The following is a 72,089-nucleotide window of genomic DNA, read 5'->3' as shown; positions in this document are numbered from 1 at the left end:
TCTTCGTACCTCGCTAAGTAAGTTAGCTGGATTTGATTGTTGACGATTTCGCGTGATCTTGGATCGTTCGGTTCCCCGAAGCTCATCCGGGACTTGCTGTCATAGCAACAGATCCGTAAGCGTAAACCTGCTCGGGAGCAGGCTTACTTTATGTAAACAAGATTAGATCCCGGCCACTCAGGTATGTCCGCTTCATTTATACGAAAGCAACAGCGATATTTTACCACTGTTTTACCATAAATAAATATTATCAAATGTAACTAAAGATAATGCAGTATTTGATTCTTTTATTGATTCCATACAGATACAGAAGTGGACTGAAACTGACTTTACTCCTACAGAGCACCCATGCTATCTTGCATAGATAGAGCGCTTTAGGTTGAAGTTGTAAAATGTTGCCTTTGTTGTGTAGAATAAGGAGGGGATGTTTTTCTCATTATCATTTAATATTTTAATATGGCATTATTAGTTCATTAGAAGTATATAACCAGCTTTGCATTAAGCATAAATTGAAGTTTTTTGATCTTACATTATTCTTTGCATTACAGTGATGGTGATAACTTTAGTTTGATCTTTTTTACAGGTACCAGAATAATAACAACATGATTTTTCATTGCAGATGTAACCATGATCATTCCATACACATTGCAGTTTGTTGCTCATTCTAGAGTTGTGCTCAAGGTAATTAAAGGTTAAAAGCTACAGCCAGCGCGAGTCTGGCTGATCTATGGAGGGCAAAGGCTTTGAGCTTGGAAGGCCGCACGCGCTTACACAGCACTTATAAGATGTTATTCTTGGTGATTTTGTGCTTAGTCATGTTTTAATATGTTTTAAGTAGAAGTAGCTGATCCAGCAATATTCATTTAATATTATATACTTGATTTAGAGCAATACACACTGATGGTCTTAACAAATGAAAGAGTCCTTGTAGCTGCCATGTTGTGTCTTAGCAGGGTACAGACGGTTCCAGGAGACGGGGGCAGTCAGCGTCTGCCCTCGGGAAGGAGACAATGTTATTCTTTGTGTTAAATAAAATTGTCAACATTGATTGTATTACACCTGTCACTACGCATGAGGGGGCGTTCTAATACCCTGATTTCATAAAACTATGGTGATGTGTTTTTTGAGGTGAGATCTGAGACTGTCTGCATACAGTGTCCATCTCCCACGTGTGTGATCATTAAATCATCGTTTGACTCAACCCGACCGAACCAGTGTTGTTATTGTGGGTTTTTCCTCTGGTGTCCATCCCCAATATTTTTGAACCTTAACAGTTGTTTCTTTCTTTGGGTTTTTTTAGGTCATTTCCTAAAAAAAGGGAAATGTACTATTAATCATTCTATTTCATGTATTTGATTATTTCAGATGTAATTCATATTTTAGAGTAGTAATAGTAAATTACTTCGTGTAATCAAGATGAGAGACCACGGCTATAAAAGCGAAGGTGGATTTGGGAAGTCTGTCGCAGCCATGTCCTGTCCGTATACGCGAGCCACCCATTGCGGAAGGTGCAAGATTGATAAGGAGAGTTTTCAGAATTCCGCGTATATTGCGGGATAGACAGGATCCTTTAGCTCAGCGCGACAGTGTGCTCATTTTCCCGTGAGGGTATTATTTACTTAACCAACTTGTTGACGAGGAGGTGCAGGACCACCACCTGTCTTTTTTTGCTCTGCCCTTTTCTTGGTTGCTGTTATAAACAAACAAACTGATTATTTCAGGGTCTCTTTGCAAGAGACTAAAAGCAATATAAGTGATAAATATTACCATTCTGTAGAATATTCTTATATTTCACTTTTACTTGTTCCCATGTTCTAGTGGGTCCTGTTGTGGCTCTAATGTGAAAGAGGATATAATGTAATATAATATAATAAATTTACCCTACCGCCTACTGGTGTTGGCCAGAGGGGCCGATGGCGCGATATGGCAGCCTGGCTTCTGTCAGTCTGCCCCAGGGCAGCTGTGGCTACAACCGTAGCTGCCTCCACCAGTGTGTGAATGTGAGAGTGACTGAATAGTGGCATTGTAAAGCGCTTTGGGTGCCTTGAAAAGCGCTATATAAATCCAATCGATTATTATTATTATTATTATTATTATTATTATTATTATTATTATTAAATTACTTACTAGTTTAATTTGTCAGCAACTTTCTGCCAGCCCTCTCTCCTTGCTTTTGCAGCGTTCCCTTGCGTTTTAATTAAACTCTGAAACTCCTGAAATCCCTCAATCAAGAGTTCTTGCTCTGCTGCCGAAAAATACCGAGCGCGCTCCTTTGACATTTTCGCCAACCAATCAAAGGGTTGCCGATCAATGTTTCTACTATCGATGCGTAGCCCCTGTTAAGCCACCCAGTGATCTCACATTACTTCATCCAGCTGTACTAATCGTCAACAACAGGTGTGTTTGGAGAACCGGGATAGCGAGCTCAAAGTTAGCGCGATGATTTGATCTTGGATGTGTCATTTGATCTTGGATGTAGTAAGTGAGGTACGAAGAACGGACCCCTGGTCAGGTTGTTGAACTGCATAAACAGCGTCTCTCGCACCACGTCATTGCTGCTGAGCTGGGACGCAGTAAGACAGTCATTTGGAATTTCTTAAATGATCCTGATGGTTATGGAACAAAAAAGTCAAGTGAAAGGACCCAAAAGAATTTCACCAGCACTGAGCCGGAGGATCCAACTGGCTGTCTGTCAAGACACTGGACGATCCTTGACCCAAATTAAGGCCAATGCTGGTGCTGACTGCAGCCCCATAACCATCAGACAGCATCTGAGACTGAAGGGCCACAAACACAAAAAACATCTTCAAAGGCCTCATCTCCTTGATAGAGATGGGTACCGATATCCGGTGCCATTATGGCTACAGATTAAAAATGCCCAAGGCGAAACGGTCAAAAGTCTGGCTGTACTTCACAGCAAAAGATGCAAACTCAGCAGCCTGCAACAAGTGCTATTATGCTGATACTGTAATACTGTGCAAAGGAGGTAACTCCTCAAATCTGATGAAACACATGGTGGCGCATAGCGTTTTTTTAAAAGCCGAGAAATGCACCCTATTTGATAGCTTGCTGCGAGACCTCACACCGAGCACATCTACTGCGGGTGTGGTGCCTGTTATCGACCCGGAGTCAGCAACTTGAACCCGAAGAGGAGAGTCCTGGCTCCTAGCCCTGCCGTGTAGCAGAAATGATGACAGATGATGATGGCAGCAGCAGCCGTTCCTCTCTGGGCGAGTAGCTTAATGTTGTTTGTGTGTAATTTACGTTGAGTAGGCTAACCACGTTATCAAATTAATGCATGTAAGGTGAACTAGCAAACACCGTCGTAGTTACATGCGGCTGTCTTCTTGTTTGATGGCAGATACCGGAAACTAAAATGACCAAAGAAAAAGTGGGAAACAGCTAAACATGAGAGGTTTTTGGACAAAGTTGGTGTTTTTTTCCATTGTTTAAGCACTGCTTCCAGCCAAGAGTGATACCATATATGCCCTATAGCTGCAGAAAAGGCTAACAATGTTATCTTTTTACAAAAAACAGCTAAACATGAGAGGTTTTTGGACAAAGTCTGTGTTCTTGATTCTTTAAGCACCGGTTCGAGCACCGACACCGTTTCAAAAGTACCGGTTTGGTATTGGTATCGGATAAAACCTAAACAATACCCATCCCTACTCCTTGAATGCCACAAAACTGACCGTTTGGACTTTGCAAGAAAGCACCAAACATGGGACATTGAAGGTGGAAGAAAGTTTTATTCTCTGATGAGAAAAAAGTTAACCTTGAAGGTCCTGATGATTTCCAACATTACTGGCATGACAAGCAGATCCACCTGAGATGTTTTCTACACGCCACAGTGGAGGGCGGCGCCATAATGGTCTGGGGTGCTTTTTCCTTCAGTGGAAATATGGAGCACATTAGGGCTGTTCGATATAACGATATATATCGGATGACGATATAAAAACGTCTATCGTTTCATTTTACGCTATCGTTTGTTTCGTGGTGTCGCAAAATAAACTGTTAACGGCAATATTTTTTTCATCGTTTTGATGGTCACTGTAGTGGCTATATTAATTTCTTAAAGTTCTCTCTTTCTCTTATATTTAATATAACCACACTACAGACAGACAAGCACCTGTTTTTATGGGTTGTCGTTAGCAACAACGACCAGGTAAAACCATCGCATGTCCGCTTGTTTATTTTCCACATAAACCTTTCACAAGAAAGCTCAAGATCCTGTTGAGAATTTTCAAAATAAACGGAATCACGTGAAAAAGTATGCAGAGTATTGACGGATGAGAAGCAAAAAAAGAGTCGTCAGGTGCTAAAAAATAAACCTTAGACTCAAACGTTAGAACAGGCTTTCCCCGCAGCACGGTGTGTAATAAATACAAAGAAAACGGCGGCCGTTACAACCTATGCCTAAAAATGTGTAGTTTCATGCATCGGTTAAAACACTCGACTCCAGGTACAAGACGCCCAGCTGGAAACACTTCACCTACCCGAGATTCACAGAATTTACAGGAAATATTACATTTTTTGTGATTTATATTGTTATCGCACGATAGAAGTTTTATATCGGGATATGAGATTTTGGTCCTATCGCACAGCCCTAGAGCACAGGAGGTGCAGGGGCATCAAATGGCTGCCGCCTATGTACAGATGTTACAGAGAGCTTCCCTCATGACTGAGGGCCCTCATCTGTGTGGTAACGACTGGGTTTTTCAACAGGACAACGCTATAGCACACAATGCCTGCAGGACAAGGGACTTCTTCCAGGACAATAACATCACTCTGTTGGACCCTCCTGCGTGTTCCCCGGATCTAAATTCAATTGAGAACCTTTGGGGATGGATGGTAAAGGAAATGTACAAAAATGGACAACAGTTCCAGACAGTAGATGCCCGTCATAAGGCTGTCTTCACCACTTGAAGAAATGTTCCCACTCAACTCATGGAAACGCTTGCATTAAGCATGCCACAAAGAATTTTTGAAGAGACCAACAATAATGGTGGACCTACTCATTACCGAGTTCATGTCTGGAACTTCGATTTCTGTTTTGGGGTAGTTTCCGGTTCTTTTGGAAGGGTGGTGTGACATTTTCTACCTGACAGAAAATGACAATGAATCCACATTTTTGCACAGATTTGGCCTTTTTAAGGCTAAACTTTTGATGAGCTGTAAAACAGCCTGTTTCAGTTTAAGCGTGGTTTTCAATAAATTGCATGCTCAAAAATTTTTTTGTCTCACTCCTATTTCTTCTTGTTGCACACTGAAACTCTACTTGGAACCTTGTTAAGATCCAACCATGCAAAATATGATTTTTTTTTTGCCATTTTTCAACTGGTCTTAGACTTGATGGGGAAAATGATGAAATTTCATAAACAAGAAACGAAAAGAAAGACAAATGAAACAGCCGTTTCTCATATTTTTGGAAAAGAAATGACTAAGCAGTAACAAATTAAATCACTTCTGGATTGATATAAAAACCCTGAAAACAATCATTTTTCAAAGAAAAACAAAGAATTTCCAGCAGGCAAAATGGAGAACACGTGCATCAGGCTCCACTGTGTACACAGGCTCTGCCAATCCAAATGCAATTTAGACAAACTAATTCAAAACAGACTGCAGTATTTTCTGGCAGCTGGACCCGGCCATTACCTATGACCTAGATAAAACTATGTTAATACAGCATAAAAAGCTTTACAATAAACTTAAACTGTAGATGTGTTCACATTTTCACATACAAATGTATGTAAATTAAAGAAATATTGTTTGAACTCATGTAATAATAATTGTTAATAACTAAATGAAAATATTCTGGGAATACTAGAAACAAGAGAGCTCCACCATCTTGAGATATTGTTAGCCGAGCAAACTTGCATTAAATCGGCTCAACCTAAAATCCAACACTGGAGTTTCTGCAGTCTCAGTCTGACTTGGCCAGTATTCAATCACTCTCAGAAAAATTACTTAAGGTTTGTAAATGACTTATTTAATTTGTAAATGAAGACAGATTGCCCAAAAATTGCTATCAGTCTGAATGAGCCTTTGTCAACGAGCACAACTCGAGGGGACTCGACTGGCTGCCTACCGGCTGTATTCTAGTTAGATTACAACAGAACAAGAAGGTTACTGAGAGTACATTTAATAGTTAAATAGGAATGTCTAACTATAACAGTGCTTGTATGCCTGACCCCCCACCCCCACCAATAGAAAACTGAAGTGAGATAACTTTTTTATTGGATAAAAAAAAAAAAAAAAAAAAAAAATACAAACAAATTAACTTTGAGGAAAAAAAATACTCATTTGAAAAAAGAAGAAAAATGGCAGTATGTGTTAATGCAAAGTTGCAAATGGTTAAAAATCACAATAATATTGTATCATGACCGAATTATTGTGATTTCTTATTGTGGGGTGTCTGCTGATTCATACAGTGTTCAATATTTTTTTACCACATTCACACACACACACACACACACACACACACACACACACACACACACACACACACACACACAAAATAAATTCATTAATCAAACAAGGAATTTAAACTCATGTAACACAAATTCATTCTTCAAGTTCATCTGAGACATAATTGTGCGCTCCATGTGAAGCCTTATCAGGCCTGTCCAAGTCAGTCAACATGCTCACTTCAGGCTGAGAAAGTGCGATGAGGGACTGGTATAAATACTCCACAGCCCGAAATACACACGCCTGCTATAATTAGTGAGACACGAACAGGGTCGCCAATGTAGCACACTGAATATCACCGCAACTAACCACCTCCTCGACTCTTTAAAAAAAAATTTTTAATTAAAAAAAATAAAAAAAAAAATAAAAAAATACATTATGTTAACAAAACAAAAAACAGATTAAACCCTTTGAATGTGCCTTCTGCTTTGCATATTCCTTCAGGATGTTTGTTAGAAAACTGAAATACCTGCTGCATAAAACAGACCATTAGAGTCTGCAACAATTTAGCACTGACACTAATTCGTTGATGGGGATAAGCTGATAATGCTATATGTAATACTGCCTAAGGACTCACTGTGCATTTGCTGTTGAGCTAATGCCTCGAATAAACATGTTTTCACTGTATCCACATGCTCTTGCACCACAGATAATGGACAAATGAACTTGCTTTTTCAAAACCAAACAGATTAAAGCCAACATTTCTGTAGCAAAATTTCTGTGGTGGTGGTGGTAATGCCATGCATTCAAGTCAATTTCAATGAGTCACCCATTTAAGGGGAAGGGGGGTAGGCAGAAGGGAGCATGGCAGACTGCAGAGTATCCAGTCTGCTCACTGCCAACCAATTCAGTGTTGCTGAAGCAAGCAGTGTCTGGATCAGAGCACAGCTGGAGGATTTATACAGCTGCTGTAAAAAGTACTGCTTGCTTTCAACTCATCAGTACCCCACAGAGCATGTCATATATTCTTATGTTGACAATATTTTTCTGAAGTGCAGCCAGTTAATCATATTTGCAAATGGTGTTTGAGCAGCATGTGAATAAATTGGATTTTGTAGCTGTCCAAGTTTCCTTACTTGGCAAAGACCGCAAGGGACTCCATTCGCCTGCTCTCTTACAGAATGCAGATGAACAACAGACGACACATGATAAGATATGATACAGATATTCACATGCAAGTATATATTAGAAGTATTTAAAATAGTTAGATCCCATCTTGGAGGGTACACTGCGGGTCCTGACAGCCGACTGCACCAGGGATGCTTGGTTCAATGCGGGGGGAAGGGAGGCGAGAAAGGAGGGGTGGAAAAGAGGATCATTCAGCAGAAGCAGAATGCGGTTCAACGTTATGGCGCAATACGTAACGCAGGACATGGTGTCATGGTGGTATTGAATCTATTCCCAAATTGTTGCAGCGCCTTGCTGAAAGCTTTGCAATATGACAAACAAGTGTTGCTACCTGTGAGCCGTATTCTTATGTAACCCCAATCGGTGGTTGAATACGACCCCTTTTCTCGCTTGTTGCGCATGTCCGAGTCCGTTCAAAACACCCTGCTGATGTGGCTAACACAGATACTGTCCGTGCTGCAGCACCTTATGTGGCATGTCGAAAATGACAGTTACTCAGAGTCCCAATGTCTTTCTCGCAAGATTAACGAGATGGGTAAAGATCACATTCACACTGGACGGTCTATTTTTACACAGCACCTTCACCGGCACCACGCCCACTCTCGAGTCCAAGCGAACCAATAAATAAATAAGTGAGCAAAAAAACAAACAAACAAAAAAAAAAAAACCCCAACAACAACCCAAAAACCAAATGCCACAAATATCTGTCCAAGCTCGGGGACTGCAACCACATCATCAACAACTCTGCTAATCAACCGAATGAATGGTGATACATTTGAGCATTAAACAGGCCGTTTGTGTCCTCTCGCAATACAGCGTGTGTGCTGCGCATTTGGCAGACACTAATAAATAAATAAAACGTTTCTCTTCTCTTCTATCTCGTCAGCTGTTAAGCACACATAAAACCACCGATCGAAAATTGCGATATATAGACGATAAAATGATGAAAAAAAGAGCGTTGTATGCACGTCAGGTGTGGGATTTTTCTGCAGTTTGCCAATATTATAAATGCCATTGTGAAGGGAAGCCGGAATATGCTTTATTGCTTCAGACCGTATGCATTTACGATTATATTACGCATTAAAGTGTCGCATGAGGACATTACGATTTAAACGATTCATAGCTAAGGCTAGCTAGCTTACGTTAGCTAGCTTACACTTACCATCGTCCCGTTGACTTTTCAAGCTCCGTGAAGATGAAAAAAAGCTCAGTTAAATGACTTGTATTTTATTTACTTAGGGATCACTTACTCAAATAGAACAATAAAATAAAACAGGACTTTAAGTATAAGAAATGCTTCGGGAAATCTGTGTAGACAGTATCCTTCTGTTGCAGCAGAGTTGCCCGGAAACCTAAACCAGCGACGTGCTGTACCACAGTTTGACAGCCGTGTATCCCTCCGCCGCTGTCTTGTACGTTTTAGTCCCAATGAATCCACTGTCAAAATGGAAATACACGAGCATTAAAAAGCTCGTTCTGTTGCGGTAATCATTCACTGTTTATCGCCTAATAATTATTTGACACTTAACAAAGCGCAAACCACAATTTTTGCTGCTTTACAAAATCAAACCGCGCAAAGATACTAGCCCCATTACCACGTCTCATAAACAGTCTATGGGAGAAAAGAGTGTTCCAGTGATCATACTGAACACAATACTAATGGGCCATTTTAAAATTACAGGGCAATTTCTGTACCGCTCATTAATTTAAAAACCATTCGTGCAAAAACTACTAAAATAGACATTTGTGGTTGAAATTAGACTTGTCCTGGGACAAAATACTCCAAAACATGATCTCAAATCCAAAATAGGTCTTCAGAACACCTTCCAAAATGTCTTTTTCTCTTGTCCAAGATTCTTGATCAAATCAAATCACATATACAAATTGGACAAAAGTATTAGTGTGTCTGAAGACCCCAGAAAAACTTCCAACACACAAATGAATGACTTAGTAACATTGTTGTAGAGACCCACCTTTTAGCACATCCCAGCACACCCACTCACTTCACCAGATGCACCTTGTTTAGTTCTCTCACCTTTGATTGGGTGTGGTGCTTGTCCTCGATTGCACTCACCTGTCACACATTATATGTCACACATTATATAAGGACTGCATTCACTTTTGGCTCGCTCTTTCTTCACTTCCACACGGGGCGGCAGCTGAGCTGTGGCAGTCCATGTGTGTCTTTGTTTCCTTCCTTCTTTGCCTTATTTATTTGAGAATAAAAGGAGAACCCTGAGAATAATTCTGAATTAGATGGCTGCTTTTTCTTATTCTAACCGGATGAGCCCATGATGCTGATTGCTTCAGCCCTGAACCTTCCTTCCTTCAAAACAAACATCGAGAACAGTCTAAAAGAAATCAATCGCTTAAACCACAATGCACAATTTAAAGATTATGAATATCTTTCTATAAATGTACTGACAGTGATTCAGTAACAAATGTTCCATAATTCAGACTATCTGCCGACGACAATAACAAAGACAAAGACAGTGATGTTCCCATTTTAAAACCTGTTTTTTTTTTCCCAATTACCAATTACAGTTTTTCTCATGCCTGACAATATGTATCCATCTAAATATGTGTTGCACAGAAATGGAATCTGAGGTTGCAGACCAAGAAAAATTCCACTTCTGCAGAAGAGACATCTTCAAGCTAGACTGAAGTATGTTAAGGAAAACCTGGAGAAAGATTACGCATGCTAGAAATACATCTTTTGATCAGATGAGACGAAACTAGAACTCTATGGCCATAAAGGTGTTGCTTATCTTTGAAGAAAGATGAAGATGCATTCAACCCAAAGAACACCATTGCTACAGTGAAACCTGGTGGTGGGAGTATTATGATGTGGGGATGCTTCAGTGCGTGTAGAACTTGGAATCATGAAGAAAGAAGGATATGTGAAGATTTTGAAAGACAACCTTAAAGAATCTGCAGTAAACTGTTTGGTTGTCACTTTGCCTTCCAGTCTGTCTGCCAATGATCCAAAAATATGTTGTTTCTGGTGGAGAACTACCTCCTGGAGATCAAAGTGAACGTTATGGAGTGACCTGCGCAAAGACCTCACTTGAATCCTATTGAAAATCTGTGTGGTAAACTCATGCCAGAAGGTTATTAAATCTGCGGGAGCTTCAGAGATTCGGATGGACTAAGGATGGACTCAGTGGCGGTCCTAGCCTGTTTGGCGCCCTGGGCGAACACTCCCTCTGGCACCCCCCCGACATTATTTCCTTAGGGATTAATAAAGTATTTTGATTCTGATTTTGATTGTTTCAGGATGACCTGCCATTATCCAATGACACATCTGCTTACCTGTATCTTTTGCTCGTTTCTCCTCCTCTTCTTTTCTCTTTTTTCTAAACTGAGCACCTGATGGCTTTGAACTTTTCTTGTCCATCTTCCATTGGTTTTAATTTTGCACTCCAGTATGAACACCCATCCCCCAACCCGAGGATACCACAACATAACCTAATAGACTTACACCTTAGTTCACAGATTCGATTTGTCTAGGGTTTATTTCTGGGATTTTGCACAACCCAGGGTCCAAATCATGAACACATAATAATACATAATGGGCTTGGATTTACAACGTTATGAATGAAATGTGCTCTATTTGGAAGAAGCAGCCCCCCCCTCCCCTTTCGACGGGTTGTGTGTGAGACTTTAAATCATCAAACTGCAAATTATAAATTTTAAATTGTTATTGATCCCTTTACCACGTGTCTTAAAGTGTATATTTATTTTCTTACTCTTCTTATATTCATTGTTTGTTTACTTGCACTGCTGTAACTGGAGCCACGTCGTCTCGTCTCTCTGTATATTGGACTGTATGTAGCGGAGATGACAATAAAGTTTACTTTGACTTCATCAGCGAGCAGGCGCACCGAGGGCTCTCGCGCTCACTTTTCGTGTATAGAATTTCGAAAAAACATCGGTGCAAATTATAAGTCTGTATTATAATGTCTGGTGTTTTCATGTTTGTTGGTTTGTTTTAATTTTATTTTATTTTGCGAGTTGGTTGTCAGATGCTGCTCCAGCCAGCCAGAGAATCCGCCGCCGCCCCGCCCTCTCCTCCCTGTGTCGCAAGCAGCAGGCGCACCTTGCAAACGGAGGGCGCCCTTACTCCCAGCTAATGGACGATAGAAAACCAGTCGGTGCCTATGCCATTCCCGATATGCGCTGGCATGATGTCGGGGCAGCATAAGTAAGAGTAATTCTTTTTTTTATTTTTATTTTTATGCCGATGCCCGTGATGCCGCCCCCCACCATGATGCCGCCCCGGGCAACCGCCCGTGTCGCCCGTATCAAAAACCGCTACTGATGGACTAGGATTATTCAGCAGTTGCAAGTTGAAACAGACTGCAGACTGGATGGTGTACTGAGTATTGAAAAGTTGTCTTGAACAGCAAACATCAAAAATCCAAAACCAGAGGAATTATTTCTCTGTTATGACTTTGTCTCGGTGGCAGTGCCCAAATCGAAGGACCAATAGAAGCATGAACATAAAAAATAGCCCACAGACTGGTTCTTTTTTTGTACTGCCTCCTGGTGACAGTGCACAGCTACAACTGGTCTGCAAAGGTCTGTGTAGGAGCATGGTGTGGATGTGGGTATATTCATCTTGTTTACAATTTATGGTTGTGCACTGAGATTGCCCACTTTAAGGTGAGACGGTGTTTCTGTGTGTTTAAGATTTTTGAATGCATATGACTAGCATATATTAGACTTAGTGCCATTTCCTTATAGTTTCACTTCGGTAAGTACTGTGAAGAGTGAGAGAGCAGGCTGATCACAATGTATAGAATGATTGGGCAGAGGGGAAAAAAACAACTTAATTATGCATGGGTGATAACAGGCCTGCTGATTAGATCCTGTATTTAGTGAGGCTCTGCCTGTTTATACAGACATTTGTTATATGACTTTATCACTCACCCATCCAAATCATTGAGTTCAGGTGTTCAAATCACTTCTATGGACACAGGTGTATAAAGTCAAGCACCTAAGCAGACGGTATTTACAAATATTTGTGAAAGAACGGGTGCTTAGGGTGATAGGATGCCACCTGTACAACAAATCTAGTCATGAAATTCCATGCTATTAAATATTCTACAGTCAACTGTTAGTGGTATTAGAACAAAGTGGAAGCAATTGGGAATGACAGCAAGTAAGCCACAAATGCCATAACACAGAGTGGGATCCTATGGGCTCAAAATGTGGTCATAAATATTTTGTACTTGTAAAAAAGATTTGTATGTGTAAAAAGAATTTGTGTGTGCGTAAAAAAGATTTGTATGTGTAAAAAAGATTTGTATGTGTAAAAAGAATTTGTGTGTGCGTAAAAAAGATTTGTATGTGTAAAAAAGATTTGTGTGTGCGTAAAAAAGATTTGTGTGTGCGTAAAAAAGATTTGTATGTGTAAAAAAGATTTGTGTGTGGACTTAGAAAAAAAACCCCTGCAAGTTACAAGTACGGATTTTTGACCCTATTTTTCTACCCTTCATCTGATTGGTCAATGTCATGTCAATCACACATGTAACAATCCAATCAGAGAACAGATGGGTTAGGCTGTCAGAGGGACGCTTTTTTGAACTGCAGGTCCTTGAAGGGTGATACCGTTTGAAGCTGGAGGATCGCTATATAAATATCCGATAGCAGCTAGGTCCCCTAACTTTCAGTAGCTGTTGAAAGGAAAAAGTTGTGGTATATCAGTGGTTAGAAATAACATTATTACTTTAGGATTAGTTTAACACAAAGTCAGGGCTGACCCAGGACCATTACTGTGAGTCACAGTGCGCAGCATAAAAGTCCTTTCACATCGGATGCAGGATACGCTGCTAATGCTAACTGCTAACTAAAAGCAAAGGATCCAGAATTTGTTACGCTGGCTGCTGGGCTCTGTGGGTTTTTGCAGCTGCTCTACCTGTACTAGATGCACCTGCTCCTTGTCTTTTCTATCTCTGACTTTATGTCCTCTACAAGAGTTTGTTTTTTTTGCTAGTTCTTCAAATGTTCAATAAAAACATGTATGCTAATTCATAACGAAGAAAGCTTTGTAATGAAGACTGTCATTTCCAAAACACTGCCCGCCCCCACCCCGCGGTCCGCAGCGCTGTTGAAAAGGCTGTGGAAGTCCCTGTATTAAACACGTAGACCTGTGACATAAAAATCACCAAACTCGGACAACCACAGACTGTTTTCCTTCGTGGTGATGAAGGAAAACGCTGGGTTGGCATGTAAAAGGGCATTTATTCCCTTCAAAGACCTGCAGTTCAAAAAAAGCGCCCCTCGACAGCCAAACCCATCTGTTCTCTGATTGGATTGTTACATTTGTGATTGACATTGACCAATCAGATGAAGGGAAGAAAAATAGGGTCAAAAATCCATACTTGTAACTTGCAGGGTTGTTTTTTCTAAGTCCACACACAAATCTTTTTTACGCACACACAAATCTTTTTTACGCACACACAAATCTTTTTTACACATACAAATCTTTTTTACACATACAAATCTTTTTTACGCACACACAAATTCTTTTTACACATACAAATCTTTTTTACGCACACACAAATCTTTTTTACACATACAAATCTTTTTTACAAGTACAAAATATTTATGACCACATTTTGAGCCCATAGGGATCAGCAGATTTTGAGGTACATAATGACAAAGGTCACCAACTTTCTGCAGAGTCAATCATTAGACCTCCAAACTTCATGTGGCCTTCAGATTAGCTCAAGAACAGTGCGCAGAAAGCTTCATGGAATATGTTTCCATGGCTGAGTGATACATTACTGTATTGTCACAGTCCTTGGTCGCTAACCCAGTGTTTTGTATCTGTTTAATTTGTATTTCTTATTTGCTATTCCTGGCTTTAGTTCTCTTGATGTTATGTTTTATACTTCTAGCTTCTTGCTTCTGTACCTTCCCAGTGTTCCATGTTTGGTTACCTTTTTGTCTCTGTGTTTCATGTTTCCTCTGTGTCCAGGTCTGTCATGTTTCATGTCTCAGTGTCTAGTCTGTGTCTTTGTGAATTGTGCCATGTTTCCTGCTTTATTTTGATAGTCACTCTCCTGTGTGCAGTGTATCTAATTTTGCTTGTCTTATTATGTTTGCTTACTCTCTGCTGTGCTCTCCTGCTGTGTCTCATCCCCTCGTTATCCTTCAGTGTATTTAAGCCCCGTGTTTCTTTCTGTCAGTGTTGTGCCCTCATAATGCTGTGTGGTTTTTTTCTTCAGTGCGCCCTGTGGCGGTGAGCCTAGTTTCTAGCGTCTCAGTGTTCAGTTATTCGTTTCCAGGTTCTAGTTTAGGTTTTATTTTTGCAAGTTTATTTAATGGAGTTTTCAGCTACAACGCAATACGGCTGCCTCTTTTAGTTCACCCTTGTCTCCGAGTCCTGCGTTTTGGTCCAGTTCTGCCTGCCACACGGCCGAACCATGACATTTAATGTGCCAAGTGTAGAGTTTGATACGGTGTGAATATGGTGTGGGGCTGAATGCTGCTGGGCTTGGACCCTTAGTTCCAGTGAAAGGAACTCTTAATGCATCAGCATACCAAGACATTTTAAACTATTTCATGCTCCCAATTCCTCAATTCCTAGAACATCTGACAGTATTTATCCACTTAAATATGTGCTGGGTTTCAAGTGTTCTCCTTTGAATCTCTCATCTTGTTGGTGATGACCATATTCACAAACTCCCTCTAATGAGGCTCTATTAACAACCTTTGTCTCCACCATGTGGTTGTCTCTCAGAAGAAGTACTCTCTGAAGTTTGTGAAGATGGCCAATAAGAGTGGAGTGAATTTCTTCTGACACTAATTGTCTCCTTGGACTTCTTCCTCCACCATCTCCTCCTAGAATAGGAGCAGCGCGTTTTCATAGCTGGGCTGTTTAGTCTGTTTAAATTGAGCTCTGGTTTAATTTTCCACTTCAGTGTAGTTTGTTTGTGAACACAGTAATCAGACTTGAGTGCAAGCCACACAACTGCACCAGGATCCTTTAGAGGAGGTGTTTTGTCTCACTTTGATTCCTCATAAACTCCCCAGCAGCTTGTTTATGGTGAGTGATGAGAACATGATGTGACCTTGATCCTGTACATTCTCTGTCGTTTCCTGCTTCTGATTAGTCCTATGAAGGCAGCACTTCTTTCAAAAGTGTGAAGCAGTGTGCTATTTTGAATACATCTCTTTGAAATTCATTTGTCACCATGCTCATATAGTTTTGCTTGAAACATCCACTGGTCCAGCGTACAGCACTTTCTTTCTAGTAAGTGGATGGAGCAATTTCAAGTGTCAATTTGGTTTTTCACACAGTTTGGCTTACAGTTTTCACGGTGTTTTCCAACTAAACCACAGGAAAAAGGTTTAGCAATAATAGCTGTTTTTGGTGAGGCATAAGCAGTCCAGTAAAACTGTAGTTTCAGCATTCTGATACAGAGTATATCCTCCTGAGAAACAGCTTATTTTTTTATGTCCTCTGTAATGGACATTTGTTTTTGGTCTGTATCTTTTGACTTATTTGAGCTACCCTCTTAGGTCCTGATGTATGACATAGAGGAAATCCTCGACTTTCCATTGATATCTCAGGTGTTTGGGTGGCCTCTTTTAACTCCAAAGGGGAAGGAAATTCCAAAAAAGGTTTAATGGGAAGATTATTTTTTCCTCGCTTCTCAGAAGGATATAGTGTAATTTCTATGTGAACATCAGTGAGGAACATTTTAATGTGATTTACAAATACTCCAGCAGAGGGAAACATTGCTCTAGGATTGCCTACCCACCAGCTAAAGCTGGCCTGTCACAACACTGAGAGTGACTCAGTATTCATCTCTTCGTGAAGTTTTAGACATGAAAGATTAAGTTCCAAGAACTAATGGATAAAAGAAAGCAATCATCTGCAACCAACACTACCAATCCTAACACTCAGCCTTTTTTTTTTTTGTATTTTATACCCAGTTATAGATGCCAGATTGTGTGACACCCTGTGTTACCCTAACAATATCACATCAAAATACAACCACTGGTCTTCTTGTTATTAGAGTAGCAGGGATTTGGTTATTTACCCTTTTCTTAACTACACTGACTCATCAAAGGAGAATAGCACCACTCCCTCATCTATAAATATTTAGGTGTTTGACATAATGGAGGTAAATTAACTGGGAGATCTTCAGTGAGGATGATCTTGAACTGACAGCTCAGTTAACAACAAAGCTCCCTGGAAAAAACAACAACCATAAAAATCTAATTATAAGCATCCCACATATATGATAGATTCCAACACAACAGTAGTTTCACACCAATAGAAAAATATGTCACAGCAATGCATCCATCAACCATTAGTTGTTGTTAGTTGTGGCCTGTGACTAAAATGAAATGAAAAGTAGCTGTACAAAAATCAGATTGTTGGGTGCTGAAGCCCTTACTATGGCAGACAGAAACATTCTTGTGAGATTTGTGAGGCTGTAATCAGAGGGTGATCCATTTTTTCAGGGGTCCAGCTGTGTGCTTTTGGTTCAGACCAATCAGCATCCTTGCAGCATGGTTATGTTCATGTTTTAGCTGTGTCGGTGTCTTAATGGCTCAGTAAATCTTTTCAAGTTAGATTTTTAGTGAATGTGTTTAGTAAACTGTCTGGTCTGTCTCCTGGTACAGTTGAAACGGCATAGTTCAATATGTCTGGAATGGATAGAATCCTGTTTAAAAACACACCCACACGACCTAAAGTGTCTCCAGCTATTACCGTGAGAGTCTGGTCTGGGTATTTGTCAAAAAATGTTGGCATGAGTAATTGAGGAGAATTTTACTCATGCCTCATTTTTTAGACAAAACTACTTGGATAGGTTAATTCAAATGAATTTGGGAGGATCTGGTGAAAACCCTGTCCACTGATGTGTAAGGAAGTGGAGCATGGAAGAAGGCAGAAATGTGTTTTCTTTCCAACAGTGGGATACTGTTAGAGTAAATTCGCTTTATACAGTAGGACTTCATCATAAGCATCTCTGACCATTCATGGCCTACCTCCCACGGCTTATAGTGTCTGGAGACTTCTTGGTAGTTCTCACTCGCAATTTTGTGAATATGCCTGCTATCTAAGCAATGTTTGTCATCTCATTTCTTTTGGGAAATGAGAAATCAAAACAAATTATGAGCCTTGAGTTTCTTTTTACTTTGATCATAAAACAGATATAGGTCTTGATGTCTGGTGATTGGGGGTTGTGGTAAATAAAGATAGCATTTAGAACTTTAAATATTTATTTGTATTCAAAACAAATCCTTTTCATATCTCCTCTTCTCTGGGTGTCCGGCACCTATAAGGTGTGGGGCACATCCACTGCACATCCCCTGGCTCTAACTCGGAAGGTAGAGTGGGTTGTTCACCAGTTTAGTATTTGGGAAAGAAACTAAACCCGGTATTGTTTCCCATGCCTCCATCTGGGTGTTAATGGGTGATTGACAGTTATAAGCATTTAGAAAACAGAGAGAAAAAACACCCACACATCTGTGGGGGGAAAAAACAAGCCCAGGCAATGTTTCTGTAATCTTTTACTGTCCAATTTAGGTAAGTGAATTATAGGCTCAGATTCCTTTTCTTACCTGAGAGGAGTGGTATACTATGGGTCTTGACCACTTGTGCATGCCTACACAGCAAAATCTCCAGTGTTAAATTAACACTGGAGAGTGTCTATATGGGTCCACACCTTTGAGTGTTAAATACAACACTGTTGAGTGTTAAATTAACACTTTTGACAGTGTTATATGTTTAAAAGTAACCTAGTCAGTTTTGAAGATTAACAAAGACTAACACTGAGCAGTGCTGATTTTCTAACACTGGAAAATAACTCAAAATGTTAGAAATATTCCAGTGTTAGAAAATCAGCACTGCTCAGTGTTAGTATTTGTTAATCTTCAAAACTGACTAGGTTACTTTTAAACATATAACACTGTCAAAAGTGTTAATTTAGCACTCAGTGTTGTATTTAACACTCAGAGGTGTGGACCCATATAGACACTCTCTAGTGTTAATTTAACACTGGAGATTTTGCTGTGTACATGGGCTGAGTTGCTGTGATGGCCTGATTAGTTATTTCTGTTTTGGTGATAATGAGAAGTTAAACATGTATACCCAGTCTTGAAGTGGATGACTAGTGGCTAACAAACAGACAGTATGGGTTTTTTTAAATGTTAAAATAATAATAGAGAACAGACGTAATTCAAAACAACAACAACTGGAATTATGGAATTTCCTTGCTTGTGGATACCTCCTAATTTGATTGACATTTTCCCCAGAGCTACTCTGTGAAGGAAATTGTAGTGATGGCTGCTGTGTAGTAAACTGTGAGATACCAGCAGGCCCAGTGCCTTACACAGTAATAATGAACTGTGGCGTGTCATGAGATGCGAGGTATCTGATGAGGACATTTTGTATTGCATTAAGCTGGCCCCATATATCAGCATGACAGAGTCTGGCCTGTCTGTCGATGAATTAGTTGCATATGGCAGAATTAGTAATGCTGTTGATAATGTGGGTTTTTATGAGAATTTTACTCTTGCTGTATTGTTTTTTGTGTGCCGTTCTGTTAGTCTACGTTTTTTTTTGTTGTTTTTTGTTTTTACATTGTTCTACATCATTTAGTCACTAAAACTACTTGGATAGGTCTATTTGGGATGTATCCTGGCGTGTAGCTGAGGAGTAGCTTGTCACCAGACAACAACTTTACCACCTCACCTTTGTGTCTCTCAAAGACCTTTTCCATTGGTCTGCATGATAGTGAATAATGGCAAAAATGATGTATTTATTCAACAGTGAGGTAATTTTAGAACAAAATCCCTTTTACAGTACGACTTTATTCATTAAAATTGTAATGAGAGAGAATAGAGAATTTAGAGAATTTAATTGTCATTTGGCCCTAAATGACTCTGCTGGCAGACTTTGCAGATCAGTTCTGCCAGCAGGCTTTGAGCAAAGTCGATGGCCTACATCCAATGGTCTGTGGTTTCTGGAGACCTCTTAGCGGTTCTTGATCACAACTTCAGGAAATGTGTGCTGTCTCAGCAATGGTTTCCTCAGGCAGGAAATCACAACTAATGAGTGTGGAGCTGAATTATGTCTACTGAGTGGGTGTTTATCGCACATAAACATGACTGTTAGGAAACAGTTATTTTCTTACAGTTACTACAGTTATTTTTCATCATGAGAATATGTCAAACAAAAGAAAGTAACCCTTTTTGTTTTGCTTGTTTTTTTTTTGGTTTTTTTTTGGACAAATGGAAAGCTGCATTATTTACACATGGGATCAGCTGACGGCAGTAATTAGTCCTGTTATCCCTTCCAGTACTGGTCCATGGCCTGGGGGTTGGGGACCGCTGGCTTACATGATGTGCTTTGAACAAAAATGACTAAACCAACTTTTCCCAGCTGTGTCATGATTACTGGCGGCAGATCATATGTTTTAAGTGAGGACCCAAATGCAGACAACACAGCTGAGATGGAAGTGAACGAAAGCGAGACGCACCTTTGGTGCGTGGGCCAAAGGTGGAGGCCCGCAGTGAGATCTGCCCAGGCATGAGAGAGAGCAGTATTACAATAAATAAATGTAGCCTCGTGGGGCCGGCCTGAGATACACAGGGACCATGACAAAACACTAAACACTTTAACAAAGGAAAGGTGGATCATGGAACGTACCCACCAATGACGAAAGGGAAACGGTATGACGAGGGAAGTGGAAACACACGGGTAACATAGCTGGGATGAAAAGACATAATGACACAGGAAGAAGCAAAACTGAACACAGGACACAAGCTGTCAAAATAAAACAGGAAATAGACTAAGATGCAGACTAGACGCTTGGCTCAACCACAACTGACCAGAACAGGAAAATATTTTTTAACTTGACTAATTAAACTAAGAAGAATGGGACCACAAAAGGAATTTAATTAAATAAACTTCAAGTCATCCGGAACTGAAGCTAAGATCTGAGCACACAAAGCCATAAAGAGCCCTTACAAATCATTCGAAGATAACAAAATTAAAAAAGAACTACACATTGAGTCGAAAACTCAGGACCATGAGTATTGTAAGTACTAGTCACTGTTACAGAACAGTTATAGATTTTGCATTTTACATTAAGTGCACGAGGTTTAATTTAATCTGTTGAAAAAAGATAAAATCTCTATCATCAGTGAATTCTTTATGGCTAGCAATATGATTTGGGGTCAAACAAACACTCAGTAGCTGCAAAGTACTGTTTGAACTTTGAACCACTGAGGAATTTTGATCCGCTAGTTCAGAACTGTTTTCATTTAGTTGCATGTGGTTTAGGCTGCCCATTTAAATTCCTACCAAAGTATTTAGACTGTTTATTAGGTCTCAATACCAGTAAACTGGAACTCTGAGGAGAGTTGTGTAGAGATGACTGCTGTTGACCCTATGGTGTGTGCGCATTCATAGAGAGGTTTTTTTTTTTAACACTGGACCACTTTCAGAATCATTTTATCATTTACATAATTTAGAATAAGCCTTCATCCATTATAACTGTGTCTGGTTTGTCCCCTGGTATAGCTGAAATGCAATAGTTTATTATCTAGTCATCTGGCAGACTGTGAGTATGTCTGGAATAGATAGAATGCTGTTTAAAAACACACTCATACAGCTTAAACTCTCTTCAACTATTAGCATGAGAGTCTGTACTGGCTGTTGAGAGATTATGCTGTACATTGAAGTGTTATTTATTTTGTGGAATGTTAGCATGAGTAATTTAGGAGAATTTTACTTTTGCTCCCTTTTTAGGCAATAAAACTACTTGGATAAGTTAATTCCAAATGAATTTGTGAGGTGTAGCTTGTCACAGCAGCTTTAGCAGAAACTCTTTCTCTCAAAGACCCTGTCCACTGATGTGCAACTAAGTGGAGCATGAAAGAAGCCAAATGTGCTTTCTTTCCAACAGTGGGCTACTGTTAGAATAAATTCACTTTTACAGAAGGGCTTCATTATTTAAAGTTTTAATGAAATAAAGAAAACTGAATTGGAATGCGATATGTGTTCTGATGGATGCCCGCTATAAAATTTCAGTTACAATGGAGCTAAAATCAAGTCTGGAGAGTCAGATATTACTGCGCTTAAGCATTGGCTGCAGAAGTTTGAAGTGTTTTCGTGTGTGTCTTTGTGATGCAGGTGCAGATAGGAGGTCGACGAGGAGCAGATGTGGGCGAAGAGGAGGTCGAATGGAGACATCAGGATAAGTTCTGGAAGAAGACAGACATCATTTGGTATTCTCGCAGTATAAAAACTGTATGGCCTGAACTCACAGAAAGGTCCAGCACTGTAACTAGTAATTTCAACTGCTGAAGAAAATTAAATATTTTTAAATGATAGATACTTTTTCCTGTACTCCCTTCTGAAAAATTTGAACACTACAAAAGCCTGCTTGATTCTTCTCTGGGTATAAAGGCCTACCTTTATATGCCTGCGGCTTGTGGTTTCTGAAAATCTCCTAATGGTTCTCATGCTCAGTGGTGCTAATTTTGGTCATTTTATAATGGTTATAAGGCTGAGGTGAGATTGAGGAAGTCAGCTGAGTGAAGATGAGTGACTAAATGTTTCTCCCACTGATAATAATTTGTCCAGATAAACAGAATCAACTTCCTGGAAGTCAGAAGACATTTTAAATTTCTATAAGCCAGGAACTAGTGAGAAGATCTATAAACAGCAGCAGAAATGTGGATTTCCGTGGTTAGGGGAAACTTACTTTTTGGTCACTGAACTGTGACATGGCTAACCTTGGGTAGCATATACTTCAGTGATTGATTGTTAATCTTAGAAGAAGCCCAGGGATGAAATTGGGATTCAAGTTGTGGCAGGTGTGCTTTGACTCATTCTGCTTTACCGTCATATAATTATTCGTTTACTGGAACAGCATTGGGGTCATTTTCCAGGCACACATACAATCCCTGAGAGTTCCTTTGGTTTTGTGTTAGGAAGGGTGGCTTGGTATTAACATCTGCCAAATCAAACATGCAGAGCCTCCCTCAATCCGGTCGTTAAGTCTGACGTCACTAGCCGTGTCTGGGCCTAAACTCCGCTGCAGGTCCATATATCAAACGATCACTATGGCATTACTGAGAGTTGAAAAACTGTCTAAAGTCTTTCATCTTTAATAAAATGATCAGCGTTCTGCTCTACCGGGTGTAACAATTGAGTTTAACATCCAGGCATCCATGAAAACGGAATTTATGACATTTAATGGAGTTAGAAGTTAGCAGGAAGTTAGCTCGCTAGCTTCTATCTAAATACAATATAGCATGTCCTGGTTTTGATTTTGGAAACAAATTAAAACGTACAGCTCTGTTATCACTTCCAGCATAAATGAAGACAGAAAACTAAACAGCAGTGACGTTTGTAGGGTTACTGAAGTTGGGCTAGCTGGTATATAATGATGTGCTACGTGACCGCTAGCGACACAGCTATGTTAGCATAATATAAACAAGCTAACTTTTTTTCCACTCGATAAAAGTTAACGTGAGTGTTCTCGGTGGTCAGGAACAAATGTAATCACATGGCAGGATGCTGTAAAAGGACCAAACTTCAGCCAGAAGAACAACTGAGATAATCCATCCACAATACGAGGTTAGTCATTCATATACTGCTTCATGGGCTGGGCTGTAGTTACATCCTAAGGTTTTAAAAACTGAGCTTAAATAAATGATTAGCGGTAATAAAAGCCGAGGGAGGTCAACAGTGATCACTGACTGTTTTAGGAGCTTTTTGAGATTAAATAGAAGAAAATACATAACATTAAACATGTTAACAACACAAAAGCCATATTAAACTCCAAAAAGAGAGACCACATCACTCCGGTCCTCTGCTCTCTCCACTGGCTCCCAGTTGCTTTTAGGATTGATTTTAAAATTTTACTGCTGGTTTTTAAGGTTCTTAACGGTACTGCACCTCCTTACCTGGCAGAGCTTCTTAGCATTTACCGCCCCAGGAGATCTTTGAGGTCAGCAGACCTGATGCTTTTAGATGTTCCCAGGTACAGATTAAAGACTAGGGGAGAGAGGGCTTTTGCTGTGGCTGCACCCAGACTGTGGAACAGTTTACCTCCTCACATCAGATTCTCCACAAGCCTAGTAACTTTTAAAACTGCTCTTAAAACTCACCTCTTCTCATTGGCTTTTAGCAAGGTTTAACTATCAGTGAGGTGTTTTATGTACTTGTGTTTTATTGTATTTTATATTTGTATTTTATTGTACAGCACTTTGGTCAGCCTTGACTTGACTAAACGCAGACTACTTTAGGCCCGCAAGTAGGATTCGTCACGTCATCACTTAACGACCGGATGAAAGCAGCTTTTTACCCATAATTGTAAGCATAGCGTCATTAGTCATACATACATAAGGAAATAGATATGAGAGGATAAAAATCGGAAGCAAGTTAAACTCTAAGGCAACTGGTGAAAAATAACAGGATAAGCATTATTTAAACGTTTATCTATTACTAGTTATGTTTTTGTAGCATGAATTCTTGTGGGGAGTTCTTTATCAGTAGGACAGGCTGTAAATCTGAAGGAAAAAACAGTTAAAAAGTCTAAATTTATGCCGTCATTCATATTTTCCAAAGATGGATTGGAGTCTTTGCTGTGCTGACTCTGGACCCCAGGCCTTATGTTTGACACCTGCTTTAAAGGTATATGGACTGCATTGTATATGGACTAACTGAAAACTCAAAGCAATAAACATTTCACAGATTATTCACCAACTGAGTTATTCCATATACTTTCACTCTCTATTTACCTTTCACATACACCTATGGGCAATTTGGAATCAGAATTTAATCTAACATACATATCTTTGGACTGAGCGAGACAATGCAAGGAAAACCATGCAACCTTAGGTAGAACCTAGGTAGAAATCCAGAACTTTCATGCTGTGAAGGAGCAATGCTAAACAGTCACGAGCAGTTCTCTATTCCCTGGTTGGCATATGTCTCTGATTCTATAGCATATAGTTTTGACTTTAGCTTCATCACAAAGGCATTTGCCAAAAACACCAGGAGCACATGCTGTGGCCTGAAATGGAAACTGTTTGTAAATCCAATGAGTTTCACCTCCAATAAAAACCATTACCAGTAGAGCTGGGCGATATATCGAGTTTTTAAAAAATATCGATATATTTTTATACGAGATATAAGATGTGACAATATCCTTTATATCGATATAGTCTATGTTACGTTATAATTATACTTGTGGAGCCACAAGTTTGCCTCTCTTTCGTCCACTTTCGTCTTTACGCAACGTTACTCGGCCTCGCCTCTCCTTCACTGAACACAACTCCCCCTCCTCCCCCATCGCTTCACCTGCAGGAAGCGACAAGATGGACACGGCAAATCTCCGTTAACGAGTTACTGCGCATCGCCCCGTGTGTGGGGCTGGACGACGTCAACGTGTTAGCTAGCTAACCACGCTAACGAGCTAACGACGCTAACGCCATGCAGCCCAGAGGGGCTGCACGGACTAAAATCCTTTCATTTTCTCAAAAGTTGACAGCGCGCCTTATGTATGAATTCTGGTTGTGCTTGATGGCCGCGAACCGATTTTATGTGAAACACGGCGCTCAGCAATCTGTCAAAAAATGCTTTAGTACGACTTTGATAAGCTACGGAGCTGCACCGCTTGATGGATTGTCGGAGGATTACGGCTGAGCCTCGCGGAGTGATACGTACTGTGCTTCAACGTAATATTACCCTACTGTGTATAAGGACCATAAATGGCACCTGTTAAGAGACGTGGTTGCGAAGCGGATTTCAAACTCCAGGCTGTCAGTCACGCAGTACAAGTTGGGAACAGAGCAGCTGTGAAATCTGTCTTTGTTATTGTGCTCAGCGTCTTTTAGTTTACATTTTGACTGCACAATTGTGAGCTTTTTGTTATGCACAAAAACAACATTGTTTTCTTTTATTTATGGAGCATTATTATTTAATAAATGCTCATAATTTATTTTTGAGTAAATTTTATGTACATCTGCTCTATGTTAATAAAAGTGCCTGTGTGACATCTGGGACACAGCTTTGACTAAGAACTCTCTTTTTGTTCTTACTTTATGACTTTAAAAAAATATATCGAGATATATATCTTATATCGCCATCCAGCTAAAAAATATCGAGATATGAATTTTGGGTCATATCGCCCAGCCCTAATTACCAGTGATTTAGAGTCAGAAAGACAGTTTTATTAGCATGTAGTTTAGCATATTATCACACATCCACTTCAGTGTTCGCTGGCTAGAGTTCAGCACCCTGAAAAAGTGGCACCTCCATGGTGCTATTTCTAAGCCCACTGTACTGAGTGCTCTCTCTCAGAGAAGACTATGTTGCAACCACTGTGAAATGATTTAGCGTGCTTATGACTTTGTCTGTATGTATTTCTGGTCTGTAATATTGTATAATAATGCAATAAGATTTGACAGTGTACTAGCCAGACTCTACTCACTCACACACACACACACACACACACACACACACACACACACACACACACACACACACACACACACAAAAGAAATGCTCCCAAGCTCCCAAGTGTTTCCTTGAACTATGACAAGATTGCTCTGCTCAGTACCAGAGGAAGTTGCCTTCCTTGTCCTTCCTTTTGTTTATTTTTGACTAATTTATGGCTGGATTTTACTCTGACCGAAGAAGGAAGCTTTTAACCTTTGTCTGTGACTTCATATCCTTTTGCCTCAGTGACATTTAAACATCTGTCATAATACACTACACATAATACACCTTCTAATTGTGTTAAGGGTCAGTTTGACCCATTCCAGTTTTTGTGTTGACCAAAGTACTGGTCATCCTTTCTTTTTCTTCATGAAAGTTTAAAAAAATAAATACATTAATATTAAACACAAATATTTTAGATGGAAAAACCCTAAATACAAAAAATATTTGTGAGAAAGAGATGAATAGGCAAATAATATAATAATATAAATTATAATAAAGAAAAAGAAAGAAAAAAAGAAGTTAGAAAATAAACTTTGAAAGCTTAAAAATAGTACTTGCTACCTGCTCATGCAACACCCATCCTGTGTAATTTCCCCATGGTCTTACCCAAGCAATGAACTCATTAGCTGAGCAATACCAGCAGACTTGGCGATCGTGGCTCAAGAGTTGGGAGTTCGCCTTGTAATCGGAAGGTTGCCGGTTCGAGCCCCGGCTTGGACAGTCTCGGTCGTTATGTCCTTGGGCAAGACACTTCACCTGTTGCCTACTGGTGGTGGTCAGAGGGCCCGGTGGTGCTAGTGTCCGGCAGCCTCGCCTCTGTCAGTGCGCCCCAGGGTGGCTGTGGCTACAATGTAGCTTGCCATCACCAGTGTGTGTGAATGGGTGGATGACTGGATATGTAAAGCGCTTTGGGGTCCTTAGGGACTAGTAAAGCGCTATATAAATACAGGCCATTTACCATTATAAATTCTGGGAAAAACAGAAGTGATGTATTTCTGAATGGGTCAACCATTCTATGATGTTGATGTCATAGTAAATACTGGAGCAGTAAATACATTGGTCTTGTTTATCTTATATAGAATATATGCCATATAATAACAAATTCACAATAAATATCAGAAAGGAGTTAAAGGTAAAGTAAGTACCTGAAGTCATTTAATAGAAATAAAAAGAATGCTGTACTCATAAATATACCTTAATTAGTGTGCAATTACATTTCCAACAACTTGATGTGTTCCCATAAACTTAGAATGAATATATTAAAAAGACATAGGAACTGACAACGTTTGTGAAAGCCGCCTTGTTGTCTTGCAATCTTGAATACAGTGGCTAAGATGGACATCAGTGTTCTGCCTAATAACATTTTATATTTGTGTGGCTAAAGGCTGGCCACATACATAGCATGCGTTATAAGTTAGTGTCCATTTAAAAATCACAACTATCTCTTTCAAAAGTATATAACATTTGTGCATGTATGTTTTCCCTTATATCTTTCTCATCCTCCTCCAGCGCTCTCCATCCTCCCTCATTTTCACCTCAAGCAGATAGGTAAGAAAACTGAACTACATTTACTGAACTCTACTGATATCTACCTTTAAATTTGTTGTCCGGTGTATGGGGTTTTTAATCACAGGACTGACTCTTCCAGTGCGCTTTAAAATGTAACTTTAATGAGTTTTGCTGCACATTTTTGTTTATAACTTGTTTTGTAGCTGTAGTGTGTGTGAGTGCAAGAATAGTTTCACATAAGTGACAGTATGAATGCACTCACTGTTTAATTATGTTTTTTATTTTTTATGGAATAGCAAAGTAACTTGAGCCAAATCCCCCCTATCAGAGTTAGTTGCCTGTCCAGTTCACATAGTCTTGTGCTAATACTGTGTGGGAGAAAACCTGAGTAGTTGAAAGGATCTTGCACAAGAACCTAAAAGCATCGTCCAATTACAAGGTTTGAACAGAGAACCTTTTTACTGGCAGGAAACATCTGCCAAATCGAACATGCAGAGCCTCCCTAAACACCTCTATCACTTATATTCATGTCTTTTTATGATAGCAATATTTAATTACTCCATAAAATACATTTTTCTTTAGGACAGCAAACACCACCAAACAAAGGCCATAAATTCCACCCACATCTCCATCTCCGAGTTAATCAAGAAAAAAAAACTGGCACAATGCAACGGACAGGAGGAAGGAAGGAAGGAAGGAGTGGCAACGGATCATTGATGCGGGAGCCAAAATGAGTCATATTTAATACTCCTGGTTAAGGCTTATAAAAACAGTTGTGTCCTGTATAAAATTTGTCCTTCGCCCCCCAAAATCCCAGTTGTATTACACCATGAAGTCATTGCATTCAGTAAAAAGGGAAGTTGTTATAAAAGAAAAATTGCTGTGGGAGTTGCACATCTCTGAACTTCCCCAGTGGCATTAAGATTTTGTACACACTGGGAGATACCACTGCCATTCCATTTATAGACTTCCTATAAATGGAATGGAAAAACATATCTTACGGAAATGTTTGTCAATCCGGTTGTTCAGTGATGACACGACGAATCCTACTTCCGGGCCTAAAGTAGTCTGCGTTTAATATGGCTTTTGTGTTGTTAACATGTTTAATGTTATGTATTTTCTTCTATTTGATCTCAAAAAGCTCCTAAAACAGTCAGTGATCACTGTTGACCTCCCTCGGCTTTTATTACCGCTAATCATTTATTTAAGCTCAGTTTTTAAAACCTTAGGATGTAACTACAGCCCAGCCCATGCAGCAGTATATGAATGACTAACCTCGTATTGTGGATGGATTATCTCAGTTGTTCTCCTGGCTGAAGTTTGGTCCTTTTACAGCATCCTGCCATGCGATTACATTTGTTCCTGACCACCGAGAACACTCACGTTAACTTTTATCGAGTGGAAAAAAAGTTAGCTTGTTTATATTATGCTAACATAGCTGTGTCGCTAGCGGTCACGTAGCACATCATTATATACCAGCTAGCCAAACTTCAGTAACCCTACAAACGTCACTGCTGTTTAGTTTTCTGTCTTCATTTATGCTGGAAGTGATAACAGAGCTGTACGTTTTAATTTGTTTCCAAAACCCCGCAGTCAGGACATGCTATATTGTATTTAGATAGAAGCTAGCGAGCTAACTCCCTGCTAACTTCTAACTCCGTAAAATGTCATAAATTCCGTTTTCATGGATGCCTGGATGTTAAACTCAATTGTTACACCTGGTAGAGCAGAACGCTGATCATTTTATTAAAGATGAAAGACTTTAGACAGTTTTTCAACTCTTAGTAATGCCATAGTGATCGTTTGATATATGGACCTGCAGTGGAGTTTAGGTCCAGACACGGCTAGTGACATCAGACTGAACAACCGGATAGGTTCATTTCCTGACCCCCTCTCTAAAGTTTACCACATTAGTATAACTTTGTGGGTGCTATCAATTTAGGACCATTATGTTTACATTTTCACTGGTATGTAGTAGAGATGGACCGATCCGATATTACGTATCGGTATCGGTCCGATACTGACCTAAATTACTGGATCGGATATCGGAGAAAAATAAAAAATGTAATCCGATCTATTAATTATCACGAAAGCACCTCACAAAACTTGCAACACGCTGTAACTCACCTTAGAACGTTAGCACGTCGGAGCAGTATGCATTACGTGATAGAGCGGCTGTGGCATGAGGGACCTGTGGTCTGGATAGCATTTGGAGCTTCGCTAGCAACATTTCATCTCCGACAAAGTTATTCCCGAGAGAAGTAAAGCAAGTGTGTAAGTCCATCTCTGAATGTTTGTAAAGCATTCCTGCCTTAAGCTTAACAAGCGACTGCCTCTTCTTGCTGCTATTTCAATCATGAAACTGCTTAATGATCAGCTGATCGGCTTTTCTGTCGGGAGTCCGTCTCTCTTGTTTGTTTTTGGCCCACTTTGCACCAGAAAGAGGAAACCAGCGGCTGAACAACAGCAGCACGTTTAAGCTTGATAAGCTGTTGTTAGAATTTATTTAATATTACTTTCTACACCAGGATCCTTTTCTACGTAGCTGACGGCTGGTAACTGTGCAGGGGCGGATCTAGCAAAGTTTAGCCAGGGGGGCCGATAGGGCATTAACAGGGAAAAGGGGGCACAAAGACATACTTTTCTTTCTTATTCTCATTTAAAATGTCTAGCTTTTAATAAATAATTATCTGACACCCAAAGTTTTAATTTGATGTAAAATGAATAGAAGTCAATTACTGTATATAGTGACTATTAAGTCTAATATAAATACCCTAGTAAGCTATAGTACTTTTTCCTTTGGGAAGGTACCATCTGTGCAGTCTGCAATTTTGTTGAAGAAAGATGTTGAATCTATTTAATATTTCTTGAAAAATAATTGATTTCTGTGCATTTTTTTCACACTGCATCAAATTAAGGTTGATTACGTCGATTAAGCATCATGAGGTGGAGCGTGAGGGGTGGTTCCCTATTTTTTATTTATTTATTTTTGTTGTTGCTGGGAGTTGGAACCCTATTAGTTAGGTTGCTTAATATTTACGCTAAGTACTCTTTAAAATACCAGAATAGGGAGGATGGTGTAGGTTTGAGTTTATTAGATTGATCAGTATTGCTGAACTATGAAATTTTTTTTTTGCATACAGGTATAACAGAATAGCTTTAGTGTAGTTGTTGTTTTAAACTTGAGTATGAACTTATACAAAATGCAGCAAGATATTTAAAAAAACAGTTTTGTCGATTAAAAAACACTATATCGGATTCATATCGGTATCGGCAGATATCCAAATTTATGATATCGGTATCGGACATAAAAAAGTGGTATCGTGCCATCTCTAGTATGTAGCCCACACACAGGAGGGCTGCTGTACATGAGCAATACCAGCAGACTTGGCGAAGCAATTCACTGGAAAGATTCGACACATTCACAGGGTTTCATCACACCGAGACAAGTTTGTCTCGCCCTTGTTTTCCCCCAATGGTGTTCCTGAGTGCCATCTTAAAGGTTCCAGGCGGCATACCTTTCTTCATTGTCATGTGTAAAGGGTGGAGACTGATTTCCTTCCATGAATGCTTTACAGCAATTTGAGGTAATAAGCAACAGCAATAAAACAAGTAATATTTGTACATTATTTTATCAGTCCACATCCTCACTACTTAGAGAACAGTTTCTCCAGTTGATAATATGTTGGTAACACTTGCTTCTGAGTCTATAAGTGGCTTTAACTGTATCTTACATCTGTGCATCTCAGTGATCCACCTTCACTCCCCGTTGTGAGCCACAAAAATACCGAATGAACCTGCTGTCTTCCAGTTGTCATAAACACACTTATAAACTGGACAATATGTGTTCTACTAGTTTTTGCTTTTCTCTAAACTCTCTGTGCTTCCACTTTAATATTTTTCCCCTTTTCTTTCTGTAAAAGAAACCGCTTCTGTGTTTTGTAAATGTGAACATGAGGCCACCTCCAAATACTAAAAAAAGTATTCTCTCACTTCAGTGGCATGTCAGGTATTTTTGGTGTGTCCCTTAAAGCTGCCAGTATGCTGTTAGTGGTGTTTTCCCTGTTGTGCACAGTACATTTTTATTTGCACCATATTCCAGTGGGAATTGTGGGCTTAACGGGAAAGAATCACATGTAAAGGCTGATTGAGTGCCAGCTGCAACGTGTTTCCTCGACTTTGAGCATTTTAAATTCCCTTCCACATAGTCATTGTTAGAAAAAACACACAAGATCAGAAGATAGGGAGAGGTTGTTTATTGTTTCAAAAATGACTCCATACATCATTCTCAGCAAAGGTCACAAGCCTCCCATGCTTCTTCATATTTTGCCAGCAAAATGGGAAATAGATGCAACGGTCTGTTTAACATAGTGCAAACATAAATCGACACCCTTCCACTGATATCGTTTCTGATGGGGCTTTGGTGTACAGTATATGATCAACTGGAGGCCCAGATCCATCTCTGTAGTCCACTGTCAGCACTTTGCTGTATTTTTTCCCTGTTTCTTAAAGACATCACTTTCAAATACTGTTCACTTGCATACCTTCCAATGTGACAAGAATAATCGAAAAGAAAGGATAAGCATATCGCTTTCATGTTATGTATTATGTGGTTGTGTGATGAAGCCAAAAAAGTCAGTCTTATATTCTGATTTCTAAAGTACATGATTAAGTTTTTAAATATTAACTTTATTTTAAATTGTTCCCAGATTTTTAAAGGGTGCTGTAACATTTTTGTATTATATATGCAGGTTTCATATAAAGACACATCTGTGTTTTTTAAATAAATGTTGAGCTAGTGGAAATCAGCAGTTAGGCATTTTCACATGAATTATCTTACAAACAGTGTTTTTGCCAGTCTTGTTTTTGTGTCATGTAAAATATACAGTAGCCTGCATCATTTAGAACAGGGGTTGGCTATAATTTTTTCCAAAGGGTCACAAATGTCAGTAAATGTCAAGCTGGTGGAAATCAGCAGTAAGGCATTTTCACATGAATCGTCTTACAGTGTTTTTGCCAGTCTTGTCTTGTCATCATGTCATGTTAGCAGTTTCATTCTGTGTGCTTGAATGTTTATGAAACCTCTCACTGTTTGCATCTGCGAATGAGTAATGCTTGTTATAAAGTTGTGCTCGGTCACAAATCCTGCATGCATTATGTCATGAAGTGATTGTAACAGGAAACTGATGTGAGCTCAAAGCTACTGTTGTTTCTTCAGTGACAAACACGACATAACTTTGAAGGATTCACTTGCATGCATCCATACATAAATAAAAGTCAAAACTTCAAAATAAAAGCATCACACCCTGCATAGCATGAAATAGTTTTCAGTTATCTTTTATTGTTTACAAGTGACTGCACGCGGACCAGAGTGGAAGGGTTAAGAGGCTGAGTGTTGCCCACAGGCTTTAAAAAACCCTGGTCTGTCAACAGGTATGTCTTCAATGGTAAAAAGGTGAATTCTCTGCTAAGTGTCTGTAAAGAGTTTATGGGGGCTAGAATATCAGATATATATGCTTCAGTTAAGTGTTAAACAGGAATCAACAGCTCCCCTCTCTTTTGACAGAATAGAGCAGGGGTGTCGAACTCCAGGCCTCGAGGGCGGTGTCCTGCAGGTTTTAGATAACACCCTGGGTGAACACACCTGAATCAAATGATTAGTTCATTACCAGGTTTCTGGAGAACTTCAAGACATGTTGGGGAGGTAATTTAGCCATTTAAATCCCCTGCGTTGGATCAAGGACACATATAAAACCTGCAGGACAGGGGCCCTTGAGGCCTGGAGTTTGACACCTGTGGAATAGAGGTTTCAATCGGAGTCTAAAAGGATGTGACAGAGTGGAGAAAAAGAAGGTAAGAATGAGGCTGACCTTTCCTTCAGACTCTCTGGAGAAAGGAGGACACAGACAAGTTAAGTACACGGCTGTCAAAAACCAAGCAAACTGGTAAACAAGGCTAGGTAGTGAGAGATGTTTATAAAACTACAACACGAGTAGGATATTGGAGTGAGTCTAGAGGTGTGGGACCTGATTGACCCTAGGCACAGACCGAAGGGCAGCAGGTCAAACCGGTGGTGGGCATGGTGCAAAGGCGTCACCTGTCTTGTTCCTGGTTTTCACGAGAAAGGCTGCTGTCGGGGGTTGGGGGGCTCTGGCCTTTGAAGTTGGTGAGGGCTTGACTGCCTCTCTACACTTGGCGGTGGTTGTCTGTCTGGAAGCCCTTAATCCTTCTCCTGGAGGTCTCCTTGGCTTGTTTGATGCCCCTCCTCGGGTTGGCTCTGGCAGTGCTCTCCAGAGAACTGTCCCCCAGCCTGAAGGCTGTGTTTCGAGTTCTGATCAGAGCCTGTTCTTCATTCGTCTTCCAGGGTTTCCGGTTAGGAAGAACTCAGGTGGTTTTGGTCACTACACACCACTTAGAGTAGAAAAGGACAGACAGAGTGAAGGTCTCCAGGTAGTCCTGTAAAGTCCTGTAGCTGGAGGGGAGCATGCTCGAGCCACAAGATGTACATCTACAACATATAACCCAGTGTAATGTATTAAATATAATGAGATGTTTCTAAATGGTTGAACAGCAGCATGTGACTGCAACATTAAATCCCAAGGAAAAATCTGGACCTTAAATCAAATCCGATGACATTGTGTTTTATAAAGAATTTTAAAAAGAGCAAAAAAACAAACAAACCAAAAAATGAAAAAATCATGCACTCCCTAGTATGTTTTGGGTATGTGGTATCCATATGGGTATCCGTAAAGTAAAGTAAGAAAAATAAGCACAGAGTATTGATTTATTATCTAATTCTGTTGAATATCTACGAATATACAAATAAACAATGTGTATATAAAATGTAGTAATAGTTATGTATATATAGTCCAATAAATTGTTATGTAATAAAAAGTAATAAAGTAATAAATAAAATAATAAGTAATAAAAGTAATAAAAAAAATCACACACACATTCAATTATTCTTATCTTCCTATTTATTTAAAACTTAATAATACAGGAGGTGCTATTAAATATTAAATATAAACATGCAATATAATATATAATATATATACTGTATATCATGAGCTTGTCCTGTTAGTAGCTTAAAGGTATGTTCTTACCAATTTAGTAAAGACACAGTACAATAAATGCCAAACATCTTCCCGAAAGTCACATATATAAAAATAACTTGGGTCAAGGTGATTAAAAGTAGGTACTTACAAAGAAACAGAAATATTGCATTTTTAGAGGGATCAGTGAGAACTGGGGTGCTTATAATAATGGTATTGTCAACTAACCATTTGACAGTTACAAGCTTTATCTTTCAAATAAATCATGCTTTACAGTACATTTATACATTCAATTGTATGGTTCAAAAAGTGCAAATAGTTGCCATTTACAATTTAGTTCAGTGCAAAAAAGAGGCATAGAAATAACAGTCACAAAAATTTCAAATGACAAACAATATTAGCTGATAGCAGTTTAGCTTATGTGACCGTTAAGCTGTATGCTAACATTCTTGCATGCCTTGCTTCCTGTTACACTGATAGCTAAGGTGTTAGCTACTGTTAATTTCAAACCAACACTAGCTTGGATATCCTAGTTACTACTTTAGCTTTTTAAGACTTTGAAAGATAATGGTCATATTGCATTACTGCATGTATAAGTTAACAACACTGTGCACTAATTAGCTGTGTAACAGTAGTAATTACCGAGCACACATTTTGGGATGCGTTCAAAAACAGAGCAACATGGTTTGGATGGAAATGAGCGTTGAACATTTAATGCATTACTGATAGCAACTTGTAAGTAATATCACTAATAACTAATTCTGGATTTTTTAAATTTAAACAGTTGAAAAGTAATGCAATCCCTAATCAAGTTAATTTTTTCTATAATGCATTATTGAGTAAACATATTTCAGTTAATGAATTAATTCAATTGAGTTACATGTTCTTCAATTATTTAGGTAACAAAAAGATTAAAAAGATCACATTTTAAAACATTTTCATGTGTGCTTGCACAACAATAACTAATGTAAAAATAAAATGTGTGATAGAAATATGGCTGGTTCTTTGATTTTATGCTTACACCAGCAAAGTGCCCAAATGTTAAGCTTCAATGGTCTTTCCTTTTAGGGTAGAGTTTTACAAATTAATGGGCATTTCTAAGGTTCAGTGTTATATTGTTAATAGACCATGTAAGAGAACATCCCTGTAATGAGTACTTTAACAGTACATTCTTCTGAGGATAAAAAACCCCTATGCATTACTCTTAGTGTAGCACTATTTTAGAGTAAGAAAACCAGCACTGAGTAAATAAAAATTAAGTACTTGTTCTAAGACAAAAACAAGGGAATAGCTAATAACTGACCATACATAGATCAGACAGTGGTGATCTAAGATGAACATTTATAAAAAATGAAATGGAGCGACTGAAGAACAGAGTCATGGTTGAAATCAGTGAAAATATTAACGTTGTTAAAGATGTAGGTCTTCCCAAGAAACAGTTTAGGTGATTTGCAGTGATCATCTATGTCCAAGATGTGATGCAAAGGCAGAGCTGTCACGTTGGAATATTTCCCATGAACCCATAGCACATTCCTGAACACAACGCTCTTCACAGACACACTTTCCACAGTCCCAATGTACACTAAATAAAGAGATACACAAGTACATTACATTAAAAACCCATAAAAAAATTTAAGAACAACATTTGTTCCAATATTGAAAATTATAGATGATATCTTACTTTCTTTGCAGAGATCACTTGTGTTTAGATTATTCAAAGATAGAAGTCTGGATCCTAAAAAAAGAACATTACAGGCATATTATTGGTCAAACGCATTACCTCAACTGTGCTATGAAGTCAAAATGACACAAAATGAAGTTTAACTTTGTGAGAGGACATTTAAGCAGACACAACAGACCATGCATCATGTTTCTCTGATCCTTTCCTGGTTCATGGATTCTTCTCAGCCTCTCCGCACAGCATGAGCACAGGCTGGTGTTGTAATAGAGGTGACCACAGCATCCAAATCCTGTCTTGACAGAGTAAAGCACCTCTTTTTCCTGGCTTGAGCAGCAAATATCCTGGTTTTGAAAAGATATATAATTCATTATGGTTAATGAAAGCATAATCGTTTGCAACCAGTGAGGCCACAACATTAAGTTCAGTCAGTAATTTTGGTACGTTGGCTGAATTTAGCTATATTTTTTGCACATGGGAACGAAGAATGGATTTGACTTAAGTTATTCTGACTGTCAGATATACAGTAAATAGATCCAGAGTGCAGTTCAAACATAGATTTCACTATGGCCTTAGAGAAAACTGCTTAGAGGAGCTCACTGAGCCTGATATTAACAATAACTACTCCAACTTCGCAACTGTTTTATGTTATAAGATCTTATGATTGTCACGGCCAGAGGATCAGCAGGCCGCTGACTAGTAGCGTTCTCTCTCTCTCTTGTTCTCTCTCTTGCTCTCTCTCTCGCTCTCTCGCCAGGGCGGAACTCATGGTGGGTTCATGCCCTTGGCCCACGCCCCTCTGAAGAGGAAACACCTGGGCCTCATCAGTGCAGCCAGCATTTAAGCCAGGGAGTGGCTTCTACTCATTGCTGGATCTTCGCGTGTGACTCGCGTCAGTGCAGCCCAGCTCTGAGCAAGTTCTTCCCTGCGCAAAACCTCTAACGTGTGTTTCCTTCTGTACATAGATCCCCTGGACCCGACCCTGCATTCCCCGAGTGGATTCCTGTTTTTTTGTGAGTGTTTGGAGAGAGACTGGTCACGATAGGAGAGAGTCAGAAGAGGAGCAAGTGTCTTTTCCCTACCTGGATTTCCCCGGAGCCTTTTCCCTGTCACCGCTTTGTATATAGCACTACCCCTGCACTAATTGTATATACACCTGGTGGAACTGTAATAAATACCAACTGTGCCTCTGAGTCCTGCGTGTGAGTCCTCAAGCGAACCGTGACAATGATATAATACAGTGTAAGACATGAATAGATGCACAAACAACAGATCCTCAGATAACACCATTAATAAATCTACCTGTGGCTTTTGCAGGATGGATCCGCAGCACTGAGCGTCCCCTCCATGCTTGTCTAATGATGTCAGATTGTACAGTGTTCCTGCACAGCACTTCATCTGTGGGTCTTTAATGTTGTAGGCTTTGACCCCACAGCAGTGAAGGTTTTCTGATTTGGGGTGTCTGAGTGGAAAACAGAGGTAGCAGTTAGAATTAAATTAAGTACAGTGACATAAAGAAGTATGCTCATAAGAGGCTAAGTGAACCCCAAGTTGCTGCTGTTACACTCCGAATATTAGTACAAAGTACTTAGGCTCATAAATGAGCTGTATGAATGTCTATATTTAAGTGAATGATGCTTATAGAAGTAAGTGCTTTGAGTGTTTGCTTGAGTAGAAAGACAATATATAAGTACTAGCCCACTTAGATCACTGCTTATGTATGTTGCTTGAAGTCAGCCTGAAAGATAACTTCCTCTCTGCTTCAAAACAGTGTTTACACAGGGTGAAGTGAAAGAAACACACTATCAGAGCAATTTCAACACTCAGAGTCTACACAGAATGCATTTATACCCAGTGTTGCTGTTACTGTACAGCTACTGTAGCTGAAAACAGCCACAATTCAACGAGTTCAGCTGATCTGGAACTAACCATAAAACAGAAACTGAGATCTGAACGTGATATTTTACACATCAATACTTCTTTCAACCCATATGAGAAATACTGAATGATGAAATAACGGTAAGGGCAACACAGTAGTGTGGTGAATAGGGTTATTACGTCACAGCTGGAGGGTTCTGAGAAATCCGACTGAAAACAAAAAGGCATCCCAGGAGATGAGTCATGCACACAGACAGGGTTTTTAAACATAAAAATTTCAAATGGCAGTCAGAGTCAGGGACTCAGACAGGCTGACAAAGAGAGGTTTGGCACAGTAAGTTAAGAGGAAACAGATGAAGCTGAATTTCTGCTTATTTTGTGTCTTCCTATCTCAGACACCATGTCTGTTTAAATGGATTGTGCCATGCAGATGTTTTTTTAATCCCTTCGTTCTCACAGAAGAGACAGAATAAGTTGTTCCCATGCTCCCGTGTTCCCATACTGATTCTAAAAAAAGGAGGAAATTCCAGTTTTCATCAGCAATGTAAAGTAATTAAACAAATCACACATGTTCTGATTTGTATGGGTGGAAAACAGAGGTACTAATTATAATTAAATATGGACAGCGACATGAAGAAACATGCTCCTAACAGGCTGAGTTAGAGTTCTCATGTTCACTGCTGGATGCCAGCTTGAAAGATAATGTCTTTACCACAGTCTTTACACAGGCTGGGAATTAAAAGTAGAACATCATTAGAGCTACAGCTTCATCTCTCTGTTAGTGTCCACATAAAAAAAATAAAAAAATCAGTCACTGAAAGACATAAGTCATGACCAGACAGGGTGTAACAACTAACAGTTAGCACCAAACCCAATAAAAGACCCAGACAGGCTGTTTGAGAGATTCCTTGGCACAGTAGTTCAGCGCATTTTCCAAGGGAAAAAAAGAACGTCTGCCTTTCTCAGACGGTTTCGTGCGAAATGTTTTTTTTCCCTGCTTCACCTTTCTCAGACGGTTTCTGTTTTCACTCAAGAGACAGACTACATATAAAAAATGTTTCCATACTTTCGGCCACCCTGTCTGACAAAATTCCAACTAGCGTTATATTCCAACTGATTAAAACAACAAAGTTAAAGAACTAATTTTTCACTGGACTTTCTCAGCAATGTAAAGCAGCAACGCAAACACACTCACTCACACACACACACGCACACAATCACCTGTGTCCATTGCAGCAGATCTCAGTACGAGGCCGGTAAATTTCCGTCCCACAGCAGTGTTGTCCCGGGCTGCCATAAAACTGAGAACAACATAGAGTCCCTTTAGCCGGATTGTAAGGAATACACATCTCTGAACATTCCTCTCCATCATCTCTGCCCTCGTACAAGGTGTCATTACAACAGAGAACTCCACGTTATGCTGAGCAATACGCAGTCACTCCACAGCACTTGAAGAATCAGAAATAATGCAGTAAATTGCTCAACAATGCACAAACAGCCAAACCCTTTTATTTGTGCATTTAAATGCACATGGATGAACACATAAATTTATGAGTTTTTACAAAAAGAAGATGAAATGCAAAAATCAGGAAAAAAACAAAAAGTTGAAACAATTCAAACATTACACAGGTCTCATTTCCACACATAACATATCTAATTTTTTTTGTCTTACCAGATTTATGGACCTTTTGCAGTAGTGGTAACCAAAACCAACACCGCTAGACGAGTTTAAACATCAGATTGAAAAACACCCTCAGTTACTGTATAAGAGGAGCGGGGTGGAGCTCTAAGCTCTCTCATCGAAGCTGCACAAAAACAACCTTTTTTGTCTGGGATCACTAGGTACCATTGCTGTCAGTTATTTGTGTAAAACTGAACATTGCAGCATGAGGCCCTTCATTTTTAATAACAAAAACTTTAATGAAAAATCTCGCCAAAATGCCATTAATATGTTTTTCCCTTTTGTTTTTTTAAGGAAACAGTGCTTTAGGCTTTAGCCATAATTTGAAAGCTTGATTTCATTTTCCTACAGAAAAGGAGATTAAAACTGTTGAGCTTTGCACTTTACACTGATTAAAAAACACAAACAGCTGGGCAGGCCCAGAAAAGGAAAAGAAAAACCCAAAAAACAATTTGTACATTACTTGATCTAGCCACGGCTTGCATCGAAATACGGATCCATCACAGCAGACTTCTATACGTGGGTCATACACCCTGGCCTTGCTTTGACCTAAACAGATAGGTGTGAGGGTTGGGGTGGGTTGGGGTTAGGTGGAAAGAAGAGATAGTAGTTGCAGTAAAAATAAAACATGTTGCGATTAATGATGTCTTGTGTGTAACTTTGTTACACACAAGTTGCTTTATTCTCCCTCCTTTGCAAAATACTGACTATAAAATAAAGGAATTCGGTTGGTTTCCAAGTCTTTGTAGGAGGCATCTGGGGCTAGGTTGGTAGAAGAGCTGTCCCCACTATGCATTTCATTGGGCAAGATAGTGAACAAGATACTGAGTTACCACTGATGCATACACGGTAGTGTGAGTGTGTCTGAATGTTAGATAAAAGTGCTTAGTCCTACATGTAAGTGACTGGGTGAAAGGGATTTATAGTAGAAAGTGTTTTGAGTGCTCAACTAGTGCAGGAAAATGCAAAAAAAAAGGATAAAGGTTAACACTACACACCCTGATGTGGGCTGTTAAGCATACCAGACATTTCTGAACAGCTCACATATTATGGAAAGACCAAACCACATGTTTAAAACCCTCCACCTCCGGGCTTAGAGCTTTAATTCTCCACACTGGAATACTTGACATGAAGGGAGTGTAAACTCTCAGAAGTTAATGCCTTATGGTGATTAAGATATGGTGATTTAAAAAAAAAAACGTCTTTTGTGGAGTACAGTAACTGATATAGATGCCAAGATTTTGAACAAACCAGCTGCTGCACATCCTTTTTTGGATTCAAAGATAATCCTGAGTTATCCCTTTTTATTCATTGCAAAGCTTTAATGTTTTTCATAGGGTGGTTCAAAAAGATGGAAGCTCTTTCAATTGTGTGGTCTGGGGGAAAATATCAAGACCATTTTCCCATAGCAATTTAACCTTTTGCTAATATGAACAATGAAATCTTTCTCTATGTAGGGAGAAAAAAAGTTTTTATTTGTAAGTGAACCACCCTTCCGCGCAGCTTACATTTTCCATGATTTTGATCTTGGCAAGATGTACTGTCTGGAAAAATAAAGACACACTTCACTGTCTGAAAGTTTGATTAAAAAAAATACTTAAAGTCTTCAGGGAACCCTTAGAAAAAAAAAGTCTTTGTCTAACTTTCTAACTGTCAGAGTTATTTACACACCCAAGATAAGAATGTCAATGTGAACTTCTTTTAAAACAGTCCCTCTTTTTGGGCAAAAGCCATTTAACTTAAGGCCTAAAACTGTCTCTGTGGCAGATTTGATTTGATGGATTTATAACAGTGTTGGCGGTTACAGTTAAATTACAACAACTCAGTAGTTGAACTAAAGTTCAGGGTCAGTCATTGTAGTGCAGCGCTTGACATGGTTGCCTCACAAGAAGAAAGTGCTGGGTCCTAGTCTGCAGACTGATCAGCTGTTCAGGGGCTCATCCTGCCTCTGGTTGGAAAACAGAGCCTTGCAGCTGGGGTACGTTTCAACCCCATGATGACTCTGACTCTTTCCTGACACTAAACACACTATAATAATTATAGTTGGGTTTTTTTTTTAAATCACCATACAGGCATGAGGTCCATATGGAAGGTCAAGTGAGAAAAGACTGTGTATTATGCAGTACCTTATTGACTTGCATAACAACATATCAACGTTCTGTCAGGACTATTGCTGCAAGTGACTAATCACATTGTTGTAAAAGGAACCCTTAAAGTTCTAAAGCATGGCTGTTAGTAGGAAGACTTCACATAAAGAGTTCATGTATAGATGACAATGTGTTGGATGAATTACTGAATCAAACAGAAATAATTTTATTCGACCCATAGCCATGATCTTTCCTTAGTTATACTGTTATCTGGGCCTGAGCTTATTTTTAGATAGAATAAGGCTAACTGGAAAACTGTTCTCTGGACTGATGAATCACACTTTCAGCTGCCAACATCATCCAAGCTAAATACGGACCAATAAAACGTTATTTACGGGTACCATTATAGAGGCATAGGGCCAGGGTAACTTGAAAGCACCATTAATAATGAACATGCTTTTGAGGAACACGTGCAGATAAGATTGCATTCTTTTCAGTCTGTAACTATCATAAAAGCATGGCTGATAAACTGATGCTTCCCTCAGGATCTGCCACCCAATAAAAACATCTGGCACTTTGTGGAAAACTAAAGAGACAAAAAACTGGCTAGCACTTGAAACATGAGACTGTGAAAACATGTGACTTCAAAAGCTATTTGATCTCCTAATTTCTTACAAGTTGTGTAAAAAGACAAGAGGATGCAGCACAGTGGGAAACATGCCCCTCACCTAAACATTTGGAAAAGGGTTTTTTGGTATTGACTTCACAATGAGCAAACAGGTTACAGTATAATATAATATAGTTTCATCATCCTAGATGAAAGTTCTTGTCAACATCTTGTCAATAGAACCTGTTAAGCTTGTTATTTTATCTCTTTATAGTTTTCCATTCTAGGGATTTTCCAAAATGAGATGGTGTCACAAAAGCAAATGATGCAATGTTCCCTTTAGGGGAAATTTATGCTGCAAATAAGTTTTTGTTTTTACACGGTTGCACGTAAGATAAACATGTTTAAACTGCTCACTCAGCTCTAACTGCTTTCTTGGAGCGTGGGCTGTTCCTTATCTGATTCAACTCACTCTACAGGCCCACATAAAAACCATGGGATGATGCAATGTCACATACAATGATCAATGATAGATAGAACATCTGCAGGGAAGCTTTAAGAGTGTTCTTAGTTTTGTTTTTGTTTTTGCAGGACTATGCAGAGTTCTTGAAAACTTTCCCTGGCACACACTCACTCAAAGAAACAGCTATGGAGACGGTAATACCTGAGGCGCAGAACCAAAAAGGCTTTTGGTGTCTCTCACAGCAACGATGCGTCTTTGGATTGTAACATGTCGACCCACAGAGATGTGTGTTTGGTTCAGTGCTGTGGATAGACAAACACAGCCAAAATAAACACAAAAACCACTCCATATCACTGGTACACTACCACAGAGCAGAACAGAAAGTATTAACAGGTATATTTATTTTTACCGGCTACTGGATAGCATCACACTTTACTGCGTGTACTCGGATTTCATTCAGTAAAGATTAAATCTGTGACCTCAATCCAACTGAAAGAAATTGGTGGACCAGGCTTAAAGCCAATTGTGTGTCTATAAACCAACAAATTTCAATTAACTAACCCCTAATTAACCAATTCTGTCAAGAAGAGTGATCAAATTTATGCCAAAAGCTTGCTCATGGCTACCAAAAGTATGTGGTTTAGGTGCGACTTACTAAGGGACATTTAACTTAGTTGGGGTGTATTTAGACTTTTGGCACTGTGGGGATTACAGAAGATCAAAAATCATTTCAAAATTGTGCACCCATTGTTTTTTAAATTATTAAAAGGTATGTGCTGTATAGTCTCTCATGAAAAAGAGCAGTTCAAAGAAATAATTTAAGCACAAATTTACTATGATATTCATGCCAGTGATGAGTCTATGTACACTGTTGAGCACAACTGTAAATAAACTCAAATTAGAGTAGAACATTTCCTACAAAGCCTGAATGCATGATAGTTAATCTTGACTAGATTAAATTTACATTTGTCTACATATGACATTATAGTAAAAATTGTTATAGTAAAACCCATTTACTTACCAAAAGTGTTGGAGCTCATGTGTCTGAAAAATATAAAACATAAAGGCAAACATTCATATATTTGCACAAAAAAGTAAAAGAATGATATTTTATTGCAGTATGTATCTTACCAGTTGTTGAAAACCTGTAAAGATAAAGCACAAAGCCTTTTGAAGTGGAAAACTAAACTAAACCAAAATAATTGCCATTAACTCATCATTTGTCATTACATTTTAATAGAAAATATGAAGCTAAGAGTTAAATCTTAAATAGATTTGTAAGATATGCATGAGACTGCATTTGACCATTTCTGACCTTCAGGGTTAGCTGACTCCTTTGCACAGCAAGATGAATGCTTCGGTTGTACCTCCAGAACACCTTCATTCTCACAGCAGCACTGAGTCCTGTTGTCATACTGGTGGTGACCGCAGCACTGGTGGAAAGTGGAATTCCTCACCAGACTCTTCTTATTATCATTCGGACCACAATGCAGAATTCCCACATTTTGCACTCCTGTGAAAAAAAATCAGATACTAAAAACTGTAAGACTTATACTTCAGTCGTAGCTAATTCATGTTTAGCTTATACTGTACGAGAAAACCGTAAAAATAATAATTGCAATGCTGCTTCAAGCAGCAAACCTTGTGTTTATTGCAAGGGAGAGCAACACAACCTCCAAATCTGCGGAAAGCTCAAGGACAAGCCTCATAAGGACAAGATTGAGTTTTTAAGGAGCATAGGACTGTGTTTTGCCTGTTTGAAACATGGTCACATGAGTAGCAGCTGCAAATGCTCTCGACTGCATCCTACCCTGCTGCACATCACCAATAGGGACTCACAAGAAGAAACAGCAAGGGGGGCGGCTCAACAGTTCGTATCAAGTGCTCTTGTACAAACAACAGCAACTTTCAGCATGACTGGGGCCGGTAAGGAAGATTGTATTCTTCCAATCGTTCCAGTACGTGTCAAGGCCCAGAAAGGAACCAAGACAGTAACAACATATGCATTCTTGGATCAAGGCAGCTCAGCCACCTTTGTGACAGAGTCACTGATAAAACAACTGAACCTGAACGGACGAATTACGAAAATCTCACTCCGAACGATGGGAAATGAATCTGTTGTGAACACCTGCATTGTGACTGGACTGGAAGTCAGTAGTCTGGATGGTAGCCAGTTTATTAAACTTTCAGAGGTGTATGCACAAGACCACATTCCTGTAAGTAAAAACAATATCCCATGCCAGGAGGATGTTGACAGGTGGTAACACCTGACGGAAGTGAAACTTCCCACTATCCAAGCGGATGTTGGATAGTGGGAAGTGAAACTTCCCACTATCCAAGCGGATGTTGGATTACTCATAGGAGTGAATGTTCCCAAAGCCATGGAACCGCTTAAGGTGGTAAACAGCGTGGACAATGGACCCTACGCAGTGAGAACAATATTAGGTTGGACAGTAAATGGACCACTTAGGAGTGGAGGCGACATGAGTGGGAGAAACAGATTGGCACAAGTGACTGTGAATAGGATATCAGTAGCCAGGTTGGAAGAGCTCTGGCAGCTACAGTTTAAGTAAGACTTTCCTGATGCGGGACAAGACGAAAATCTTGAAATGTCCAAGGAAGATCGTCAGTTTCTGAACATGGTGTCTCAGTCTGCAAAACTGGAGGATGGCCATTATAGTATTTGTCTTCCAGTGAGAAGCAAGGCGCTGTGCTTGCCAAGCAACAGAGAAGTCGCAGTGCAACGTGCGCTGAACTTACACAAAAGATTCACCAGAGATGTCAAGTTTTACGAAGAATATGTTGCATATATGGATGATATCCTAAAAAAGGGTTACGCGATCAAACTGAATGATGCTGAATGTAAGTCACTGGAGGGACGAACATGGTATTTGCCTCATCATGGAGTGAGACATCCAGTCAAGCAAAAGTTACGTGTTGTCTTCGACTGTGGGGCAAGCTTTCAAGGAACATCGCTGAACCAGCATCTCTTGCAGGGACCGGATTTGACAAGCTCACTGGTGGGAGTCCTCCTGAGGTTTCGACAGGAGACTGTGGCAGTAATGGCTGACGTGGAGGCCATGTTCCATCAGGTCAGAGTCAGCAAGGAAGATACAGATCTCCTCAGGTTTCTTTGGTGGTCTGATGGGAATTACAAGGAGAAGCTTGCAGAACACAAAATGTTGGTCCACATCTTTGGTGCCACCTCTTCGCCAAGTGTTGCATCTTTTGCACTTCAGAAATGCGCTACTGATTTCGAAAGGGAATTTGGTCAAGAAGCTGCAAGAACAGTCAAGAAAAATTTTTATGTGGATGACTGTCTTAAGTCAATTGCAGAGGAAGACGCAGCAATCACCCTGTGTTCTGACTTGAGGAACATGTTGGCAAAAGGCGGATTTCGACTAACAAAATGGTCAAGCAACAGCAGAAAGTTGCTCAACTCAATTCCTGATGAAGAAAGAGCACAAGGATTTAAAGTTCTGAATCTGGACGAGAGTAATTTGCCGATGGAAAGAGCATTGGGAATTCAGTGGTGTGCTGAATCAGATCAGTTCAAGTTCAAGATCAACCTTAAAAACAGACCGAACACTAGAAGAGGACTGCTTTCCCTTCTCAGCTCCATCTTTGATCCACTGGGATTTGTTGCTCCGGTGATTCTGTGTGCAAAAAAAATCTTGCACGATTTATGTCGGAGGAAATACGGCTGGGATGAATCCCTACCAGAGGATGTCATTAAGAGCTGGAATAAGTGGGTTGCAGATTTGCAAAGGCTTGACGACTTTGGAGTTGACAGGAGCATCAAGTCAAAGCATTTTGGTGCACCAGTCTTTGCGCAGCTGCATCATTTTGCTGACGCAAGCGAAGACGCTTATGGAACAGCAAGCTACCTGTTGCTGCGCAATGCAAGTGGCGAGACTCAGTCCACCTTGGTAATGGCAAAGGCAAGGGTTGCACCTTTGAAGTGTCCAACCATCCCACGAATGGAACTGATTGCCGCAACAGTTGCAGTGAAGATGGATAAACTTCTAAAGAAGGAACTAGAAGTAGAACTGCATGAATCTGTTTTTTGGACAGATAGCACGGCTGTGCTAAAGTACTTGAATAGTGAAGGCACAAGATTCAAGACCTTTGTTTCTAATAGGATCTCAGTGATCTTAAGCCATTCTCACATTCGGCAGTGGAGATATGTCAATACCACTTTGAATCCAGCAGATCATGTCTCTAGAGGACAGACTGTTGCAGCATTCTTAAAATGTGGCGATTGGCTTTCGGGTCCAAGTTTTCTATTCTGCTCAGAAGATCAGTGGCCGAAGAATCCAGATCCCAGAATGCTGGATTTTGATGACTTAGAGGTCAAAAGAGAAGCTCAGACACATGTCATTCAGATGCAAGGGCTCAAAGACTCAGTAGACCAGCTGATGAATCACTACTCATCTTGGACAAAGCTAAAGCGTGCTGTAGCCTGGTTCATGAAACTGAAGAGTTTGCTTAAGGAATTAATAGCAAAGAGAAAGGAAGCAAGCACAATGAGTGAGGAAATCAGGATGAGCCAATTCAAGAAAGCTTTCAAGGGAAAAAATCTAACCTGTGACGATTTGTCTGAAGCAGAAATGGAAATTGTGAAGTACTGTCAGAAGCAAAGTTTTGAACAGGACTTGGCAATGCTGAAAGAACATCAAAGGGTGAAGAAAAAAGGCTCTCTCTACAAGTTGACTCCAGTACTGCAAGATGGAGTCATAAGAGTTGGAGGAAGGTTGAGTCGAGCAGCAATGCCAGATGATGCTAAGCAGCAAGTCATCTTGCCAAAGGACTCACATATCACACAGCTTGTGTTAAGACATACCCATGATGTTACAGCTCACGCCAGACGGAATCACATGTTGGCTCATCTGCGTCAAAAATTTTGGATCCCTGGAGCAAATGGAGCCATTAGAAGGTTCTTGTCAAAATGTGTTACCTGTAAAAGGCTACACGGAAGTGCTGGCAAACAAATAATCGCAGATTTACCAAAATGCAGGATCCTGCCTGATGACCCTCCATTCACCAAAGTAGGTGTTGACTACTTTGGTCCATTCCTGGTAAAAAGGGGAAGAAGTCAAGTAAAGAGATATGGTGTCATTTTCACATGTCTTACCACACGAGCTGTACATCTGGAGGTTGCATCTTCACTTGACACTGATGCGTGTCTCAATGCCATCAGAAGATTCCTTGCCAGAAGAGGACAAGTTAAAGAGATGTACTCAGATAATGGAACCAACTTCCGATCAGCTAACAGTGAGTTAAAGAAAGCAATTAAAGAATGGAACTCCAGTATGATCATAAAATCATTGCAGCAAATGGGGATCCAATGGCATTTTAATCCACCAGCAGGATCTCACCATGGAGGAAGCTGGGAGAGACTCATCCGCTCAGTGAGAAAAATTTTGAACATCACAGTAAAAGAACAACTGTTGGATGAAGAAGTTCTCCACACCTTGCTGTGTGAAGCTGAGGCTATTATGAACAGCAGGCCTATTACAAAGGAATCTTCAGATCCCAATGACCTGGAGGCTTTAACACCCAACCATCTCCTGTTGCTGAAGGTTAAGCCAGAATTACCCCCAGGAATCTTCAGCAAGGATGCCCAGTATGTAAATCGCAGGTGGAGACAAATCCAATATCTTGCAGACATTTTTTGGAAACGCTGGTGCAAGGAATACCTCATGTTGGTGATGTTGTGCTGATCGTAGATGACACAGCACCCAGAAATTCATGGCCACTAGGAAGAATCGTAGAGACCTTTCCAGACCAGAAAGGTCTGGTGCGTCAGGTGAAAGTAAAGACCAAGACCAATGAGCTTGGCCGACCAGTTACAAAGCTGTGCCTTTTGCAAGAAGCTGAAGATAATTGATGCACTCTTCGAAAGTCAAGAACTAGTTTCCTCTGAGGGGAGGAAAGTGAAAGAAGATTTCTTTAAGATAGTTGAAGTTCAGTTAAGTAATGTAGCCATAGACCTTTTCATTTAAGTTAAAGATTTTGGAGTAATTGTTTCAAAGACATTGATAACAATTAGGGGCCGGTAATGTAGAAGCCTACATGCAGTTTAATTTGAAATGTATGCTTTTATTTTGATAGTGCAGAAAAAACAGGAAGTTGGGCGAGAGGAGAGTGGAGCCACATGGTATTTTGACCTCGCAATCTCTCTTCATCCATTTTGAATTGAGCTTTATAAGTTTTCGTAATTTGGAATTCTGTTGCTGTGTACCTGTTTGGACTTTTGAAGTAAATATTGAAAAAACTATCAAGGACTGTTTTTTGTTTTTTTGTTTTTTTTGGATATGGAAAGAGGGACTAAGCGGAGCGTCAAGCTAAGGCTCCATTCGAAGGAAACCTACATGTACAATATGAAATAAAAAATAAATCTGTTGTTATTGGATTCGTCACACACAGCTGGCATGTAAGTGTACGAAGTAATGAGTCACCCACAGTTGACATGTAAGTGTATGAAGTAATGAGTTACCCACAGTTGACATGTAAATGTACAAAGTAATGAGTTACCTGTAGTGGAGCTCTTGTCACAGCAAGATGAATCCTTCGGTTGTACCTCCAGAACACCTTCATTCTCACAGCAGCACTGAGTCCTGTTGTCATACTGGTGGTGACCGCAGCACCGGTGGAAAGTGGAATTCCTCACCAGACTCTTCTTATTATCATTCGGACCACAATGCAGAATTCCCACATTTTGCACTCCTGTGAAAAAAAATCAGATACTAAAAACTGTAAGACTTATACTTCAGTCATAGCTAATTCATGTTTAGCTTATACTGTACGAGAAAACCGTAAAAATAATAATTGCAATGCTGCTTTTCACAGTAAAATGATTATCTTATGATTAGCTCTCTCATTTTAAATAATATTATGTGGAGGTTTGAGAAAAACAGCTAACTGACAGCGTAGTTGGTTGGGTTTGTTGAAGCAATTGTGGAAAGCTGTAGAGGCAACAACAAAGTCATCACCTCCAGTAATGAGTCTGGATTTTATTGGATTGCTGTAAGACAACTATTGGAGGAGCAACAACACTGTAGACATGGCAGATCTTTTTTAAAGGCAAGTTTATTAATTAGTATTTAATTCCATGATGTTTACTCAATCAAATACATTTCTCACCAAAGTCTGATGTGCATTAAGACTCATATGTACAATATGACAACAAGTGCAACTGTTTTTATTGGATTCGTCACACACAGCTTGCATGTAAGTGTACAAAGTAATGAGTTACCTGTAGTGGAGCTCTTGTCACAGCAAGATGAATCCTTCGGTTGTACCTCCAGAACACCTTCATTCACACAGCAGCACTGAGTCCTGTTGTCATACTGGTGGTGACCGCAGCACTGGTGGAAAGTGGAATTCTTCACCAGACTCTTCTTATTATCATTCGGACCACAATGCAGAATTCCTACATTATGCACTCCTGTGAAAACGAATCAGATACTAAAAACTGTAAGACTTATACTTCAGTCATAGTTAATTCATGTTTAGCTTTGTGTTTATGTGTTTCTCGTACAGTATATCCTGCAATACTGCTTTTCACTGTAAAATGATTATCTTATGATTAGCTCTAGTTCAGTTTAAACAATATTCTGTGGACGTTTGTAAAAAACAAAACAAAACAAAACAGCTATCTGACACTATAGTTGCTTTGGTTTGTTGAGGCAACTATGGAAAGCTGTAGAGGAAATGACAAAGTCATCACCTCCAGTTATGAGTCTGGATTTTATTGGATTGCTATATGACAACTATTGGAGGATCAACAGCACTGTAGACATGGCAGATCTTTTATAAAATATGGTATCGCTTGTACAGAGTTTTGAATTAAGGGAGAAAAATACACACAAATGTGGCAGGTTTATTAGTTAGTCTGTAATTCTATGATGTTTACTCAATCAAATACATTTCTCACCACAGTCTGATGTGCATTAAGACTCATATGTACAATATGAAAAAAAAAAAAGGAACTGTTGTTACTGGATTCGTCACACACAGCTGGCATGTAAGTGTACGAAGTAATGAGTTACCCACAGTTGACATGTAAATGTACAAAGTAATGAGTTACCTGTAGTGGAGCTCTTGTCACAGCAAGATGAATCCTTCGGTTGTACCTCCAGAACACCTTCATTCTCACAGCAGCACTGAGTCCTGTTGTCATACTGGTGGTGACCGCAGCACCGGTGGAAAGTGGAATTCCTCACCAGACTCTTCTTATTATCATTCGGACCACAATGCAGAATTCCCACATTTTGCACTCCTGTGAAAAAAAATCAGATACTAAAAACTGTAAGACTTATACTTCAGTCATAGCTAATTCATGTTTAGCTTATACTGTACGAGAAAACCGTAAAAATAATAATTGCAATGCTGCTTTTCACAGTAAAATGATTATCTTATGATTAGCTCTCTCATTTTAAATAATATTATGTGGAGGTTTGAGAAAAACAGCTAACTGACAGCGTAGTTGGTTGGGTTTGTTGAAGCAATTGTGGAAAGCTGTAGAGGCAACAACAAAGTCATCACCTCCAGTAATGAGTCTGGATTTTATTGGATTGCTGTAAGACAACTATTGGAGGAGCAACAACACTGTAGACATGGCAGATCTTTTTTAAAGGCAAGTTTATTAATTAGTATTTAATTCTATGATGTTTACTCAATCAAATACATTTCTCACCAAAGTCTGATGTGCATTAAGACTCATATGTACAATATGACAACAAGTGCAACTGTTTTTATTGGATTCGTCACACACAGCTTGCATGTAAGTGTACAAAGTAATGAGTTACCTGTAGTGGAGCTCTTTTCACAGCAAGATGAATGCTTCGGTTGTACCTCCAGAACACCTTCATTCACACAGCAGCACTGAGTCCTGTTGTCATACTGGTTGTGACCGCAGCACTGGTGGAAAGTGGAATTCTTCACCAGACTCTTCTTATTATCATTCGGACCACAATGCAGAATTCCTACATTATGCACTCCTGTGAAAACGAATCAGATACTAAAAACTGTAAGACTTATACTTCAGTCATAGTTAATTCATGTTTAGCTTTGTGTTTATGTGTTTCTCGTACAGTATATCCTGCAATACTGCTTTTCACTGTAAAATGATTATCTTATGATTAGCTCTAGTTCAGTTTAAACAATATTCTGTGGACGTTTGTAAAAAACAAAACAAAACAGCTATCTGACACTATAGTTGCTTTGGTTTGTTGAGGCAACTATGGAAAGCTGTAGAGGAAATGACAAAGTCATCACCTCCAGTTATGAGTCTGGATTTTATTGGATTGCTATATGACAACTATTGGAGGATCAACAGCACTGTAGACATGGCAGATCTTTTATAAAATATGGTATCGCTTGTACAGAGTTTTGAATTAAGGGAGAAAAATACACACAAATGTGGCAGGTTTATTAGTTAGTCTGTAATTCTATGATGTTTACTCAATCAAATACATTTCTCACCACAGTCTGATGTGCATTAAGACTCATATGTACAATATGAAAAAAAAAATGGAACTGTTGTTACTGGATTCGTCACACACAGTTGACATGTAAGTGTACGAAGTAATGAGTTACCCACAGTTGACATGTAAGTGTATGAAGTAATGAGTTACCCACAGTTGACATGTAAGTGTATGAAGTAATGAGTTACCCACAGTTGACATGTAAATGTACAAAGTAATGAGTTACCTGTAGTGGAGCTCTTGTCACAGCAAGATGAATCCTTCGGTTGTACCTCCAGAACACCTTCATTCACACAGCAGCACTGAGTCCTGTTGTCATACTGGTGGTGACCGCAGCACCGGTGGAAAGTGGAATTCCTCACCAGACTCTTCTTATTATCATTCGGACCACAATGCAGAATTCCCACATTTTGCACTCCTGTGAAAAAAAATCAGATACTAAAAACTGTAAGACTTATACTTCAGTCATAGCTAATTCATGTTTAGCTTATACTGTACGAGAAAACCGTAAAAATAATAATTGCAATGCTGCTTTTCACAGTAAAATGATTATCTTATGATTAGCTCTCTCATTTTAAATAATATTATGTGGAGGTTTGAGAAAAACAGCTAACTGACAGCATAGTTGGTTGGGTTTGTTGAAGCAATTGTGGAAAGCTGTAGAGGCAACAACAAAGTCATCACCTCCAGTAATGAGTCTGGATTTTATTGGATTGCTGTAAGACAACTATTGGAGGAGCAACAACACTGTAGACATGGCAGATCTTTTTTAAAGGCAAGTTTATTAATTAGTATTTAATTCTATGATGTTTACTCAATCAAATACATTTCTCACCAAAGTCTGATGTGCATTAAGACTCATATGTACAATATGACAACAAGTGCAACTGTTTTTATTGGATTCGTCACACACAGCTTGCATGTAAGTGTACAAAGTAATGAGTTACCTGTAGTGGAGCTCTTTTCACAGCAAGATGAATCCTTCGGTTGTACCTCCAGAACACCTTCATTCTCACAGCAGCACTGAGTCCTGTTGTCATACTGGTTGTGACCGCAGCACTGGTGGAAAGTGGAATTCTTCACCAGACTCTTCTTATTATCATTCGGACCACAATGCAGAATTCCTACATTATGCACTCCTGTGAAAACGAATCAGATACTAAAAACTGTAAGACTTATACTTCAGTCATAGTTAATTCATGTTTAGCTTTGTGTTTGTGTTTCTCGTACAGTATATCCTGCAATACTGCTTTTCACTGTAAAATGATTATCTTATGATTAGCTCTAGTTCAGTTTAAACAATATTCTGTGGACGTTTGTAAAAAAAAAACAACAGCTATCTGACACTATAGTTGCTTTGGTTTGTTGAGGCAACTATGGAAAGCTGTAGAGGAAATGACAAAGTCATCACCTCCAGTTATGAGTCTGGATTTTATTGGATTGCTATATGACAACTATTGGAGGATCAACAGCACTGTAGACATGGCAGATCTTTTATAAAATATGGTATCGCTTGTGGGGCGATTGTGGCTCAAGAGTTGGGAGTTCGCCTTGTAATCGGAAGGTTGCCCGTTCGAGCCCCGGCTTGGACAGTCTCGGTCGTTGTGTCCTTGGGCAAGACACTTCCCCCCATGCCTACTGGTGGTGGTCAGAGGGCCCGGTGGCGCCAGTGTCCGGCAGCCTCGCCTCTGTCAGTGCGCCCCAGGGTGGCTGTGGCTACAATGTAGCTTGCCATCACCAGTGTGTGTGAATGGGTGGATGACTGGATATGTAAAGCGCTTTGGGGTCCTTAGGGACTAGTAAAGCGCTATATAAATACAGGCCATTTACCATTTATAGAGTTCTAAATTAAGGGAGAAAAATACACACAAATGTGGCAGGTTTATTAGTTAGTCTGTAATGCGCTTGTGAAGTGGCTGTTTGGTCTCTCCAATGTAGAGGTCTGGGCATTTCTCGCTGCACTGTACAGCATACACCACATTGTTAAGTCTGTGTTTTGGCGTTTTGTCTTTCGGGTGAACCAGTTTTTGTCTGAGCGTGTTGCTGGGTCTGAAATACACCGGGATGTCATGCTTGGAGAAAACCCTCCTGAGTTTTTCTGATACACCGGCCTCTACATTGGAGAGACCAAACAGCCACTTCACAAGCGCATGGCACAACATAGAAGAGCCACCTCCACAGGACAAGACTCAGCAGTCCATCTGCATCTTAAGGACAAAGGACACTCTTTCGAGGATGCTAACGTTCACATTTTGGACAGAGAGGACAGATGGTTTGAAAGAGGAGTGAAAGAAGCCATTTATGTCCACTGTGAGCGACCATCTTTGAACAGAGGCGGGGGTTTACGACACCAACTGTCTGCCATCTATAATCCAGTTTTGAGTTCCCTTCCCAGACGCACTTAACGCCCACTCACATCCTGAGCCATCTGATTTCAGGAATTCGCATGATAAGGTGGGGCCAGGTTTCACAATGAACTCACCCGAAACTCTGGCTGATTGGGACCCACACCCAGTTTCACACCTTGGCTCAGGCGATTAGAGGATCATCAGGGGGTCCTTTTGTCCCTCTGTGGGGGGAAACTCCCACTAGGTTTATATCTGGGACTCTCCAATATTTGACCTTAGAACTGAAGAAGCTTCTCGGATGAGAGGTGAAACGTCTTCAAGTAACTTAAAGAAGTCCAGACGCTTTTCTTTGCAAACTCCTTTGGCTGTACAAACTAATGAGTCACCCACAGTTGACATGTAAATGTACAAAGTAATGAGTTACCTGTAGTGGAGCTCTTGTCACAGCAAGATGAATCCTTCGGTTGTACCTCCAGAACACCTTCATTCTCACAGCAGCACTGAGTCCTGTTATCATACTGGTTGTGCCCGCAGCACCGGTGGAAACTGGAATTTCTCACCAGAATCTTCTTATTATCACTTGCACCGCAACACAATTGCTTGTCCTTGGCAAAAGCCTCTGTGGAGAATACCATGGAGATTCTTAACTCTTTGGCCTCAACCATAACTAAGCTGATAAGCCTCTGCAACATTCTGCCGATGCTGATTATATTTTTTCCACTTGTATATTTGTTCTACTGAAGAATGAGGGATCCTTCTACACAACATTACCGTATGTTCAAATGAACATCTAGAACCACAAATCCATCTTCTTTTGTTTCCACTATTTCTCCTTACTTACATAAAATAAGTACATTTTGCAGTAGAAAATCACAACTCTCAAGAAGTCCTGTTTTTTGTTTGTAACACTGTCTGTCTTCGAATTTTGCCTTTTAATTATATAATATATGCTTAATGTGATGTTTTTCATCAGTGTGTCTGCTCACCTTTACCGCAACATTCAGCCATTAGTCCAGGTTTTGCAGTGATGGTTGATTGACAGCATATTTCATTGACAGGGTTGTAGGGCTTCAGCCCACAGCAGTTGGACACCTTTTCACTCAGACCATGAGTAACATTGGCTGTATAATAAAGACACAAACACTAGAAGCAGTGTAACAGCTGAAAGTGTCATGTTAAGTGTTAAATGGCCCACAGTTGTTCAAAAAAAGAAATGTTGCAATACCTCTGAATAAATGGAAACATCTGACTTAGTGATAGCAGATGAACACATACAGATGTGTGCAATGAATCCAGACTTCCCATCATTACTTTATTGTTCTTTTTCTGTTCATTTGCGCTCTGACAAAAAGCATGCTAATTTACAATAACAACAACAAGCACCCAAAAAGTTCAAACATAGCTATCCATAACTGGGTAATGATTTTCTTATTACAGTATCTGCCATGACTTTTTTTTTTTTTTTACCAGAGTAGGGGGTGTATACAGTCAACTTCCAATTTATTCAGTCAATTAAATTCTGTATTAAAAACAAATTTTAGTCTAAAGCGGTACAATTCAACTGCTTCATAAAGCCAGAAAGGTGGTTAAGAGTTTTTGTGCTCTTTAACTTATTTTCTATTAAGATTTTTAATTTAGGTGCTCTTCAGGTGCTTTTCTTTATTGGCCAGTTACAAAGTCAAAATTTCAGTTTCAGTTTAGCTAGATTTCAAGTTCGTTACCTCTGAGAGTGTTTCCGTCTTGTACTTTGCAACAGGTTGCTTTTTCAGGATTGTAAGGTTCCTTTCCACAACAAGACAGACTCGCCCCTGGGTAAAGTTTGTTTCCACAGCAAGCAGCTTCTTGTGTGTCATACTTTGTCCCATTGCAGTCTTTTCTGAAAAGCACAGATAACCAAAGCCTATTATCAATGACAGTAAATTCCATAGACTTAACAGTGCATACAGAAAATTGCTGTTTTACACCGTCAAACCTAGAGAGACTACTCCCTTTAACCTTTGTACTAATGCCCTCTATTGGACAACTATGAAAATACACTAAAATGTAGCAACAGGAGCATACCCATAAGCTGTTTATAGTATTTTTAACACCTCCACCCTTGCTGTGCTGACATAAAATTTATCTGAATATAGGACATTTTAAAACCTCCCTCTACTCCAAATGTCAAAAACTGGAAGGTACTTCTTAAAATCCCAGCTCAAAGTCGAAGTTTCTCAGAATTTTTTTTACATTAACTTGTCTTAGTATGTCTTCCATCACATCTTTCCAACTGGGTTAAATGTAGAAGCTCATGGGTACTGGTTTAGCTCTCTGGGATGAGCAGGTGACCACTTGATGTATGGCTAGGAGCCCAGGTTTGAATCTGACCCATGCCCCTTTACCATACATCTTCCTCACTCTTCTAATAAGGCAGTTTATCCTTAGTTATTTCCATTATAGCTTACAGGACATTTTACAATTTAAAGCTTAATGATTAAAAACAAAAAGGTTTATGTATTCTCAACTGATTCTTTGAAGATGTGAAACAGACTACCCCATCATCTTGTAGTAGAAAGTGCCTTAGGTGGTCATATTGAGTAGAAAGGCACTATAGAAGTATCAGTCCATTTACCATTTTCCATTAACTCTGCCTCCTGGATGTCAACCTCCTGTGTTCTTTTAGGTGCCACTGTCTCCTTTTCTAGGCACCACATCATAGTGGGTCTCACTACCATTTTGTAAACCTTCCCTTTCACTCTTGCTGCTATTCTTCTGTCCCAAATCACACCTGACATTCATCCCACTTCCACCATGAACCTGTCACTCCTACCACACACCATTGTCTCACTGTTTCCATAGATCTTCTTCATCAGCCTCATATCTTTCTCTGGAATTCCTGATTTCTTCATACAGTATCACATTTCCTCTCGTTGCACCTTGGCACTCCATCAATACTCTCAAAGCTTACATTGTTTTCAGAGTGTTAGTACAAGGATACCTCTCTATTTTTCTCACATTCCTCCACAGGTACGCCATCTGAACCAACTACCTTTCATTCTTCAGCCTCTTCATTGCTGTCTTCTCTTCCTCCTTACTAATCCATTCAAAGTTCATGGTTCATTTATTTGTCATTGTAAAATACAATATACAAGGTAATTTACTGTACTACTGCTTAAAAAGATGGCCCTCCCTATAGTATAAATAAAAGTTCAATTCAATTCAATTTTATTTATATAGCGCCAAATCACAACCTTAACTTACCACAAGGCACTTTGCATTGTAAGGTAAAAACCCTACAATAATAAAAAGAAAATAAAGAAAACCCAACAATGATATGACACCCTGTGAGTAAGCGCTTTGGTGACAGTGGGAGGGAAAAGTTTCCCACTGATTAAATGCAGAGTAGTGTACAGACAAATATTGTGTGTGAAAAATATCAGTGAAGAATAAACACGCCGTGCGTCATGGGACTCCCCCATCAGCTTAGACCTACTGTGACATAACTAAGACTATGTCTACACTAGCCCGGATAAATTTGAAAATGATGTATAAGTCTGAAAACACTCCACACTATCGTTTTCATTCGTTTTCACAGAGTTATTCATCCACATTGAAACAGGCGAAAACACTAATGCTCCAGTACTGCACATGCGTGAAACACAAGACGATTCAACCTACCTCACTTCTGTCAGTCATTTATTTACTTTCTGGCTCTTTGAAACGTCGCGGCAAAATGTTGAGGATAAGCAGCGAATTTTTTAAATGGACTAACAAAGAGGTGGAGTTGTTGCTGCGAGTAACACAAAAGTACAAAGCTGCAAAAGCGAGTGAGAATTAAAGAATTTGAAGAAAAGCTATCTGAAGCATGTACAAACTGATATTAATCTTTACTCTCTGTGTGGACGGAAGACCAAAACGGAGGCAAAAGGATGCATTTTCAAACGAAAACGTGTTAGTGTGGACATGGCCTAAGGGAGAATTCAGGGTCACCTGAACCAGCCCTAACTATATGTTTCCTCAAAAAGGAAAGTTTTAAGGAAAAGTCAAGGAAAGTTAAGTTCCCTGCCTTTTAGTCTTAAAGGTAGAGAGGGAGTCTGTCTACAGAATCCAAACTGGAAGCGTGTTCCACAGAAGAGGGGCCTGAAAGCTGGAGGCTCTGCCTCCCATTATACAATATCTCACAAAAATGAGTACATTTTTGTAAATATACAAATATATCTTTCCATGGGACAACATGGAAGATATGGCACTTTGATACAATATCAAGTAGTCAGTGTACAGCTTGTATAACAGTGTAAATTTGCTGTCACCTAAAAATAACTCAACATACAGCCACTAATGTCTAAACTGCTGGCAACAAAAGTGAATACACCCCTAAGTGAAAATGTCCAAGCTGTCCTCGAAGTGTCAATATTTTGTGTGGCCACCATTATTTTCCAACACTGCCTTAACTCTGTTGGGGATGAAGTTCACTAGAGCTTCACGGGGTGCCACTCGTCCATGATGACATACTGGAGCTGGTGGATGTTAGAGACCTTTTGATCCTCCATCTTCCCTTTGAGGACTTCCCACGGATGCTCAGTAGAGTTTAAGCTTTAGAGAAATGCTTGGCCAGTTAAGTACCTTGCTAAGTTCGTTTAGCAAGGCAGCGGTCTTTTGGAGGTGTTTTGGGGGTTGTTATCATGTTGGAATACTGTCCTATGGCCCAGTTTCTGAAGGGAGGGGATCATGCTCTGCTTCAGTATGTCACAGTACATGTTGACATTCATGGTTCCCTCAATTAACTATAGCTCCCCAGTGCCAGCAGCACTCATGCAGCCCCAAACAATGACATCCCACCACCATGCTTGACTGCAGGCAAGACACTCTTGTCTTTGTACTCCTCACCTAGTTGCCACCACACAGCCGTGATACTATCTGAACCAAATAATGTTATCTTGGTCTCATCAGACCACAAGTAATCCAGGTCCTTATTCTGCTTGTCTTCAACAAACTGTTTGCGGGCTTTCCTGTGCATTATCTTTAGACGAAGCTTCCTTCTGGGACAATAGCCATTTGATGCTGTGTGGTGTATTGTCTGAGCACCGAAAGGATGACCCTCCACACTTTTGTTGCCAGTGGTTTAGGCAATGATGGCTGTGTGTTAAATTGTTTAGAGAGGCATATACACTGTTAAATACACTGTTAGACAAGTTGTACACTGACTACTTTACATTGTATCAAAGTGTCATATCTTCAATCTTGTCCCATAAAAAGGTATAACAAAATATTTACAAAAATGTGAGGAGTGTACTCACTTTATTCAAATGCTGTACTTTTAAATACTCCAGGATCCACATGTAAGCCTACAGTCTTCTCTACTGGAGTGATATGGTACTACTGAATTAGATTCTGAATCAAACAGGGAGCCAATGAAAATAACCCAGTATAGGAGAAATATGCTCTCTCTAGTCCCTGTCAGTACTCTTGCTGCAGCATTTTGGATCAATTGAAAGCACTTCAGGGAGTTGTTAAGATAAGTTGATAATAATTAATGACAGTAGTCAAGCCTAGAAGTGATAAATGCATGAACTAGCTTTTCAGCATCACTCTAATATTCTTGTTTCTCTCTCCCTCCCTCTCCTCTGCCTGGGTGGAACTCCTTGCAAGTTCCCGCTTCTGGCCTACGAACCTGCAAATAATCACTCACCCACTGCTTGTTATACTTCCATTCCAGCTACTACTTAAGACAACAGCTCAGTATTTGTCATTGCTGGATCGTTGCACGACACAGGTCAGTGTAGCCCCAGCTCTTTGCTGTTTATTCTTGTCTCTAGTGCTTTCCTAGCTTGAAACTGTGCTCTCTTGTATATAGATCTTCCTGGACCTGTTTATCCCTGGAGTGTGTTCATGAGCGCAAGTGGTTTACGAGTAGCGTGTGTGGTCGAACAGGAGTGTGGAGTGTTTCCTTCCCCCTCCCCGGATTCCCTGGAGCCCCTTTCCCCTTGCATCTTTGTATATAGCACCTGGTGACATTGTAAATAAACTGTTCATCTTCAGGGTCAACAAAGTCCTGCGCTTGAGTCCATTTATTCACTGTGGCAGACACCATATTTCTAAGGCTACGTTCACACTGCAGGTCTTGATGCTCAATTCCGATTTTTTGATCAAATCCGATTTTTTTGTCTGCTCGTTCACACTACAAATAAAATGCGACCGCAAACGCGCTCTAGTGTGAACGCTCAAAGCGGCCCGCATGCGCAAAAGAAGACGTCACACACAACGCGCTCTGTTTAGACCCAGAGCAACAGTATTGTTTGACTGATGGCCCTTAATATAAAGACTTCCGACTTCACGTTTCCCAATTTTTGCTTTAAGTTATTTTGTTATCTACATAATAATGTAGATAACAAAATAATTATCCTTATTGCTGTTTTAGAGAGGAGCGGTGCTTCAAAGGATAGTTGCAGATTTCTGTAAGAGTCTGCAGACTATGCAGTACAAATAAAATGTTAACGTTTCTCCAACATTGTCTTCCCAGGAGTTTCACCGGATGGCCAGGAAGCGTTCGCGATGTCTTCTCCGGAGCTGATAATTGGCGTCTGTCTTGTGTCAGTGACGTAAAAGACGGATTTAATGCTACTTGACCGTTCAAAGAGCAGTCGCTTTCTGAAACATCGGATATGTATCGGATTCAGTATCACATACGAAAGTGACCCAGATCGGATTTGAAAGTATCGGATTTGTGCCGTTCACACTGTCATACCATGATCGGATATGAGTCGCATAGGGTCAAAAAAATCGGATTTGATGCGCTTTCACCTGCAGTGTGAACATAGCCTAAGATTTTTGGGGTCAAGTACAATAATGTCAGTTTTATCTGAATTTAGAAATCATGTCTTTATCTCTTCAAGACATTCCTGCAGTTTAAGTAATTGGTGTGTGTTATCTGGCTTCATGGATAGACAAAGTTGGGTATCATCTGCAAAGCAGTGAAAATGTATGCTATGCCTTCTAATGACACTGCCGAAGGGAAACGATATGGATCAAACCACTGCAGCGCAGCACCTTTCATACATTGTCAGTAATGCATAGTGCCTGGATATGCTTTAAAATAAATGTTATACCTTTTACTTTATTTAGTTGACTTTATAGCAGCACTCACAGTGATGACAGACTTTGAGTGAAAACTGTTCAAAAACCCAGTGGTGTCTGTTTTTCATGTCCTGCACTTCCTGATTCAACACTCCTCCATCCTTCCACTTTTGACTCTCATGAGCTTTTCAGAATACTCTCCACCCTCTCAACAGGCTCTCTTTACTCATTGTACATTTCAATCTCTAGCCTTAGTCACACAAACTTGCTCCCTCTCTCTCTCCATGTTTCTGTGTCCATCTCCGGGTTTGCTGTTCAGTGTTTTGAGTTAGTTCACCCAGTTTATGTTAGTTAAACCTCAGTTTCCATTTTGCCTCTTGCTTTTTTTATGTTCAGGTATTAATAAACGGCTTGCCTACTGTTAAACCTCACTCTCGCATCTATGTGTCTGCATGTGTGTCCTCAACCTCCTCACAGCCTGTTGACATTCATCTCCCTGAATATCACACTTTTTTCTTTGACAACCTCTCCCTTTAAATACTTTGATGTACTTTATCCTCCGAGAACTCTATGTTCTTCTGTTTCCAGTTTCACCATGTGACCCTTGCCTCTGCCTTTTCTTGCTTCATATCCTTGATTTCTTAAATCATCCTGCAGACCACCATGTAGTTTGACCTGACACCACCTTGAAGTCTCCCATTCACTTTCAGACTGCACCGTCTGCTTCTGCATACCATGTATTTAATCTGTATTCGCGTCCCCGTCCCCCCCCCCCACACACACACACTCTCACGCAGTCAAATGTGTTCAGAATCCAAAACCAACTTATTTTCTCTCCTTATCATCACACCTGCCCAACACTTCCTTATCACCTAGGTTCCCTTCACACATGTCGACTGAAATCTGATCCAGTCACCAGTCCCAGCCCCCTGGGGACACGCTGTTCCATTTCATTCAACTTACTGCGGAATTCCTTGGCACTGCACTCATCTTTGCCGCCGCCCTCGCAAAAAACATCATCTGCACAACCGCATAACCACTCTGCCTCGACTGTAATCAACACAATTGTTCGAACTCTAAAATTGCGAGGAGCCTTATCAATACAATGAGTTCTCTGTAGTCTATAACCAAACGCTTGACCTTTGATCAGCGGCCAGAAATTAAAGAACACAAAGCGAGTGAAGAAACAGTGACTCACCCACAGTCGTTTCTGGAGGCTGCCTTTGCTCCTGCGGCAGAAACTGTCAGCAAGCACAAATTGAAAATGATGAGTTACTAAAAACTTGGACTAAAATTGAATAGCATTAGGAATCTTGATTGTCTACGGTAAAGAATGTAAAGAACCACAGGTTAAAAAAAAAAGACTGACGGTAAAACAGTTGTCTCTATTTTCAGTGATTTAATCGAAGAATTTGAACATCTCTGGAGGCGTTTATAGATTTGTCCCGGGCATTTACCCATAATACGCCCTCAAGTTTGAATTTACATTTAAAGGTCTGCATGCACGAGAGGTTCTTAATTCATATTTGCAGATGCCTATGCACCTTTTGAACTATTTATGAAGTTCTGTAAATATTCTTGCAAAACACACACCGAGTTGATAACGCACACACAACTGACCTCACAGATCTAAATGTTTGGGAAGCACAAACAAATCCTTTTGCTCCAATAATATTCCCCATACCACTCGTTAACTATACAAGATATATATATATGATTCTACAGTCTGACGTCCCTGAAGAACCCACGAGACTGCCCCGAGGTGTCTTCAAATGGATGAATCAGTCTGCCGCCCACGCCCGGACATCACGCATCTGATGCTATCACCTTTCCCATTCTTTTTCCCACAACGCCACAGTAAATTACTAGAAGATGAAAAAAGATGGGAAAAAAACCCCCAAAAACAACAACACACACAACACAAGAAGTTAGCTGATTTATATACCTGTGGATTTGTTTGTGTTCCAGGTGTTGCATGCTTGTTTGTTAATAGCGGTGAGGCAGTTGGTGATACATTGTGCATTTCTTTTTACGCTATCCCTTTATTACCCCCCCCCCCCTTTTCTGCCCGTCATATCTATCTATCTATCTATCTATCTATCTATCTATCTATCTATCTATCTATCTATCTATCTATCTATCTATCTATCTATCTATCTATCTATCTATCTATATATATATATGCATGCTATTATTATTTATGCTATTATTATTTATAATACTGGCAGTGGGAAGTGGAGAAGAAAGTACCTTGCCTCCAAGCATTATTACCTATGACGCACGGTCTCTCTCTCTCTCTCTCTCTCTCTCTCTCTCTCTCTCTCTCTCTCTCTCTCTCTCTCTCTCTCTCTCTCTCAAAGCTTCCACAAACAGCGCACCAGCAGTCGGAACCTTATTAGTTGTGTCAAGCCAGTGGCCCTATACACGGATCCTCACAACTCAAAAAGAACTAATAAATAAATCAATATCACTTACCACAATCAGTAGAGAATCCAAAAATCAGCCAAGCTAAAAGAACAGGTGGAGAACCATCATTATACAGCCTTAAAATACTCAAATATATCTATATCAGCAAAGGTACGAAATCCTACCAAACCCGAGAGTCTGAAGCAGGTACATCTGTAATCCTTTTAGGAGAATGTGTCTCCCATTGAGTCTGAGAGGCAAACATATGCGGCTAAATAGTCTAATTAGCCCCACCTCCCACGTAATAACGCCTAAAAATATGTCATTTATAACCAGAGGGTCAAGGTAGCGGGGGCACACAACCAGAGCGCTTGATAACATGGTATGCAAACCAAGAAGCTCCGCAACAATAAAAGACTTGTAACATGCAGTTGTTAAAGTATGCAGCTGCTCTAGACAATATAGATTCCAATTTTAAACACACCGCACTCAGGTGTGCACTGATTTCTATACCTGAAATAGATCCCACTGAGATGAAGATTTATTAGGGGAACCTGGCTTTCCTGTCCTGTTGGTGGGTTCAATTTTTTAGATAGTCCAGATCTGATGGTGAACACTTTTATCTCTGTCTGTTACTGCAGCATTTTACTTTGATGCAGTTCCCAAGTCATCCATGGGAGTTAGTTTGTGAAAATTCAGTTTTTCATTCAGCTTGATACATGTTTTAGATGATGAAATCTTCTTACAAGTGACGACAGGGTGTTTGAAAAGTGATCGTCTTTGAAATGGGCTGAACCATATTGTCTACATGTGTGTGTGTGACATGTTAACGATTGTCGTATGCTGACGAGAGCTACCCAAATGCTGCTAGTTCCCATCTGTTTGTCATGGGGAGCGCTGCGCCCTACATGCAGTCCTTCTGATAATAGGATTCTTATTTTAACTTACATACCGTACATACTCCAATCCCCGAGGAAAATATTGCTGAATCAATTTAGAAAGTAAAAAGAAAAAAGAAAAAGAAAAACGAGAAAAAGACAGAAAAAACCGTTAAAAGTAAAGGTCCTTCATTCCATTTAATCCATCTGGTGTGATAGCATTGTAGACAGGGAGGGACAGGAAAACAAAAAGATCATCAAGGACGTGAATTCGACTCCATCCCAGGCCACTCGTCCAGTAGATTATTTTACCGCTGACTCATTAGGCTTGACTTATGTTGTAAAAACTCACTAATAAATCATGTCGAACATACACTCCAAGCTCAAATCTTCGCGTGTGTGTGTGTGTGTGTGTGTGTGTGTGTGTGTGTGTGTGTGTGTGTGTGTGTGTGTGTGTGTGTGTGTGTGTGTGTGTGTGTGTACATGTGTGTTTTATGTTCTATCGACTCACCTGCTTCATGACTCCTGACTTACTTTGCAGCGTTTAGCTCCATCTTGGAGATGACGCTTCCGTTTACTTCCAAGCATCCGTTTAACTGGTAACTCGTCGAATTATTATCTCCAGAATATCAGGTAGAAAGTTTTGTAGGTTGGCAAAAAAACTCATTTACCTGTCTGTGCAGGTGGTGAACCACATTAAGCAATCGTTGATGACAGATCCCTCATCTCACAATCGGGAACAAAAGAGATTTCTGTTTTTTCTTTTTCCTTTTTTTATGTCTAAACATACAGAATATTTATTTATGTTGGTAGATAGCATACGGTTAATGGGTTCATGAGTATTGAAGGGTTATATATAAAATAAAGGAATTGCCCGTTTTGCAAGTATATTTATGACTCGTCATTGTACCTATGTGTTCCTCATTATGAGCAATCCAGTGTCCTTTTTGGCATCTTAAAATGTTTTTATAGAATTGTGATGAGATATGTTTGACAGACTATAAGCAAACATTTACTACCATTTAAATACATGAAAGTTCTTGGCATGACACTTGTATTCTGTGGTTTTTTTGTGCTTTCTGTTTTGATCTAGGGTACTTCATGTTGTAGGCTGAACTTGTTTGTCTGGTTTTCCTTCGATGTAGTCTACTAAAGCCAATTTTACATTGAAGCAAATTTTCTTTGGTGGCAGGCTCTTTTAAAAAGAGGTTGTATGGGAGAATCATCTCTTAACACGATTTAGGAAACATTCGGTCCGACATGTCATACTGTGCTTGATTGTGTGTGACTCAGAATGGTCGAAGACAGAAGAATGTATTTCTAATAGATATTGTTAGTGTTTATTTACATCTTCACTTTTTTATCCTTGACATACATTATGTTCACGGGCAATCCAACTATTATGTTTTAGCGTTAGGTATCAGACCCAGAAGCAAAGTTTACGCAGGCAAGGGGTGGGGGAGGGGGCTGGGGGTCCTGTGTTGTTTGGTGCAAGGACAGCCTGCTTGCGCATTCCCGTTGAACTGACATGGTTATGTTTCGGTGTTTTGCAGGTGAGCACAGGTGATGTAAGCAAAGTGATGTAGCTGTATACAAAACGTGTTCAAAGAATGTACTGTCATAAAATTACATTTCGCTATTATTTGCAGTGTAATGATTTAGGTTGAATGAGTTTGCGTGAAACACAATGCAAATCAGAGTAGCATACACTGAGCTATACAGACGACAAACCTGTAAATCAATGATGTGTATTTTAAACGTTGGCACATTTATATTTGATATACTGTTAGGGTTACTGCTGGTCTCACAGCAAATAGTTGTCAAACAAACCCCAGTCAGTTTACGCTACATGTGTGGTGATCTCATGATGACTTGACAAAACACACTGTAACGGGTCCTGACGGGAGCGCGTGGCTGAGGGGCGTAGCTACAGCAAGCACAAGGATCTACCTGGAGGAGCTGGTATATGGAGGACCAAACGAGTCACACACATTAAACTAAAGAATTATCTGCTTAAATAGTAAATTGTGCAATAAAATATGTATTTGTAAATTCATTTATGAATTCATTTTTTAAATTATTTTATTAGCTGATGTACACAGCAAATCCAGCATGTCCAAATTAACACTGTCAGATTTGATTTCAACACTATTAAAGTGTCTATATGGGTCCACACCAGAGAGTGTTAATTTAACTCTTTTTGGAGAGTTGGTAGGTTAACTCTGATTTAGTGTTAAACACCAAATCTGTCTGGAGTTGATAATTTAACACTTACTAATGCTAACTAGGTGTTAAGAGTTTATATATTATGTCATGGTCCGGAGTCTGCGACTCCGTGTTTATGTTTAGTTTATTAGTATTCTGTGGTTTTGGTTGCCTTGGGTGTTTGTACTCTTCTGTTTCATGGTTCATGTTCTGTGTCCCCCAGTCTGTGTTAAGTTGGTGGGTTATGTCATTGCGTGTATGTGTTTCCTGTTTTATTGTGAAGGTCTGCGTCTTATGTGAGTGTTTTCAGTTTGCCTCCCTAGTCTCGTCACGTTAATCACTCCCGGCTGTGTTCCCCACCTGTGTGTAATCTCCCTGTGTTCTCTGAGTGTATTTAAGTTGTGTCTTCTGTCATGGTAGTTGCTGGTTCGTCTGTGTTGTTCCCCTCGGTCTCCCTGCATCTCTCCATGTGTATTTCCCCGGATCTCACTGCATCTTTGTTTCTGGTTTGTTTTACCCAGTTTAGGTTCCAGTTTCATGTTCCCTGCGCCTTTGTTGTTTGTTTTTCCCTTCGTTAATAAACACTCACCTGCACCAGAGCTGCTGCGTCCAGGGCCCTATTTCAGGAAGCCGGTTTAGAAAACTCAGAGTGAAAAACGATACTCAGGGTTGAGTAACCCCGAACTGTCCAACTCGGAATATTCGGTTTCAGAAAGGCTGATAACAAGTAGTTCAGTCAACGCGGAGTTGCTTTAACCCCAAATTAAGCGCGCGCACGAGGATACATAAAGCCCTGATAAGCGGAGCACAGAGTAAGCGAGTCACCATGGAGATGGAGGGAAAGAAGGCGCGGTCAATGTATTTTACAGCGCTTGAGGCCGAAATTCTGATGGCAGCATATGCCGATAACATGCAAATTTTGCAGAAAAAAAGGTAACACAGCCTCAGCTGCAAAAGAAAGGGAGCATGCATGGCAAAACATAGCCAACAGAGTCAATGCGTGAGTGTTAATATAAACATTGATCTAGGGATTTCCACCCATTTAACACGTTATTTTATCATATGTTATTTTATTTGTTATTTTATACATTTTATGTTGTGATGTGATGTGAGCGCAGGTGCAACCCAACAGGCCCCAAACGTGCCTGGCAGCAAGTAAAAATGAAATATAAAAATATAGTCCAAACAGGTAAGGTGTAATTGTATTATGAGCCATAGTGCTTGGTCTGTGTGTCCTATGTAAATCAATTGCAGTTAGAGGCTACATTAATTTTCTTTCTGTAAGCACTTATTGAAATTATCTGAGCACATTACAAGTACATATTTGCTTACTCTGTATGCTCAAATGTGACCCGTTATAGCCAACAGAAAAAAAGCGGAGGCCCGAAAAACAGGTGGGGGTCCTCCACCACCACCACTCACAGAGGCTGAGCAGTTGGCCCTCAGCCAAAACAGTGGGCGCCCTGTGGCTGAAGGCATCTCTGTGGGGACATCCTGTGAGTCAATAACCCCGCAAGACACAAGTGCCTACATAGGGGGTAAATTCAAAATAATACATGATGTGCGTACATCCTTTCTTCACAGTCACCTTTGCAGTGCTGCTCATTCATTTGATAAACTCTTTACCATAATGGATTATTTTGTAGTGAAGTTATTTTCCGACTGATTTTGCCTTCCCTCAGTCTTGGTTGTCTTTGAGAGCATAATGACAATGAAGTGTAAGCTGAGTGCTATATGTTTGTTAATTGCCATTTGGTCCCTTGTAAGTTATAAGTGACCTGTATAAACCTCATATTCTATCAGTTGATGGTGTACTGCATCTGGTGCAGCCTCCTGTTGAGCCAGACCAACATGCAGTTGTGAGTAATACTCCACAGATTATATGAGTTTACAGTAGAACAGCAATGTTGTTAATTTCTTTACTGCAGGAAAATAATGAAGAAACATTGACAGCTGTTACAGAGGAGGAAGCAACAGAGACACTTTACACTTTGTGTACAGGAAACACAGGCGACCAATAAAGCCAGTTGAACAAAACATCTGTTTATTCTTCTTTCAACATGTTGAGGTGATGGGTCAAAAGAAATGATTGTGACATATGGTGTCTCTGACTGCTCTTCCATCTTGTATGTCCGTGGGAGGGTCAGGATGTTCATGGTTTGGATCACTGCTGATGTTTGGTTCAGAAGGACAGTGTTCTCCTCTAATTGTGGCAATGTTGTGAAGAATCACACATGCCACAATAATGTCACATGCCCTTTCTGGGGTGACCCTGAGTCCTTGCAGGCACTGGAACCGGGCCTTAAGCATTCCGATAGTCATTTCAATTCTGGCTCTTGTCCTGCAATTAGCCAGATTATATCGCTGCTGTGGGCCCGGTTCAGGGTCAGGGTAAGGGGTAAGCAAATAGGGTAAACATGGATACCCCCTATCACCAAGCAAGTAGCCAGTGAACTCTCCTAAGACAGAAGGATACACTTCAGTTCAAATGTCCCTGAAGCAATTGGTCTTTATATATTTTAAAGTATTCTCAACTCACCATGTCCAAATTTTGTGCTCAGTGTACATTCACGGAATATTTGTGAGTCATGGACAGAGCCTGGCCACTTGGCTTCCACATTTGTGATAATGTTGGCAGCATCACATATGATCTTCACAGTGCAGAGAACACAAATTAGCATCCATTACTATAATGAAATAATTTGTTAGTTTGAAATGCTACAGGGAACTATGTACCTGTACATTAATGCTGTGGAAAGACTTCCTGTTCACATAGTCTCCTTCATTTACTGAAGGAGCAATGATTGGAATGTGAGTGCCATCTATACAGCCAATCACGCCTGGGAACCGTGAGAATAAATGTAACATTTAAGTAGTAGTTCAAGTATCACCACATCATGAATTAAGTTTTGGTCATCCTGATACCTGCAATTTTGTGGCATCCCTCTTTGATAAATCTTGTGGGTCTATGACCGGGGAACACCACAGACGAGTACAGGAGACGTTTCAGTGCAACTGTAACATTCCTGACTGCCCGACAGACGGTAGCCTTGGAAACGTGCTCAGCGTCACCAATATTATACAGAAAGCTCCCGTTTGCAAAAAACCGAAGTGCAATACAAATAATATGTAATGAACAGAGCATGTCCGCGATGTGTCACATGCGTAATATATGGCCTGAGGATGTTATTCAAATAAATTATAGATTGTGCTGAGAAACGGTAACGTTCGCACAGAAAATCATCAGGTAATGATAAAATGTCCAAACGCGCTCTGATCACTCTCTCCCGGCGGAGAGCTCTGCGGAGAATTTGGGCTTCACGATCTACTGGCTCTTCAAGGAAGGGACACGCCATGTCTGACACTTCCTACTGTCAGGTTTCCGACAAAGGGGCGGAGACAGTCAGGGTTAGTTGTAGTAAACCTGCTAGGGGGCAGGTTAGCTTCACGGCGTGTGTCGTCATAGTGACTCACTCAGGCTTCAGCTGAACTCGCTTTGTGAAACCGAAAACCCAGAGTTTTCGTTAACTCAGGGTATACTTACTCAGTTTTTCCACTAAACCGGCTTCCTGAAATAGGGCCCAGGTCCTAAATATTCCACACGGCTTGCCCCGGCAAACCGTGACAATATATTAACTCTCAAAGAGTATTTTAGTTTAACTACGTAAGAGTTATCTTCTAATTAATTCTAAAAAGCGGGAATTTTACTGTTCTGAACTTCTAAAAATTTCTCTTGGAAATAAACATTTACTAAAAAGACGCAATGGTTTTTGAAAAACATTTATTCTGAACTGTGCACCACAATTTCAAAACATTTTCTGAAAGATGTAACAGTGTACATGTTCTCACTTTCATTAGAATTTTGTTTATCAAAAGGTCTGACATAGGTGAGCTGGTAAATGCAAATAACAGCATTCTCATCACTTATTTCAATAAATACAAAATACAATATACATGTCCTTCATTCATTACTTTGTGGAACTGCAACGCACTTCTGGATTGCTGGAGGACTGTTTACTTAGCCTGATAGGCCGAAGGACACTGTCTCAGCTAAACTATGGACACGCACACACACACACTTATACTGATAAGCACTCACTCATCCCCCTCCCTTTCCAACGCCTTCGATGCTTGTGCCCTACCGGGGAAGATAGCAGTCAACTGGACCAGCACAGATGCTGCAGGACCGGATGCGCTGTCTACACCGGCTCTCTCTTACCCTATACCCGCCCCTGTTGCTTGTCTTGTGTTTCTATGGTGTATTGATAGTCATGTGCTTTTGTGCTGAGGTGTTTTTTCTGTTATCAAACTGTTCTCCCACTAGGAGCTCAGTCTGAGTGGAGTTTTTTTTCTCCTCCTCTTACCTCATGTAGTGTATTTTCGTTGTTTTTTCCTATCAGCCTACCTTCTGACATGTCTGCCCAATGTGATGTTTGTGTAAAGTTGGTCTGAAGGTTCCTTTGTAAGTGCGCATGCGCCATTAGCGTGCTGCCTGCTGTAACCCCTAATTTCCCTCGGGATGAATAAAGTATTCTGATTCTGATTCTGCTCTCCCCATATTCCATCTTCACAAGCATATCCTATGTGGAGATTGAATAAAACTTAGTTGACACTAATTAATGGCACAAATAATCCAGTAATCAATTGCAGCACAGTAAAAAAAAAAAGGA

At 39.9% G+C, this 72,089-nt stretch overlaps 3 protein-coding genes across 3 annotated transcripts in view; all 3 read right to left on the bottom strand.

Moving 5' to 3' along the window:
• calm3a (calmodulin 3a (phosphorylase kinase, delta)) overlaps positions 1–8,965 on the bottom strand; it is a 13,078-nt gene extending 4,113 nt beyond the window's left edge. The window contains exon 1 of the mRNA XM_080888362.1: positions 8,759–8,965. Within this exon, the coding sequence (XP_080744488.1) occupies positions 8,759–8,761 (3 nt within the window). The 5' untranslated portion in view covers positions 8,762–8,965. The remainder of the gene's footprint in view (positions 1–8,758) is intronic.
• A 25,746-nt stretch (positions 8,966–34,711) lies between these two features.
• On the bottom strand, positions 34,712–44,077 carry LOC308401417 (uncharacterized protein). The gene is made up of 8 exons (XM_080889620.1): positions 44,060–44,077; positions 43,240–43,340; positions 40,345–40,430; positions 39,422–39,501; positions 37,625–37,784; positions 36,504–36,666; positions 36,326–36,379; positions 34,712–36,226 (listed from the first exon to the last, which is right to left on the bottom strand). The coding sequence occupies exons 5-8, from the start codon at positions 37,718–37,720 to the stop codon at positions 35,973–35,975; spliced, it is 567 nt and encodes a 188-aa protein (XP_080745746.1). The 5' UTR covers positions 37,721–37,784; positions 39,422–39,501; positions 40,345–40,430; positions 43,240–43,340; positions 44,060–44,077; the 3' UTR covers positions 34,712–35,972.
• Positions 44,075–64,558, bottom strand: LOC308401565 (uncharacterized protein; the record flags this gene model as incomplete). The annotated part of the gene is made up of 14 exons (XM_080889839.1): positions 64,522–64,558; positions 64,406–64,438; positions 63,129–63,171; positions 56,599–56,753; positions 55,864–55,998; positions 55,302–55,496; positions 53,477–53,668; positions 52,756–52,947; positions 51,852–52,043; positions 51,131–51,322; positions 50,297–50,488; positions 49,576–49,767; positions 44,354–44,551; positions 44,075–44,082 (listed from the first exon to the last, which is right to left on the bottom strand). Exons 1-14 carry the CDS (start codon positions 64,547–64,549, stop codon positions 44,075–44,077), a joined length of 1,947 nt encoding a protein of 648 aa, XP_080745965.1. The 5' UTR covers positions 64,550–64,558.
• Between the last annotated feature and the right edge of the window lie 7,531 nt (positions 64,559–72,089).

The sequence above is a fragment of the Rhamphochromis sp. 'chilingali' genome (assembly GCF_963969265.1).
Source record: "Rhamphochromis sp. 'chilingali' genome assembly, chromosome: 8".
NCBI lineage: Eukaryota > Metazoa > Chordata > Actinopteri > Cichliformes > Cichlidae > Rhamphochromis > Rhamphochromis sp. 'chilingali'.
Note: the sequence above shows the minus strand (reverse complement) of the source record. Positions and strands in the feature narration are given on the sequence as shown.

Bases quoted from the DNA above. Each gene is read 5' to 3' on its own strand.
- LOC308401417 (XM_080889620.1), bottom strand. From the start codon at position 37,720: ATGAAGTGCTGTGCAGGAACACTGTACAATCTGACATCATTAGACAAG. The intron at 36,380-36,503 runs GTCTGTTGTGTC...TTCTTTTTTTAG, and splicing joins TCAGAGAAACATGATGCATG to GATCCAGACTTCTATCTTTG. The intron at 36,227-36,325 runs GTAAGATATCAT...CTCTTTATTTAG, and splicing joins AAGTGATCTCTGCAAAGAAA to TGTACATTGGGACTGTGGAA.